The sequence below is a fragment of the Hevea brasiliensis genome, chromosome 10, assembly GCF_030052815.1.
Source record: "Hevea brasiliensis isolate MT/VB/25A 57/8 chromosome 10, ASM3005281v1, whole genome shotgun sequence".
NCBI lineage: Eukaryota > Viridiplantae > Streptophyta > Magnoliopsida > Malpighiales > Euphorbiaceae > Hevea > Hevea brasiliensis.
Window position 1 is genome coordinate 42259670 of NC_079502.1, and position 72089 is coordinate 42331758.

General features: G+C 32.3%; 1 protein-coding gene across 2 annotated transcripts; it reads right to left on the reverse strand.

Moving 5' to 3' along the window:
- Window positions 1–21408: 21408 nt before the first annotated feature.
- On the reverse strand, window positions 21409–39927 carry LOC110644151 (fatty acid amide hydrolase). 2 transcript variants are annotated; one of them, XM_021796796.2, is made up of 20 exons: window positions 39731–39922; window positions 39524–39633; window positions 31795–31855; window positions 31546–31721; window positions 31336–31465; window positions 25747–25824; window positions 25518–25665; window positions 25288–25400; window positions 25087–25162; window positions 24919–24990; window positions 24736–24790; window positions 24400–24471; window positions 23910–23990; window positions 23650–23753; window positions 23458–23550; window positions 23066–23134; window positions 22870–22934; window positions 22695–22756; window positions 22510–22605; window positions 21409–21671 (listed from the first exon to the last, which is right to left on the reverse strand). In XM_021796796.2, the coding sequence occupies exons 1-20, from the start codon at window positions 39828–39830 to the stop codon at window positions 21609–21611; spliced, it is 1824 nt and encodes a 607-aa protein (XP_021652488.1). In that variant the 5' UTR covers window positions 39831–39922; the 3' UTR covers window positions 21409–21608. The 2 variants fall into 2 exon arrangements, with proteins under 2 accessions (XP_021652488.1, XP_021652489.1); XM_021796797.2 differs by lacking the exon at window positions 24400–24471 and having other exon boundaries at window positions 39731–39927.
- Between the last annotated feature and the right edge of the window lie 32162 nt (window positions 39928–72089).

The window sequence follows — 72089 nt, forward strand, 5'->3', positions numbered from 1 at the left end:
CAATTGGTATCAGAGCCACTATATTTGCCATTTAGATTGATTTTTATATGATTTAATTGTGTGTTTGATCATGAGATCAAGAGTTTATTGCTGGTTGCAAAGTCAAAGTGGCGGCACAAATGATGAACACCATGGTGCGCATGGTTGATGCATCACAATGGTGTGCAAAGGTAAATGGATGGTGAATGTGCAATTGTTGTATGATTTAAGATCCATTTTATGTCTAATTAAATTGTTTAATTAGAATTTTTATCACACAATTAAATTATGATTCAAATCAGAATTTTAAAAATTGTTTGAATGTAATTCAAATCTGAATTTTAAAAGTTGTTTGAATGTGATTCAAATCTGAATTTTTAAAGTTGTTTGAATCATACTTAAATTTGATTTTTTAAAATTGATTGAATAAAATTCAGATCTGATTTTTTAAAAAATATTTGAATGTGATTCAAATCTGATTTTTTAAAAAATGTTTGAATGTGATTCAAATCTGAATTTTTAAAGTTGTTTGAATGTGATTCAAATCTGAATTTTTAAATTTGTTTGAATGAGATCAAATATGAATTTTTAAATTTATTTGAATCATATTCAAATCTGGATTTTTAAGATGAATATGAGATATTCAATTTAATTTAAGCATGTATATTTTATTTAATTGTTAAATAGTGATATGCATGATGGATGATCATGGACTATAAAAGACCAATGTGATTGGATTTATTTCTTTTATGTTTCTTTGGGATTGTAAATTAATTAATTTATTTTAATTTATTTAGGGCATGTATTATTAAGTTTGTAATATTTTTGGGTTGTAATTTCATTTATTTAAGTTCTTGTAAATTCGCCTTGGTATGCCAAGGATTACTATGTAATATTGGATTGCAAGAAGTTCAAGGAGGTCAAGAGCATTGGTGGGACCAGTGGGAGGAATTCAATATCAAGTGTTGATTATGTACTCCTTCAGCAACTCTTGTAAAATGAATGAATGAAATGCACCTAGGAATGCCCTGATTCAATTCTTGGTGGCTCGGAATTGAATCCCTTAGAAAGTCCATGATCATACCATATTTACTGCTTATCCATGAATGCATGAGATGTATGGGAATGTATGCAATTATATGATATATGCATGCTAAATGGATAATGTGCAAAGTGAGACCTTAATAGTAATTAGGATGGCTATAAAATCTTCCAAACAAATGATTAAGTTGGAAATGCTATAATTAAAGTAATTATAACATAAGCCCTCCATTGGGGCAATTATTTTAAGAAATTTTAAATAGTTGCATGAGATGCAATTAATTTAAGAGATTTTCTTAAGAATAATTGTTAAGCATGAGATGTTGTAAATATGTAAATGGTTTGGTGGCCAATATTGGATGTACCTGAGGACATTAAAATTATTTGCATAATTACTGGCTCAATGGGATCAACTTAACTAATGCAAGATAAGTCAATAATGGATGTACCTGAGATTTTGAGCATTAGGGGCTAGGTAAAGGATTGAACCTCACATGAGATGTGATGGGCAAGGAGTTGCTCACTTATAGTTTATTGTAATTCTAATAATGGATGTACCTGAGGATGATCAATAGAATTATAAGAATTCAATCACCCACTAGAAATCCATCCAACTAGGATTTCCGTTTTCTACTTTGGAAGTGTAGGATTCGCTAAGTTAGTGGGAGGACCAATTTGATTAAAAGACCATAATCATATTTGGTTATTTACATGATACATTTACTAATTAATCTGGTTATTTCTGCAATTAATTTTCTTATAATAATGAGCACAGAACAACCACCACCATCCAATATCCTTGCAAGCATACTTGATCGCAATTGGTTGACAGGACGTAATCTGTCTGATTGGCTAAGAAATTTGAAACTTGTCCTGAACCTTGAACATATAAGATATGTTCTAGATTCAAATTTTCCTGGTCCCTTACCTCCAGAGGCCACATAAGAGGAACATGAAACTTTGGACAAGTGGAAGGAGCATGATATGAGAGCTAAGTGTTACATGCTTGCTTCTATGAGTAATGAGTTACAGAAGCAACATGAGAACATGCAGAGTGCGAGTGAGATCCTCCTTCACCTACAAGAGTTGTATGGTGAGCACAGCAGGAATGCTAGGTATGAGATATCTAGACAGCTGTTCCGCATGAGGATGTCTGAGGGACAGTATGTTGGGGATCATGTCCACAAGATGATTCGGCTGATTGAGCAGTTGGAACATCTTGACTTTAACATGGATTTCCAACTACAGACGGATTTGATCCTTCAGTCCCTTTCTGAGTCTTTTTGGAATTTTGTGACAAATTTCCATATGACTAAACAGGAATGCACCTTAGCTGGTTTACTCAACATGCTGGTTATTGCCCAAAAGAATATGCCCGGCAATAAAGGAAAAGAGGTAGCTTTGGTTGCATCTTCTTCTGCTGGAAAGTCCAACAAGAAGAAGGGCAATAAGAAAAAGAAACCTCAGATTCCTGGTCCTTCTAAGAAAATAGCTAAACAGAAAAGGAAGACTAAAGCTGATGAAGGCAAAGGAAAGTGTTTCCACTGCCAACAGGAAAGTGTTTCCATTGCCAATAAGAAAGTGTTTCCATTACCAGTAAGAAAGTGTTTCCACTGGCCAGAGTATAGCAATCTAAATGAAAGCAATGCCGTGGTGAAAAACAACTCAAGTTCAAAATATATTTGGCACTTAAGGTTATGTCATGTTGCAGAAGATAGGATTACAAAATTGGAGAAAATGGGGATTCTATCCTTATTGGACTCTGAGCCTACTCCAACTTGTGAATCTTACCTTCAGGGCAAAATGACTAGATCACCCTTTGTTGGACAGGGGCTAAGAGCTGAAAATATTTTGGTGCTAATACATAGTGATGTATGTGGTCCATTTAAAGAAATGGCTAGAGGGGGCTTTCATTATTTTATTACATTTACTGATGATAAATCAAGGTTTGGGTATTTGTATTTGATGAAATACAAACATGAATCTTTTGAAAAGTTCAAAGAATTTAAATCTGAAGTAGAAAATCAAACAGGAAAGAGTATTAAAGCTCTTCGATCAGATCATGGAGGTGAATATTTGAGTGCTAAATTTGATGAATACTTGAGAGAGCATGGCATTGTTTCTCAGCTGACTCCTCTAGGAACGCCACAGCTGAATGGTGTATCTGAAAGGAGAAATCGTACCCTATTGGATATGGTACGTAGTATGATGAGCTATACTGATATGCCAATCTCCTTTTGGGGATTTGCATTAGAATCAGCTTTATATATTCTGAATAGGATTCCATCAAAATCAGTTTCTTCCACACCTTATGAGATATGGCATGGAAGAAAACCAAGTCTTAAGCAAGTTAAGATTTGGGGTTGTCCAGCTTATATCAAAAAGCTGAACACTGATAAATTGGAGACCAGATCAGAAAAAGGTCGATTTGTTGGATATCCAAAAGATAATTTTGGATATTATTTTTATTTGCCTACTTCACAAAAGGTTGTGATAAGTAGAGATGCCACATTTCTTGAACAACAGTTTGTTCAAGAAGGAGGCAAAGGAAGGCAAATAGAGTTAGAATTGGAGAATTCTGACCAACCAATGCATCGATGGATAAAGATCCATCTAGTCAAACTAAACCCAATGATGAAACATCTACACTGCTCCTCGTAGAACAACCAGGTATCTCACCCACGGTGAGATATGGTTTTCTTCATGAAGAAGAACAAGAGTTGTCTACTCATGAAGAAGTAGATCATGGAGATGATCCACTTACCTATGAAGAAGCTATATCAGATATAGACTCTTCAAAATGGATTGATGCTATGAAATCCGAGATTGATTCCATGTATAAGAATCAAGTTTGGGATCTTGTTGACCCACCTGAAGGTATTGTACCTATAGGGAACAAATGGGTTTTCAAGAAGAAAATTGGTTCTGATGGAAAGGTAGAGACCTATAAGGCAAGGCTAGTAGCGAAAGGGTTTCGCCAAAGGCAAGGAATAGACTATGAGGAGACTTTCTCGCCTTTTGCCATGCTTAAATCAATTAGGATTTTATTAGCAATAGCTGCATACTATGATTATGAGATTTGGCAGATGGATGTCAAAACAGCTTTTCTCAATGGATACATTGAAGAAAACATTTTCATGGAACAACCTAGGGGATTTGAATCCCAAGATGGTTCCAAGGTATGCAAGCTAAAGCGATCCATTTATGAGTTGAAACAAGCTTCGAGGAGTTGGAACATCCGTTTTGATGAAACCATTAAATCTTTTGGTTTTATCAAAAATGAGGATGAGCCATGTGTATATAAGAAGGTTAGTGACAGTGCTATCACTTTCCTTGTCTTATATGTGGATGACATACTGTTGATGGGTAATGATACAGGTATGTTGACGACTATAAAGGTATGGTTGTCAAATACATTCTCCATGAAAGACTTAGGGGAGGCAACCTATATTCTTGGGATTCGCATCTATAGAGATAGAGCGAAAAGAATAATTGGTTTATCCCAAAGTCTATACTTGCAAAAGGTGTTAAAGACGTTTAACATGCTTGATTCCAAGAGAGGATTGTTACCAGTGAGACATGGTATCCATCTTTCTAAAGAGATGTCTCCAAAGACACCTGAAGAAAGAGATAAGATGGCCAGGATTCCATATGCTTCGGCTATTGGAAGTTTAATGTATGCAATGTTATGTACTAGGCCGGATATCGCATATGCTGTTAGTTTGACTAGCAGGTATCAATCCAATCCAAGTTTGGAACACTGGATAGCTGTCAAGAATATCCTTAAGTACTTGAGAAGAACTAAGGATTTATTCTTGATTTATGGAGGTGGAGACTTGTAATTGGATGGTTATACTGATTCTGATTTCCAATCAGATATCGAAGATAGAAAGTCTACCTCTGGATATGTGTTCATTTGTAATGGAGGTGCAGTCAGTTGGAAGAGTTCCAAACAGAGCACGACTGCAGATTCCACTACAGAGGCTGCAAAGGAAGCTGTTTGGATAAAGAAGTTCGTGACAGAACTTACAGTAGTTCCTTCCATTGAGTCAGCAGTTCCACTACACTGTGACAACAATGGCGTAGTCATACAGGCTAAGGAACTAAGGTCTCACCCAAAATCTAAACACATAGAAAGGCACTACCACATTATCAGAGATATAGTTGGGCAAGGCGATATAGCCATTCAGAAAATAGTATCAGCTGAAAATCCAGCTGATCCATTCACTAAGCCTATCTCACAGACTCAGTTAGACCGACATCTTGAGAAGATAGGTCTAAGATATTGTAATGAATGGCTCTAGTGCTAGTGGGAGATTGTTAGTAGTATGCCCTAGAGCATATCATTTAGTATGTATCTTGTACATATTTTTATTAATAAAAGGCATTTCCACTTTTCCGTTTACATAATATATTTATGTGTAATAGAAAAGGTCCATTGATATTTTATTAGAAATATTATTCTTAAGTTGTTAAGAATATGAGTGACAATATTTCTAGCACAAAGTATCATAAATAGGTTCACAATCGAGGATACTTCATAATAAGGACATGACTTATCCAGAAAGATTGTATTCATGTTTGTTACCAAGTTATTTATATGAGATATAAATAAGATGTAATGGTGAGTCTCATGCCATATAATAAACATGATAGGCACTTATAAATGATAAGTAGGCCGAACCAGTAACACTTATGACAAGCACATGGAGTTTACTCTTGTCAATGTTTTGTCATAAATCATATCAGTGCATATAATCTTTAGACCTGAGATAGCACAGTTATCTTGTATATAAGTAGTTTGAGTTTGATACTGCTTTCATACTTGTACTATGTATGGGTATATGGGCATGTGTTGGCTCCTACTAGTTATATATGGAGGTAGGTGTTGATCAAGATGGAATCTGTTCCTCTAAGTAAATAGAGATAAAATCCTATGTTCATTTAATTGTTCTTGATGTTTCAAGTTCTGGCCAGACAGATAGATTTATTCAGAAAAGAGTTTCTGATGAGAAAATCTTTTTAATCAAGAACTGGAATTAAAAGAGAACATAATATTCATAGCAAATGGAGTTTGACATAAACCATGACTCCAGCTTGAGTTGGGATTTTGTAACAGATAGATTTTAGTGCATGGTAACATATGATTATAGGTTCATTTAAGGTAAACCTTATTACTAATTGGGTGGCCATGGCATGCTATGCTAGGTGTTAATCATGGTCTATGAGGTTCATAAAATGATTTAGAGAAATCATTTATGGTAAGAAAGAGTTCTGATGATATTAAGAGTTGATATCATGTCTCATTGCCAATTAGTGATGAGCCTTGTAAGTCACACACATACACAAGTTATCACCTAATTAAATATGATTTAATTAATTAATTAAAGAGTTTAATTGATTAATTAAATAGGTTTGGTTTTCAATTAAATTGCAAAGTCCCTAGCATGACTTGAAACCAAATCTAGATTATTGGATGTATAATATAAGTTAAATTTATATTTAAAGTGTTTAAATATGAATTTAATTAATGAGAAATTAATTAATAGAGATTAATTAATTAATTTATATTTGATATAAATTAATTAGAAGAAGAAAATAATTATTTTGGGTTAAGAACTCAAAATTAAGACACAGGGGCATTTTGGTCATTTTGCAGTGTGACACGTGGCACCATGAGATGGTGACACATGGCATAACACATAAGCTTGCCAAATGTTTTTTTAATCATGTAAGATGATTAAAATCAAGATTAAATATAAGTTTGACACTTGGCACAATGTGATTGGGTCACTTAAACCTAGAGCTAATCAAAGGGTGACATGTGGCAAGGGTTTAATGTGTTAACCTAGCTATTTAAGTGTTGTTATGAGAAAATAAAACACAACCAGCAGCCACACTCCTTTTTCACGCCACTTTGAGGGCTTTTATCTCTTCTTCTTCATCTCTTATCAATTCAAAGAGATTAGCCATCAATCTCTTGAATTAAGAACACTAGAAATTGTTTCTAGTGTCCTGTTTACATCTTTAATCTCTTAAAAGGCAGAACTTGAATTTCTAATTAATAGAAAAGGCTTTAGAAGCTGTTCAAGGGCTGCAATAGGTGTTCTTGGTGTGGACAAGCTAGAGGGACAACATCTGGTGTCCTGAAGACGAATCTCAAAGGCGCAGACACGCTGCAGTGCATCAAGAGGTTAGTGTAATCGTTCTTGATTTAATCTAGGGTTCTAAAATTAATCTGATTAATTTTTAAATCTTAAATGGCAAATACAGATCCAAATACATATTAAAAGAGTTTTAATATGTTGTTTATCATTGAAATCAAATAGATAAAAATAAATCTTGCATGGTGCATGTGACCCTAGGTGAAAATTTTTGAATTCAATGGTATAATCTTGTGTTTTGCACGCTTCCGTTCCTTCACAAGTATATCTTGCTCGGTTGACATACTCTATGTTATGAGACTAGCTACGGTCTCATAACAGTAATAACTGTGTCATGTGAAAAATGAGTGTATCTTGCTCTATCGATACACTCTGTGTCATGAGACTAGCTACAGTCTCATAATAGTGATAACTGTGTCATGTGAAAATTGAGTGCATCTTGCTCTGTCGATACACTCTGTGTCATGAGACTAGCTACGGTCTCATGACAATGGCAACTGTGTGATTTGAAATGTTGTGGATTCGTATTTAGGACCGCAGTCCTAAACTACCTACGTATCCCCCTCATTATCCTAAGGAAGAATCAGACACACTCATAGTTTGACACTTGAAACTGTGGTGATGCATGTTCTTCTACGCCTTACACACTTACAGGTGACATTTTGATGCATGTTCTTCTACGCCTTACACAACTATGCCATATGCCCTAAACAATGTTTAAGGACTTACCAAAAAATATCTGTCATGAAATGTTATGGGTTCGTATTTAGGACCGCAGTCCTAAACTACCTACGTATCCCCCTCGCAATCCTGAGGAAGAATCAGACCTACTCATAGTTCGACACTTGAAACTGTAGTAATGCATGTTCTTCTACACCTTACACACCTACAGGTGACATGTTGATGCGTGTTCTTCTATGCCTTACACAACTATGTCGTGTGCCCTAAACAACGTCTAAGGACTTACCAAAAAAATCTAATTCATGATTTAAAAAAATTGGGATGACTGGGTCTCAAAATTCTCTCTGATTTTTATGCTTCCTGTATACTACTTCCTATCATGGGCATGCTGATTTTACTAGAGATTCTAAAAAAACCTAGTCCTCTGGGGGACCTCTTTTTGCAAAAACTTTCTTATAACCTCAAAATTCATTCACCAAAAAAAGACTTCCTTAAGGTCATAATACAATTTCCCTCTGATTTTTTCTTTTTCTTCTCTCCCCCATGCTTCATTATTCTACAGCTATTTCAAAACTTTTTTCTGCCTTGACTCCTTTCTCTTCCATAAACTCAATTCTTTGTACCCTAACTTTTGCCTGAAATGCTCTTTCGAGTTTTCATTTTAGTTGGCTTGCTCTAACTTTTGCCTAAGCAGCCCTTTCGGGTTTTCCACTTAGCAAGCTCTCTTTTTTTTCTTTTCTTTTTCTTGTTCTTTTTTCTCTTTTTTTTTGAAATTAGACAATCACCAGGGCATTCATATTAAGCACCTATCTTGTCATACTCAAAAGACATAGATTAAATCAAAATAATGCAATTCAAGTACTTAATCATTTGATGGATCTCTCAAGACACAAACATTCACAATCATAATTAAATAAAATCCATTCCTAGTTAATGTAATAAAAACTTCTTTATTTATTCAGGTACACCATTACTCCCTCTTACATTTAGTTTTGCCAAATTTCTAACCTTTTAAAGTTAGAAATAAGCTTTATAACCTGTTGAATGGCCTTTTCAGGTTTTCCATCCAGATCTTCTCTCATTTCTCCTTTTGCTTAGACCACCTTTAATATAACATTTCTTTTCTTTTCTTTTCTTTTCTTTAACCCTTACTTTTGCCTGGACCGCCTTTTGTAGGTTTTCAGCCTAGCGGGCCTATCTCACACAAAGTACCGTTTGAGCTTGTCTAAGTTGACATGTTCTTGAAATTCATTCTCATCCAAGTCTGATATTCTTACAGCACCTCCTGGCAAGATCTTTTAGACTATGTATGGACCATCCCAGTTTGGCTTAAACTTTCCTCTTGGATCAAAAGGGGATGGGCCGAGCTTATTTCAAAACCATGTCTCCCTCTTTGATCTTTCTTGGCTTCACCTTCTTATTAAAGGCCCTTGCTATCTTCCTCTGATAAGCCTGCATATGATACAAGGCTCGCATCCTCTTCTCATCAATCAAAGCTAATTCTTCATATCTTTTCTGGGCCCACTCATTTTCTGGAATCTTAGCTTCTAGTATCACTCTCAAGGATTTGACCTCTAGCTCAATGGGTAGCACTGTTTCAGTCCCATACACTAAAGAGAATGCGGTTGCCCTCGTGGATGTTCTTGTAGTACTACGATAACCTTAAAGAACATAAAGGAGTTTTTCAAGCCAATCCTTATATGTTTCGAACATTTTTTTTTTGTCAACTAGAACCTTTCCATTCATATGGGGACCACACATTCCTGTATGTACTTCTTTCATTATTTGCTCAGCCTATTTTTCTATCACACATAAGAGTTTGTAGAATTTCCCCCCAGCTAAAGTAAATTGAGTGGCTAATCTATGAATTATTGCTCTATCTCTTTTATAGGCTTATTGTGAGTATTCTCTCACTTCCAGAGACCTCCTTATGTCTTCATATCATTTTCCTTCTCCCTCTAGGTCCACATGTGCTATTATTAATCCTTCATAACATGAAATTTTACTCCTCATTAGGATAACTAGCTAAGTCAACTTTTGATCATTCTTTTCCTATAGGGACACTAGCTTGGCTTGGGAATCGGCCATCTAATTTTAAGCTCGAGGCATGTGCTTCTTGGTACTTTGTTAACAAGGCTACAAATTTATCTCTTTCTTCTTGGGTTAAATCTTCAGCTAACTTAATGTCTTTAGGATTATTTGGTGTACCCAAATTAATAGAGATCAATTTTGATGCATTAATAGAAACTGATTCTAAATGATTATGAATGCCATGCATATGCCTATTAGAATAAACATCAAATAAGCAAGCAAAAGGACTAGTCATATTAGTAATTTTTGCCTCAAAATCTTTATCAAGTACATCAGAAATGGAAACATCTGTATCACTACTGTGAGCATTACAAAAGATAAACTCAAACTTAGGAGTGTAACTTTAGATGCTTAGCTTTCCATGCAGTCCTTAGATCAATGGTCCTGATTTTCTGCTTTAGCACTTTCACATGTAGTAACCCCTAATCATATGTCCAGGTAATTGCCCCTCTCTTTCAAGAACTTAGGAGGTTTTGACTCTTTTTCCTCTTTAGTTGGCTCATAGCCCAAACCATACCTTGTAATCTACCCCTTCATCTCAAGAAAAGCCACTAGGCTATCTATACTTTCTCCTAGGCCTATGCTAGGAAAATACTTCATCCCTTTCTTCATTGTAGCCACTTTTAGATCCATCTAGTTTTCATAGATCCCAACAACTTGAAAATCAGACACTAGTGGAGCTGAACCATTTAGTTGTAATGTAACTATCTCCTCATTAGAATCAGTCCAGACATCCAAAGGACCCTCATCATAGCTAGAATTATCATAAATGTCAACAACCATTATATACTGAGGTTCATTGGGCTTTTGGATGGGTTGGATAGGTTCACTGAGCTTTTAGATGGGTTGGATAAGTTCGTTGGGCTTTTGGATGGGTTGGATAAAGTCAATAATTCTGTTAGGGTTATATGGGGTGATGGAGATCATGTAGAGACCTGGTGTAGGTGGAAATTTTGGCTAGGCATGGGGCTTTTGGGTTGATTTTCTGGGTCAATTATCCTTTTGTCATCAATTAGGTCTTAGATATCATGCTTAAGTTGAAAGCATCAGTTGGTGTCATGACTGTGGGCTTGGTAGAACTGGCAACATTGGTTGATATCATAGCTAGGTGGGAGTGGATTTGGTAGTGGTCTGGGTGCTAAGAGATACAGGAGGTCTTGAACTTTGAGACGCTCCAAAACTTTGAATAAGGGTTGGCTGAATTGGAAAAAATCTTTTTGGGGTGTGAGACACAATTTGAACCTCAATAACCTTAATGCCACTTAATTGGCCTACCTTGGAGCCCCTTTCTAAAGTTGACCATAATTGTCTCTTCTAGCTCAAACATCTTGGCGTTCAATAATTCATCAAGCACGGCCATAGTTTCTTCCATCTTCAGTAGTGCAGGTGAAATCCTTACTAGTCTTTTCCCTTCCCTAACCCAAGTGACCTGATTGGAAGTCTCTTTGGTGTGTTTTGAGGCTATGTTTGCTCAAAAAAATAGGATTTAAGGGTTAACCTAAGCATGCTATGTACATGAATGCAATGCATGAATGAATCATTTTTTTTTCTTTTTTTTTCCCCTTTACTTTTACAAAACCAAAACTGAACCATACAAATAGAACCAAAACTAAACCAAAACCAGACCATATAAACTGAACTAAAATCAGACCAAAGACTGAATAAAAAAATAAAAAAAAAAAACTCAAGAACTAAATCTTCGCCTCCTTATACCTTCAACTCTCACGTGCAGGGTAAGAAAAAATTCTATCCTAGGCTATAGTACACTGGACACACCAACAGGGGGTGGTCCAGGACAATCCTTCCCTCACAAACAAAGAATTTATATCCTTAAAGTTTAACCATAAGTAAGCATCCTCTTGCTTAACATGGGTTTTGATATGGACTTGGGCCTATACACACATTGGGCCTATGCATAGGCCTAGGTTCATCTCAACTACCACTAGAACTTATGGTTTGAACAGTAAGGTTATAAATCTAGCACAACAAAAATCTATGGGGCACCTAGGATTGAAATCTACAGCTCATGGGCTTCATTGGGTAGGAAAAGGGTCACCCATGCGAGAGCTTGTCCATTAAGCACAACGGCCGGAGCTGTGGCTCTTTTATATACTCGAAGGTACGAGCATGGGGTGCTAGCATTCACCAATTCATCATAGCTCGAGTGAAACTATGGTCTCCTTAGCAAGTACTAGCGAGGCTAAAAAGGGTAAGAGTGATCCGTGTGATAGTGTAGTGCAATGCAAAAAGTTTAATAGAGGAATAATATTAGACTTGTCACACCTTACCCCTCTGTAAGGCATAACATGATCCCGTAAAATACCTAATGAACTACCGAACTTCACCTACCGATAACTCATTAAGTACCCTACAAGGGATTTTAAAACAATTTTCTTACTTTTAATAAGTAGTGAGCATTTTCTAATAGGTATTAAAACATTTAATTAAAGTTTAAAACTAGTTAAAATTTTTAGCCCATTTTATTTTTCTGCAAATTTTATAAAAATTTGGGCAGAGTGCCGTCTGTATTTTAAGAAAATAGTTCTTCAAATACCTGTAAAAAGCACTTCTAATAATTTATGTCAACAATTTCAACAACTCCACAACAATTCCAACCAATTTCTCAAGTTTCAAAATTCAACAATCATCATTTCTCAATTTCCAAAAATTCAGTAATCAACAAAATACCATCAATCAATTTCATTCAATTAAAATAAAATATTTCCATTCATATTTCATTAAAGATAAAACAATTTATATACATCATACTAAAAATTTACATTAGAAAAATCCAAACTAAAATTTATTACAAACTTTATACAAGCTGCTCAAGACCAATTTTACATGTTCATACATTTACGTGCATTACATACATCAAAATAAATATTTACAGTCAGGGTATAAATTATACCCAATAGCTTCAAAGCAGGTAGTTTCTCTGTCCTCAGCAGCTCACTCTGCTGCTCTTCTGGTCTCTATATCTACGACAGCAATAACAGCCATCGCTGAGTACTAGGACTCAGTGGTGCACAACATACTAAAATAATCTTTATGCAGAGTTTAAATCATATTTATTGAAAAATTGGACTGAACATGAGAATTAAATACAAAACATGAATTATGAGATTTTAATCCAAACAATTTCATTTTGAAGTGTTGAAACCAATTTCATAAAACCCACAGTTATATCATGCCATTCGAAATAAATATAATCTCAATAGCCAGAGGCTAAGGAGAAGTTACATCACAAGGCTAGCTAGCTCAAATATATGGATATCTATTCAATTTCTTCTTCTACTGGCACACACCTCAACACTTCAGCCAGAGAAGGAATCAAAATTCAAAACTGATTACCCCCACTAGTCATGCTAGTGAGGTGTTCAAATATATGGTCATGACACTGTGGTTTCAAAATTTATCTTAATAATTTACTAAACATTACCATTTCAAATATACACAAATAACTTTCAACAATTTAAATCAAAAGCATCATAAATACTTCATCATAGTAATGTCACAATTCAATATTTCAAATTATTCAAAACAATATGCAGAAGATAATTTACAAAAATTATACGTTATGCACAAACCTTAAGCGAGTCGCCTCTTGGCCTTGACTCGATTCCTCGGGTTCTTTCCCGGTATTTTTTTCCACTGAAACACACAGTTTCATAGTGTTTCAGTATCATAACTTAGCATAAATTCAAAAATAAATTTAAATTCACTTTTGCCTAGCTCTAATATACTAAACTTGACGTTCTTTAAATTTTGTGTTTTGGGGTTACTATTCACTATACTATTCAAGTCAATTTGTTGACTTTCTAAGGCTTAATAGGTATGGGAATTCCAACTTCACCCCAATACCACATTTTGGTTACTAAATTTGTTGGTTTTGGTTGTTTACTCAAATTCTAAGTCTTTTAGGCAAATTTGCAAATTTTCAGTTTATGTGTCTTAAGTTGCACTGTTCCATTGGTCTTTTTTCTGTTAGAATTTGGCAAAACTTCCTTCATAGAAAATGTTTCCTATTGTCTTAACTTTATTCTCCTTTTTGGATCACTCCAATTGGAGTTTTTTAGCTCAAGTTATAGCCATTTGAATTATGGCTACCGGATTGGACTTAACCCAAATTTCTGGGCAAATTTTGGTTCTGGCAGTTTTAGGTTACCAACTTTGGGTGGCCAAATGACTTGGTTAATGGCATAATTTGGATTTGTGTTCTCGTGAAAATTTTAGGTCTATATCTCAACTATCCACTGGTAAAATTTCAGGTCATTTAGACCTGCCTAGCTCAAGTTAAGGCCAAATGAACAAACACTGTTTATTTGGTCATTTTTGTACAGGTCAGACTGAGAAAATCCGGATTTGGTCAATTTATTCACTAGGTTTTAGTCACTTTTTGGGCATGATTCCTAAATGAAAATTGTGTCATTTTGTGTCTATTTGCATTCCCAATTGGTCTCATACCAATTGGACTTGTAAATTTTCAGTTTTGGTCCCTCAAAGGGACCTTGGTCCTACTGCCAGCAGCATGACCACATTCAATCCAAATTTATACTCAATTCCAACACTTCCAACACACTTCATTTGGTCACAAATGACCATTTCTCACCTCAAACTAGGTCAAATACATCATTTCACCATTTCCCCAAATTTTGTCTCCCAAACCCTAGGTCCAAAACCCTAACTTCCATGTTTAGCTCATTTGTTAAATTCTAAATGCATATTTAGTATTTATACACTCATTCACACTTAACTAATTCATAATTTGTATCAAAATTATCCATCCTCAAACCTAAACCCTAGCTGCCCAAATTTCTATTTGGTCCACCATGCTTGATTTTATTCACTTATTTGTTAATTCCAAGTGTAACTTAGCTACTTCAACATAAATTCAAAGAGAGAGTGAAGGAAGAATACCAATCTTAAGTGAGCAGAATTTTTCACTCTTTAATTCCTTCAACTTTTTCTTCTTTCTTTGTCCTTTAATCTTCTTTCCAAGGTTTGCTTATAATTTTTCTTCAAGAAAATTAAAGAATTTATAGTGAAATTTGGTGTTTAGAAAGCTTAAGAATAAGCTTTCATGGAGGTTTAGAGAGGGAGAGGGTGAGTGTTATGGCTTGGAAAAGAAGAAGAGTGAAAATGTGTTTTTCAAATTTTAATTAAATATAATTTATTTGTGATGTCATAGCTTATGTCATTTTGATGATGTCACTAATGTAATTTCTTTTTCCCTTTTTTTTCTTTTCATTTATTTTTCTTTGGTTCTTTTCATTTAATTCTTGATCCCAAAATTTTCTTTTCTCCAATTTTGTTTGACAGTCAGGTCAGGAGTTAGCTCCAGGGTTCAATTGACCAAATTGCCCCTCACCGGTTCGACCCTGTTTGTAAATAATTCACTATTTCTTCTGAATTCCTGACCTAATTATTTGACCTGTTTAACAATTCTTTTTCGTGATTTTCTCTTTTCCACTATGTTCACAATGGTCCTAAGGACCGCAGCGTCACATTTTACGGTTCAAAATTCGAGTTTAAATCGACTTCGCAATCCTTCCCGAGAAGGTCACCCATCGCTGTGACTCTCGGCTCATTTAACTTTTTATGTTCTGTTTTTCTTATTTATACTTAACTAACTGACAATTACTAATTATTTGTGTTTATGGCTTATCTAGTTGTCTTAAGTGTGGTTCTAATCCCCTTAATTGTTCGGACCAACTCCGGTCACCGGAACAGTGAAATATGCCAGGCTATACAAATAGGGGTGTTACAAGACTAATAGAAACATATTGGAGTAACTATCCATTTAGTCCCAGTGGAGTCGCCAAATTGTAGGAGGGGGGCGTGAGGCGAAATATCATCCATTAGAATTATATAAAATACACCAAGTAATGCCCAGGAAAGATGGTGGAGTCACAATGGTTTCACTTAAGTACCACCTCCTTAGACAGCATTTCCTAGACATGCACTTCATACAATCCTAATAGAATCAAACCACTGGTAAGTACCGTCTTCCCATAACACTACCACGATACTAAGGATTTATGCCACGAAGGCATAGATAGACAGAAGTCGCCACCCAGGTAATAACCCGGACATATTTAGTGTTTCTTTCTAGGGTCATGGATGGCAACTTACTCCTTGCAAAGTTTCCACGACCGTCATTACCATAGCACAATGTGAGGGGAAGGTGTTAGGCACCCCTTACGCCTGGTCTAACCTTGTTAATTAGAGTGCTAGTCCTCTACTAATGTTTCTAAAAGTCTTGTTTATCATTCCTTTATTAAACTTCATCCTAAAAAATACAATTCTAATCCTACACACGTAAGTAATTCACAAAAGGGTTGTTGTTTACACAATTTTCATTCATAAGTAATTCCTATCTATGGGGTTGCTAATTATTTAAATGATATTTACCAAATGACTAAAATTAATTTATTATTGAGAATTTAATTTACAAACAAATTCAATTTCAAATAACCCTACGTTTCTATTTAACCTAATTAATTAATTTTCACCAAGTTACCCTAAGGATAATTGAACTAAGTTAATTACGTATATGTGTAATTTATTCTAATATCACATAAGGCCCAAACAATCACAACCTAATAAAAATTTCTAACATGCAAATTTATTTTACAATTACTAAGTATTAAATTAAATTTATTTTACATGCCAATGTTAGTTTAATTTACAAACAAGATTAATTTTAATTTACAAAGTATTTATTTAAATTAATTACATGCAAAAGCTAGTTAAATTAAAAACAAAGTTAATTTGAATTTACCAAATAAAAGTTATATTATTACTACAATTTCATGCCAATGGTTATTCGAGAAGTCTAAAACTACTTACCTGTTGGTAAATGCAGTTGCCATTGGGACAAACTACCCTTAAAAAAGGTTCTTCTCTTCTAATATGGCAATGATATCCCTGGCTTACTCCCGTTTAGCTCCACATAAGCTCCACGCAAATGCCCTCTTTGGTACTTACCTTAGGGCTACTTACCAATTTTGTTTGTAATAAAAAATAAAGAAACTAAAGAAAATAAAAGAAATAAAGAAAATATTAATAACAATTTACATTGGATTCTAACTCTAGTCTCCTAAGGGTTAAGATTCCTAATTACTTACAACTACCTAATGGTCTAAGTCTTCTAACATGATCTAAACACTTCATAACTCTTCTTGAATTAAAAGAACACAGAAAAATAGATCAAATATCAATTAAAACCCAAGAAAATATAAGAACATGCATAAATATACAATTTCTAAATTTTGGCAGATTAACAGTAGTAAGAAATCCAATTTTTTAAAAATAGTTATACATGCCTAAAAATCATAAAAAAAAATTATAGAAGACAGCCTACATATCATACAAGATCATAAAATTTATAAATCAAACAAAACCCTAGCCGAATGGTCTGCATAAATCGTAACTTTTCTAAGTGATAGAATCGTACTACTTTTTTATAAAATTCATAACTCATTAACCACAACAGATATGAATGCAAAACCAATTGGAAAAGATTCATAAGATTCTGAAGTTAATTTTAGACACTAGATTTACACAAAAATATTAAGGAACAAGGAGATATGGGCTCCACAAGTCGGATATCCTGCAAATCAGATTTTATAGGAACCCTAACTTCAAACAGCCATAACTTACAAAATATTAAAACTTTTTTAGTGATTCTTGAGCATAAAATTAATGGAATTTCTTGTAGAATATGAATATAAATTTTACAAATTTTTTACAGATTTAGAAAATAAAGAAAATTAATAAAAATACAAGAGACAAAAACTAAACATGTGCAGAATTGTGTATCCCCTCAAATTAAACATGATTACATGATCTATATGAATATATAAAATAAATTGAAGACAAAGAGCATAGAATTAAAATATTGTATGGCATAGATCTTGAAAAGAAAACAATAAAAACTGACCTTCCAGAAATCTTGTATGAAAATCTTCTTGAAGAAAAGAAAAAAAATAAGGAAGAACTCAAAGAGTCTTGAATATCTCTAAATTTCTTATAGCTCTAAATTTTATCTTCCTCTTTCCTCCCCTCTCCTTTTCTTCCCTTCTCTAGTAGAGTATTTATAGGGTTTTTGGAGAGAGGTGTGATAGGGTTTAGAGTCTTAGGATGATAAAGTTTAGATGACTTAAACAACTACGATTGCAGAATTCGAATAAGACTGGGATATGGGTGAGGTGTTTCAACCAATAAGAAGACAGGAAAAAATGAAAGGCACTAATAGGGAGTGAGGAAGAGGTGTGGTAGGGTTTGGAGTCTTAGAGTGATAAAGTTCAGATAACTTAAATGACTAGGATTGATGAATTTGGATGAGACTGGAATATGGGTGAGGTGTTCCAATCAATAGAAAGAGAGGAAAAGGGGGTGACACCAATAGGGAGTGAGGAAGAGAGTGGGGCCAAGGAGGAGAGAGATATTTTGTTATTTTAATTTTTATAAAATAATTAAATGGGTCTCATTTAAAATTCCTAACTAGGCTTTCTTAGGCCCATGGAGCCCAATTAAACTTAATTAGATCCATTTAAGAACTACCCATATTAAATTTAAACAAAATAAAATTTTATTTAAATTAAATTAATTTCCCCAAAACTTTATTATTATTTTTATTTTTTCAAGATCATGCCACGGAATTAATTCAGCTCCATGCCTCCAATTACATCTTACAGTCATATAATTTTTCATCATCGGGTTTTCCACGGCCTCAATTCACATACTCATCACAAAATAAGGGTCTACAGCGCACGTGCCTCTCGCCTGAGGAACCTCGTTTGTGCGCCTATCTCTCACCCTCGCCTGCTGTGCACTTTGCAGCTCTTGCACGCTATGGACCTCGTTTGTGTGCACGTCCTACGCATTGCTTCCCCTGCAGGAGCCTAGCGCCTTGCACCCCCTGCTAGCCTCCATGGGCACGCCTGGCCTTCTGAACCTCAATTTGAAGCCCAGCTCACAGATTGAACCTCATTTTCACCCGCACCTAGCCCGCAACTGCCCAGTTTGCTCAATCAGCCTGTTAGCTTGAAAATTTATCTTTCGCTCACATTGCCTCCTAGCAATGCTCCTCCTCGCTGCCCCGCAAGGAATTATGCCTACTGAACCTCACTCGGTAGACAACCTTGCGAAAAAATTGGACTTCTACGGGAGATTATATTTGTGGGGTTACAATCCACAGCTGCTTCTTGTCCTTGTCTCTGCAATCTTGATCCATGGCAATAGCCGCTAGCCAAAGACTAGAGATGCTTACATGCTAAAACGATTTCATCAATTGATTGGGAATTGGGGTTTTAACTCTTTAGCATTTTGGTTTATGTAGGATTATTCTATTGAGGAATTGAATTAATTTCGGGATTTTTGGTTTCTGTGGTTGTGGGTTTCTTCAATTGAGTGAGTTTTTTAGTTTATTTAAGAGAAATTAGAAGTTTCTTTGTTTGATTGTTAAAATTAGAAGTTCTGAGGTTTGTTTATTTGATTGAGGTATTGCAGTAGTTTGATTGTTGATAAATTTTGAATTTTCTTTCTAAGATTTTTGGGAACTGCACTGGGTGCTGGTGTCTCATGTCTGGGTTTTCTTTGATTTAATAACCAATTAACCGAACTGATTTATTTTAATTTGGATTGGTTTGATTAATCTCTTAAGATTAGTTTGGTTTACAATAAATTGCATTTTGGTTTTTCAATTTCCATTCAGTTTTTCAAAGTAACTGAGTTTGGGTTAGGTTGAGTTGAGATCAAATGAACCTATGGTTTGATTTAGCCTATGTGACATTTTTAATTATAAAAAATAGAGAGAAATGCCACATAGAGAAATGCCACATATTAGCTTATATGGCATATTTCACTTTTAGTCAAAATTAATTTAAGTCATTGGATAGAATTAGGGGTGTATAGTTCTAGTTCAGTTCGGAATCTGTCAAGGAACTGGAATCAAACTGAAATTTCAGTACGGTTCTTATATGGTTCTTTGTTGTTTTAGTTCTGATTCGATGCGGTTCTCAGTTCTTTAATTTCAATTTAATTTGGTACGATTCCTCGATTCTCGATTATTAAAATAATTTTATATAATTATTTTCTTAAAAAAGTCATATTTGAATTAGCCGTTAAGTTTTGAATTGGATTATTAATACATAATATATTATATAATATATTTTTTAGCTATTTTTAAATATTATATAATATATTTTTTAGCTATTTTTAAATATAAAATCTTAAGGCATATATAATTTAGAATTAAGTATATTATATAATATACTAGTATAAGTATGATATAATATATATTTTAATTATTTATTAATTATGTAATATTTAACTATAAGACACTAATATAATTAAGAATTAAAATATATACAATATAATAGATATTTATAATTAAAAATTATAAAGTAATTTAATATATTTTACAACTAAAATTATTAAGAAAATATAGAAAAATAAAATAAAATATTATATTATATTTAGTTCTCTCATATATATATATATAGATATGTTACATCTAAAAAAAATTAGAAAAAAAAACACGTGTAAATTCGGTCATTGGTTCAATAAGGTTTTAGTTCGGGTTGTGTACGGTTCCAATTCGATTCTTAGTAAAAAATTAAAACCAAACCAAAGTATTAAAATAATTTTGATTCGGTATAATTCTTCAGTTCATTTTGGGACTCCCAAAAACCTTGCACAAACCTAGATAGAATTGTGATGAATGTTAAAGGTTTAGATATTTAATACAAAATTAAAAAAATTGTGAATATAAATGTAAATTGACGCAAACGTTTAGCATTCTTTGGTCCAATTAGCCTATTTTTTCTTGGATCTTCTTTGATAAGTAATTAATCTATTGTGTCCAGATTTCCTCAGAAGTTGAATATCTAGCCTTAACCGTCACTACTTGTGAAATTTAATGGATCTCTTACTTGCTCACAGATTTGCGTATTTCACATCCTCAACCAGCATTATTATTTTATGATAATAAATCTACTTTGCAAATCGCTGCTGCTAATCCTACTTTCCATGAGCATATGAAGCATATTGAAATTTACTGCCATATAGTCAGAGAAAAGGCACATGTTAATTTAATTAAACTTCTACCACTTTCTTCTTCTGCTAAGCTTACAGATATCTGAGCTAAACCACTTGGTGTTGCCCCTTTCTATGAACTCTCACACAAGTTGAGTATGAAGAATATATACTTCCCAGCTTGTGCAGGGGGAGGGGGGGTGGTATTAGAGGATGTTGTCAAATAGAAGAGCAAGAGAGTTATGGTTAAAGATGGCGCCAAATTTAGTTAGTTGTTGCAACTGATTAACACATGCACAAGCTGATTGATTCAGCTCAAGATTAGTTAGGCAGTTAGCTTATTTCTTCTGTATATATGTATCTAATCAGACTCTATATTTAATTTCATTCAGCAAATAATCCAATTCAGTTTAGTTCAATTTCTCTTTTCTTCATTTCTTCATACAAAATGTCTTCATTCAACACATAAAAAAATGTTGAGCAGAATAACCAACTCCACAGTAAAATGATTCTCATATTTAATAAAGAGACACAATAGAACCACTGGGTATTGAAGTACTCTGTTTTAGTGAGAATCCCTCTTTGGTCTTTTGAAGATCATTGGTGCATTTAGTCCTCCTTCAGCAAGTCATAGAAAACCTGTGGCTTTCTATAATCTGAGATGCATAAAGCCTAAAACCAGAAATTCTCAATTTATCAGCTATTATGTATAAATAACCAGTGTAGTAAAGTCATGAGTCCTCGAGATATTTAAGATTCTTTGTGCAGAAAATGTTAGCTCAGATTGATATTCTGTCACAAAGAGATTATGCAGATAATCTTGTGTCGAAAGTAAAATAATACAACAAAAATTAGTTAGGATCAACTTGATGGATATCTTTTGTCATTTATCTCTGTGTGAAATCAATTTCGCATCAATATTCAAAAATTATAAATCTTTTTATAATACTTCTCCCCACGTCATTTTAAGTCCTACCCTTTTATTTTTCACTTATTTCACCACTAACATATCACACATTCACACTAGGGGTATTCGATGCTCTATGTTGGACATGACCAAAACATTTTAATCAACCATTTCTCATTTTGTCTCCAATGTGAGTTATATGCTCTCTCCAGCAGATGTTATCATTCTTAATCTTATTCGTTATCATGTTATCAGACATTCATTTTAACATTCGCATTTCTACAAACTCAACTTGTGGGTATGTTTGTACCTTGAATCCTCAATATTTGCTCCCATACAACACTATACAGATTACGTTATGTTGAAAGAACAATGATAAGCGTGAAAATTTATATATTTTCTGTCTCATACTCGAGAGAAAGTCTAGGCTTAAAACCCATAATCACTACTTTTAGCTACTTCCAGGTGTGCCAACACATATAACTAGATGTGAATATCTACAAATTAAGTTTACCAACAATTCAATCTAAATCACATGAGAAAATTAACAGAAAGAAAGAGGAGTATTACAAAACTTAAAATCTCAAAAGCCTTGTAATCTACCTGCATTGCAAATGCTATGTGGATTAGAGTAGGTTCAGACCAAGGTTTTCCTATAAACTGCAGACCAATAGGCAAACCCTTTTCGTCATATCCGACCTATATATATCAGGCATAATTAAGGTTAACACTTAACAAAATATGAATTATAAAATCATTAGCACCAGCAAGAAAGAGCAGATTATTACAGGAATAGTAACTGCTGGCAATCCCAGAAAGTTTCCAGCTATCTGATATCGAACTAGTGCAGCTGAAAATAATGAAAGCAGTCAATTAATGATTGTATATCTCTATCTTTACCTTTCATATAAAATCTACCTGCAAAAGGAAGCGCTAATCATTTTTCCAAGAATAATCATATACCTCCATTGATGTAGTCGAGTTCACCGGTCTCCATAGCATCTTTGAAAATTGGGTATGCAGTTACGCTGTCATATAAATCGAATAAAAGAAATTCGAGATGTCAACTCAGTAATGCTTCACTAAGTTGGCGTTTAAACCATTCAAGCCACACATTGAAATTTGTACAAGAAAGAATGAAAGAAGGAAGCAATTATACCCAATGGTTGGTGTAACAATGACATCTGCCTTGGCAAATATTTTCTTGTGAAACTCCATTACGCGGTTCCTGCATACACATACACAAACTAGTTGAAATGCTGGTAAAGCTTGGTGTTGCAGAAAAGTATCTTTTCCTATATTGTTAGAAAAAGCACTTTAAAAGTGTTGTTTAAGTTGTTTTAGAGTATTTTTATTAGAACATATCAAATTTTAACTAGAAAACAAATTTTAATAGCTTATAATTAACATATTTAGAGTGTTGTTTTTCTAAATAACAAATCATACATTGGCTCCTAATTGATGATTGAATTTGATTTTGAATTTTTTTTTTCAACCAACAAAAGTTGAAGAAATTAAATAATTTAGGTAAATATAGGCTTGCAATTGTACCTGAGTTTCTGAGCCTTCACATACTCTTTTGCATTGAAAGCACCATACACAGAAAGTGCTACCCTTGCATCCCATCCTAACTCAGCAAAATTCCTTTTTCAAGAGTATATATTATCAGCAACCGGATTTGTTACAATCCATGATAAAAATGAAGGATGTTAATGCAACCAATTGCTAAACATAAACACATACAGCTTTTCTAGATAGGAACTAAGTGAAGTGGTACACTCAGTTCCAATTGTTACATAATGTGCAAGGCGCATTGCTTCTATCTCTGGTATAGTAACCTCAACAGTCTAACACATAAGAATATCATGTTTAGCACGTTAGTTAGCAATGAAAAACAGTAAAAATTAATCAAACGTAAAATGAATCATTTTTTTATTTACACAAACATCCCATATACTACCTATTTAGGGAAATTTTCAGTATTACAATACTATTTCTTATACCTTCCAACCACATTTCTCATAGAGTTGGTCCAGTGCATGGGAACAACAAGCTCTAATATCGTCGCTGCAATCATTAAACCACTAATTGGATCAATTAGTGGTTTAAATTAACAGAAAAAAAATATATACATATCAGATGAGTAATCTAGTGTATATAAAAATATCTCATTATTCATATAATTTGGGCAAACCATATTTTTATTCACTGAACTTTAATCGTAAGCTTTTCAAATTTAGTCCCATTATTTCATTTAATGAAGCTTTTCTCCTTTTCTTTTATTCAAGGTAAACTAAATAAAATCAGAGATTTTAGACTCTAACTTTGTATGGGAGCAAAGCAAGGGTGGAAAGAAGATATCTAAAACCATATTGGGAGCAAAATTAGAAAAAAAAAAATTAGGAGTTTAGACAACAAATCATGGTTTACCCTTATAATTAATGCACCTCAATTAACCATATACTGAATAAGGCTGGCAAATAGGTGACTAACCTCTCCATATCTTGCCAGTCTAACGTTTGAAATTGGACTAGAAGACCTCAGCAGTGGAAAATATACTTTTGGCTGATAGTTGAAGAAGAAAATGGGTAAAAAGAAGAATAAGCGTTATCAGTTATTTGATTCACGTCAAGCAATTGTTTCAATTAGCATTAATCGCGTAATTGCTACCATTAATCACTTCATACTCAATTGCAGCAATAATTTGATTCGACAAATATCAAGTTTGTTCAAAGTAAAAAAGAACTCAAATAAAAGGATGCAAAATGAAAATGCTGAATATTCTTCATAATTTTACCAAAATAAGCAACTCTTAGAACAAGTTCTCACCGGCTGTGTGTTGGATGATTCATTCAATGGAAATTGGCCACTAATAGCTGCATAACTGAAAATACAAACCAATTAACTTACAGTATCAGACTATTATAAATCCAATTTTTATTAATAACCCACATAACCTATAAGCTCATTTTGGAATTGGGAACACATTAGGCTGCCAATTAATTGTCGTACATGATAAATGCATCCTCTATGGTGCCTGCTAATACTCCAACCATCCCAACCGTCCAGTTCAGAGGAAGAACACTGAAATATATGAAATGAGAAATGAATCTTCATCAACTTATGAAAATTTTGTAATTAAAAAAAAAAGGACATAAAAAGGGGCCTTCAGCCTCTCACCCAGCATGAGGTACACGCCCAAAAGTTGGTTTGAAACCCACAACACCACAAAGAGCTGCTGGCATTCTGACAGAGCCTAAGTGCACATTTAATTTGCAATGAGAGATGAAAAAAAAAAGAATGGCAATAACACTATTTGACAACAGATCTGATCTTGGGTTTGGGTTGGCTTCCGGTTTACAGACATAAAAGTAAGAGTACCTCCCCCATCAACACCAAGGGAAACGGGGCAGAGTCCTGCAGCTACCACTGCAGCAGATCCACTAGAAGAACCTCCAGAAATCTTGCCTGCATCATATGGATTTCTAGTAGCCCTTTACCATTCACAACATGAAAATCATTGATTAATACATTTACAGCATATAAAAAAATTAAAAAAAGAAAAAACAATGAAAGTAAAAATTATGAGTAAAAAAGTAGACTAGGGTTACCCATAATGAGGATTTATTCCACTTGTTCCAGCTCCAAGCTCATGCATGTTAGTTTTTCCAATAAGCATAGCACCACATGATCTAAGGCACTTAACACAGTACGCATCTTCTTTACAAGGTCTAAATTTGTGCAACCACTTCGTACCTCCTAGAAAATCAGACCAATCAATGTTATCGAGATATGAATAAGGAACTAACTACTAAAACCCCACTTTCTTAATTCATTTACCTGTGGTGGGATATGGATTACAGTCTATTTCATCCTTGACGGCAATTGGGACACCATCTAGAGCTGAGATTGGCTTCCCTGAATTGTACCAGGCGAGGAATAACAAATTTAAGAAAAATTGTTACCTGCTCGTTCAATTTTAATAAAATTAACTCCTTATTCTATTATTTTGCAAAATTATTTGTTAGTCTTTATATTTTTATTACGTTTACTGTTTAGCCCATCTATTCAATTTAAATCAAATTTTATGCTGATTCAAAAGAAAAAAAAAATATCATCATAAAAATTAAATAATTCAAGGTTTAAAAAATAAAATCACTATATAGTTATATTTTTTAAATTATAAGAATTAAATAAAATTTAAATTAATGTTTAAAATATTAGAGAATTAAATAGTAAATAAAATAAAAATATAAAGACTAATTACAATATTTTTAAAAATAAAATGACTAATAATTAATTTTATTAGATTAAATAGTAAGTTCAAGCTAGGGGCAAATATATATATATATTGAAAATTAAAATAAATTAAAAATAAAAAATTAAACAAAAAATACTTAAAATATTGCATGATAGAGTCTCGGAGAAGATGTTTATGTACTATTTTAAAATTAATTACATGCATATTCAATTTATATAATTTATCTTAAATTTTATAATTCAATCTAAACCTATTTTTCAAAAAAAAAAAATTATTACATGTATAATTTCTTCTAAATTTTATATCACTCGACATATTTAACATTAATATTTAAAGAAAAAAAATGAAAAAAGAACTAAATTAAAGAAAACCAAAAATTTAACAACCAACCAAGTTCTCTATAATGTAATCTGAAAATTTTTTTTCGCTGCAAATGAGTTTAATATCTCAAATGTATTTGAAATCAGCACCCGTTATTAATTGCAGTCAAATTTTGATATTATCCTTTTATTTTATTTCATTGATCTAAAATTATTATTCTTGCGAATGAAAAAAGATAAATTATTCTCCATAAAATTAGACAAATTTATGATAAACAGAGAAACAATAATTTATATAATATCAATTAAAATTATGTGTAAATCTATTAATATTCGTATTTTAAAATTTTATATTGCTATAAATAAAGTCACAATAAAATTATTATAAAAAAATAATAATAAATATAAATATAATCATTATATTATTTTAAAAATAATTAAATTGAATATAAAGACAACTTATATTATTATTGAATTATATTTTGTTAATTTTTAATACTGAGCTCATTCTAACCAAAACCAAGTCGATAATTATCATCGTTTTGAACTTGAAAGAGTTGATGGGCTAACACTCATATATCAAAGAGTAAGTAACATTTCATGACTCATCCCAATTCCATTTGAAACATCTTACATTTACCCATCAATTATTCATGAACACGTACTCATCCTCATTGGATAGTAAAGTTGTAGGTTAATAATTATCTTTACCAAATTACTTAAAGTCACGTGGCAAAATCTAATTTAAACAGGAAAACGATAGATAGAAAGCAGATGAAAAGCTTCGTTTGAATAAAAAAAAAAAAGAAAAATCTCAAACTACTGTTTTTATTTTATTTATTTTAGTATACAACTCAACTCAACTCAACTCAACCTTTATTCCAAATATTTGGGGTCGGCTATATGGATTCGCTTTCTCCACTCTGAACGATTTTGGGTTAAATCCTCATAAATGTGTAATACTTTTAGGTCATGTTGTACTACTCTCTTCCAAGTCAATTTAGGTCTATCCCTTTTTTTCTTTCTTTCCTCCGTATGTCTACGCTTCCCTTCTCTCAACTTATCTTCAATTGGCACCACTCCTACCTTTTCTATAATACTCTCATTGCGGATTTTATCTAGTCTAGTATGGCCACTCATCCACCTTAACATTTTCATCTCTGCAACTCTTATCTTAGATGCATACGACTTTTTCAGTGCCAACACTCACTACCATATAACATAGCCGATCGTATGGCTGTACGGTAAAATTTTCCTTTCAATTTATTGGGAATCTTACCATCACATAAAACTCCCGTGACACGTCTCCACTTCAACCATCCGGCTTTAATCCTATAACTAACATCCTCCTCACATCCCCCATCTACTTGAAGGACTGAGCCTAAATATTTAAAGTGATTATTTTGAGACAGTACCACTCCATTCAAACTAACTCCTTCCCTATCACCAGTTTGGCTTTCACTGAACTTGCAATGCATGTATTCTGTCTTCGTTCTACTTAACTTAAAACCCTTTGACTCTAGAGTATTTCTCCAAAGTTCTAGCTTTCGATTGACTCCTTCTCGTGTCTCATCTATCAGAACAATATCATCCGCAAACATCAAGCACCAAGGAATACTCTCTTGTATATATTTCGTTAATTCATCTAAAACTAATGTAAAAAGGTAAGGGCTTATGGCTGATCCTTGGTGTAATCCAATTGAGATCGGAAAATCTCTTGTGTCCCCTCCCACTGTGCGCACAATAGTAGTTGCTCCTTCATACATATCTTTCAATACTTGTATGTACCTAATAGATACCCTCTTTTGTTCTAATACTGAGCTCATTCTAACCAAAACCAAGTCGATAATTATCATCGTTTTGAACTTGAAAGAGTTGATGGGCTAACACTCATATATCAAAGAGTAAGTAACATTTCATGACTCATCCCAATTCCATTTGAAACATCTTACATTTCACCAAAGAAACCCATCAATTATTCATGAACACGTACTCATCCTCATTGGATAGCAAAGTTGTAGGTTAATAATTATCTTTACCAAATTACTTAAAGTCACGTGGCAAAATCTAATTTAAACAGGAAAACGATAGATAGAAAGCAGATGAAAAGCTTCGTTTGAATAAAAAAAAAAAAAAGAAAAATCTCAAACTACTGTTTTTATTTTATTTATTTTAGTATACAACTCAACTCAACTCAACTCAACCTTTATTCCAAATATTTGGGGTCGGCTATATGGATTCGCTTTCTCCACTCTGAACGATTTTGGGTTAAATCCTCATAAATGTGTAATACTTTTAGGTCATGTTGTACTACTCTCTTCCAAGTCAATTTAGGTCTATCCCTTTTTTTCTTTCTTTCCTCCGTATGTCTACGCTTCCCTTCTCTCAACTTATCTTCAATTGGCACCACTCCTACCTTTTCTATAATACTCTCATTGCGGATTTTATCTAGTCTAGTATGGCCACTCATCCACCTTAACATTTTCATCTCTGCAACTCTTATCTTAGATGCATACGACTTTTTCAGTGCCAACACTCACTACCATATAACATAGCCGATCGTATGGCTGTACGGTAAAATTTTCCTTTCAATTTATTGGGAATCTTACCATCACATAAAACTCCCGTGACACGTCTCCACTTCAACCATCCGGCTTTAATCCTATAACTAACATCCTCCTCACATCCCCCATCTACTTGAAGGACTGAGCCTAAATATTTAAAGTGATTATTTTGAGACAGTACCACTCCATTCAAACTAACTCCTTCCCTATCACCAGTTTGGCTTTCACTGAACTTGCAATGTATGTATTCTGTCTTCGTTCTACTTAACTTAAAACCCTTTGACTCTAGAGTATTTCTCCAAAGTTCTAGCTTTCGATTGACTCCTTCTCGTGTCTCATCTATCAGAACAATATCATCCGCAAACATCAAGCACCAAGGAATACTCTCTTGTATATATTTCGTTAATTCATCTAAAACTAATGTAAAAAGGTAAGGGCTTATGGCTGATCCTTGGTGTAATCCAATTGAGATCGGAAAATCTCTTGTGTCCCCTCCCACTGTGCGCACAATAGTAGTTGCTCCTTCATACATATCTTTCAATACTTGTATGTACCTAATAGATACCCTCTTTTGTTCTAACACATTCCATAAGACCTCTCTTGGAACACTATCATAAGCCTTCTCCAAATCAATAAAAACCATGTGTAGATCTTTCTTCACATCTCTATATTTTTCCATCAAGCTTCTAATGAGAAAGATCGCTTTCATAGTTGAACGACCGGGCATGAAACCAAATTGATTGAGAGAGATAGAAGTATCATGACGTAGTCGATGCTCCATAACTCTCTCCCACAACTTCATAGTATGGCTCATGAGTTTAATTCCCCTATAGTTTGAGCAACTCTGTATGTCTCCCTTATTTTTAAAAATAGGTACTAAAATTCTCTTCCTCCATTCATCAGGCATTTTCTTTGAGTTTAGAATCTTATTAAATAATTTAGTTAACCATGCCACTCTCATATCTCCCAAATACTTCCACACTTCAATTGGTATTTCATCGGGTCCACAGGCTTTACCCACTTTCATTCTCTTAAGTGCTTCCTTTACTTCTAAAGGTCTAATCCTTATAGTATAATTCACATTATTTTCTATTGTTCTATAATCTATATTCACGCTATTACCATTTTGACTATTATTAAAGAGATCATTAAAATAATTTTTTCATCTTTCTTTAATGTCCTCATCTTTCGCCAACACTTTTCCTTCTTTATCCTTAATGCACATAACTTGATTGAGATCTTGACATTTCATTTCTCTCCTCCTTGCTAATCTATAAATATCTTTCTCCCCTTCTTTAGTTCCAAGTTTCTCATGTAACTTTTCAAAGGCCTGTGCTATTGCTTGACTAACTGTCTTTTTTGCCTCTTTCTTTGCTATCTTGTACTGTTTATATGCCTTATTATTATCACATTTAGGTAATTTCTTATACCATTCCCTTTTTCTCTTCACTGCCTTTTGTACTTCCTCATTCCACCACAATCTCTCTTTTGAGGGTGGTCCATGTCCTTTAGACTCTCCAAGTATTTTTCTAGCTATTTCTCTAATCTTTGATGCCATATGTATCCACATATCATTGGCTTCCATATCCAACTTCCATACTTCGGACTCGAGAAGCTCATTTTTAAACTTCACTTGCTTTACTCCTTTGAACTCCCACCACTTTGTTCGAGTTACACTATTTCTTTTGACCTTACCTGAATTGTTCCTAAACTCGACATCCAAGACCACCAGCTGATGTTGACTTGTTAAAGCCTCTCCTGGAATGACCTTGCAATCCTTGCATAGAGCTCTATTTGTCTTCCTGGTTAAGAGGAAGTCGATTTGGCTTCTATGTTGCCCACTTTTGAAAGTCACTAAATGTGACTCTCTTTTTATATAGTAGGTATTTGCTAGTATTAGGTCGTATGTCATAGCAAAATCCAGAATGCTTTTTCCCTCCTCATTTCAACTACCAAAACCTCCATGAATATTCTCATAACCTTATCTATCACTTCCTACATGTCCATTGAAATCTCCACCAATGAAAACATTCTCTTCATTGGGTATGTTTTGCATTAAATCATCCATATCTTTGTTTTTATTTTAGTATATATAATATAATATTATATTCTTTTAATTTTAATAATTTTATTATAATTTTAAATATTAAATTTTATTATATAATCATTAAATAAATTTATAATTATTTTAAAAATATGATAAATTTATTAAAATAAAAAAGATGACATGCAAGTGTAAAAGTATCTCTGAACGACAAAGGGAAAAAAATGATACGCAATTTACCTGTTTGATACCTTTGAGTTGATTCAGTGGCCTGCCTAAAAATATCTTCAACGTTGTAATTAATAAAGAATGCCATGTCCATTGGAGGAGTGGAAGATTGGCGAATTGCAGCTATTAATCGTTCAGCCACCTGCACAATGCCTCATCATTCGTTCAAGTATCTCAGTGCATCAACTACTGTACATATAAAGAAGAGACTATTATGTGTACCGCATAGGGAGTTATTTGTCCAGAATTATAGGCTCTAGAATAATCCATTATTGTCCAACGACGGAAAGAATAGTTTAAACCGTTGAGTAGATTTGGCAGACATTCAATCGCCTGTTGAACCCGGTGAGGTGGAGATAAATCAGCATCTATTAGTTTCACTTCTGGCTCGTTGAGCTCTGCAGATATAAGACTCAAATTATAGCCATTTTGTAACCAAAATCAACTTTAAGCTCCAAATTAATTATCAACCTTCAAACGGATGCAACGGTACATAAAGAGGCGATTCCTCCAGCTCTGCATTCGAAACAAGCTGCAAAGATTCAAGACCTAATTGGATTAACCACAAATGCAATGTAACACCCAATCAATCATAAAAGGATTAAAATATCCAACTTTGAATTTTAATTACGTTGGTAAAAGGATTATGAAATGGAAGGAGCTAACCGTTCATTGTGCAACTTATTTAAATTTTTATATTAAAAATTATAAAAAAATAATTTTCTTAAAAAAATTACTGATCAATTTTGTGTATCTCAAACTTTAGAAAATATAAAAAATATATATTTTTCAAGAAAATATTGTGTAAAATAATAGAGCCTAAATTGTACAATTATACAAAATTTCTTAAAAAAAAATCTCACAAGAAAATAGAAAAATTATTATTATGTCAAGATATACAAATACCTAATCAATAGAAAAACTACATTCATGTATTTTTATTTGAGACCTATTATGATTTTACTTAAAAGATAAATTAATTAGTTGATTCCTAGAGTTTGCCAATATTAACTAGTTGGTCCTCTACTTTGAAAACTTAATTAATTAATACCTTATGTTTAGCTTTATTAATCACTTGATCTTTCCATCCAAATTAACTCCAAATTTCCGTTAATAAAAAAGGTCAAATGAGAGGGGATTAACTTTTATTCGAAAATAACATTCCTTCGCAAAACCTGCTCATCCATCCCTCAAATACCCTACCCATTTAATCCTATTTAATCTCCTCGTTCCAACTTCCCATATCCCGCATCTCATCCAACTTCGCTCTCGTTACCTGTCCTCCCAAGCTTGCAGCTTCATAATCCTCATATTCCTCAGGCACTCAAAAGTATTCCTCATCCTGTCATAATATCCTTCGCAGCCATTAATTTGTCTTGAGAATCTTCTTGTATCTTAGCCAAGGGGACTGTAACAATGATGGATATGATGGTGGAAATTAAAATCGCAATAGAAGCAATTCCAACAATACTATACAAAATTGCAAGGGCAAGAATTATTTGCAAGGAAGCATCCATAAGTCATGGAGATACTAAGAGTGGTCCCCCACTCTCTGGACATCAATTGCCGTGTAACTAAATTTTCTCCACTAGTTTGAATTTGCTTGGCCAAGCTTGAGAGCCTAAGTCCTTTACGGTATACCATTTCTGTTAAAGCCCACATCACATGCATACACTAAATATCAGCACCAAGATACCATTGTCGGGTTGTTAGGGTCTCCATAAGCTTTACCGAGAAGAATCCCCAGCAAGAATATATCATTCACGAGGGAAAGTCTCCTTCCCCCCTAAATACTCAACAAAGTAGCTAAACATATACGGAACCACATATGAAACAAGTGTATTTACCAAGGCAAATATGGCACTGCAATCCGCTTCCCTCTAGAATGAATTGAGAATTGCCCATGCTAAAGACGGCTGTTTTTAAGGATTTTTTGCCTTTAATTTCTCCATCAACAGTACTTCGTCGAATTAGCTTCAATTGGCAACTGCTGTATCATCCCTAAGCAATCTAATTCTGCCAACACACAAATATTTTCCTCGCAGATATATATTATGAAGAGAAAGACGAGGAGAAGTGTCAAATTGAAGCAAATTGATGAGGCTAGTTTCAATACGGGTAGTGGGTAGGCCCTGAATTGCCTTCAAAACGGAGTGAATCAATTGCATGAAGATGTTATTGAGCAAAAAGGCATTCATTGTCATTTCACATACACTTAGATGGAACGACTACTTATTTATCAGACCTAAATATGAGGTATTAATTAATTGAGTTTTAAAAGTAAAGGGATCAACTAATTAATATTGACTAATTCTAGGGACCAAATGATTAGTTACTCTAACTAAAATGACAATTATGTATGGATTGGGTGTACACATTTAAATGTAAGTAAGAATTAGTACCCATATAATTAATTAATATTGACTAATTCTAAGGACCAAATAATTATTTACCTTAATTAAAATGATAATTATTTATAGATTAGGTGTATACATTTAAACGTAAGTAAGAGTTAGTATCCATGTGATATTATAGATAGAGAGTCAAAGTTACTTTTTCATGAAAAGAGCATCATTTTAAATGTAATTACAAAAATATTTTGATACTTTGAAATATTAAAATTAAAAATTTATCAAAATTAATTTTAAATTAATTTTTAATTTTTTTAATGTCCTTTCCCCCCCAATTTTTTTTTGAACTGCCACTTTTTTAAACTATTAACCAATGAAGGGGGCGCACTATGACACACAGACCATTATCTTTTCACACGCACTAATTATGATGTGTATAACACAAACGTGCAGATTATTATTTTTATTTTTATTTTTATTGTCAAAAATAATTTTTAATTAAAAAATTTTTTATTTAAAAACAAAATTTATCCATAATTATATGAGAATTATTTTAAAATTTTTAAATAATTTATTAAAAAAATTTAATATGACACATGCGAAAATAACTAACTAGCGCACTTTCATTAAGGATTTGTGAAGTGTATATATATTATTTTAATAATTTTATTGTTTGGTTATGATATAAATATTGTGAAATATTTAAGTTTTTTTTTATTTTTATTATATATTATTTAATTTTTTTATAACATTGTCACCCTCAGTTTTTTTCTTAGTTTAACTATATTTTGTTATAATATTTTTTAATACATAACATTGATTTATTTAAAATTTATAAACATTAAGTGTAATTAATTTTTTAAATTAATTTTATATTTAACATATTTAATGAAATTATTTATTTAATTAGTCAATTTTAAATGTGCATGTATATTAAATCTTTAATAGTGAAAATGATTATTAAAAATTAAGAGTATTTTTATTCTTATTTATGCTACTTAATATAATTTAAATATAAAATATTCTTATATATATTTTAAACTTTTATATATAATTTAAAATATTAAAATAAAATTTTTATAAATAAATAATATATTTTTTTTAAAAAAATAAATTGCATAATTACTTGAATTATATATATATATATATATATATATATATATATATATATATATATATATATATATATATAATTGACGCAATTTTATTTTTTTATTAATTTTAATAAAAATTATTAAAAATATTTTATATATTTTAAAAATTTATCAATTTATCAAATGCAAAAGCATATAGCTCTATCATTATGTTGCCCCTCAAGAAAATTTTCCGCCCCTGTTCATTATCTTTGCTATTTTATTGTGAAGATCTTAGTTCTCTGACGGAGTGGTAAGTGTACAATATCAATAATTTAATAACAATTTTTTAAATTTTCAATATGTAAAATATTATCAAAATACGTAATTATAAAATTATTTTTAGAATAATATCATCAAAGTTCAATTTATAATCAATTGAATACGGATGATAGCAAACTAAATACTTAAAAATGCATATTTTAATATTAAAAATTTACTAATAAAATAATAAATATTTGAGAAATTTCTGTTATTGCACATAAGCTCTTTTGCCATAGAAATCTAGAAAAACGAAAATTACTAGATAAGTTACATTTCAATTAAAAATTTTAAATTATTTAAAAATATAACAAAATACTAATTATGATAAAACACTATTATTATTATTTTAAAGACAATATTTCCTGGCATTGAAAAATTTTTTATTGATACAAGTATTTTTTTTAAAGACAATATGTCCTCGTGCAGAAAAATTTTAATTTTAAGGGATCAAATCTAAAAAGTCTTAATTAATTTTATGTCAGAGACTACATATGTATATGAATTGAATGAATACTTTAATAATTTATTAAAAAATAAATATATTATTCTTAAAAGAGATAATTTATTTAAATAATAATTTCATACATATAATTTAATTCTAAAAAGAGAGATATAAGAAAATATATTTTCTTAGAATATATATACATCTATTAAATAATTATATGTAAAATGTATTAAAATTATTTTAATTTTAATTATAATTTAAAATAATTAAATTATTTCTTCTATTATAAAATACTCTTCCAGAAAATATACTTATTTTAATACAAGTTAATTTACTTAAAATTTCTAATAAGACTACAAAATGTATGCCCTTTATTGTTATATACTTATTTAATTTATTTTGAATAATTATTTAAATTTTAATTTTTTAACTATTTTTATCTTAAATTCTTTTTGTAATATGAGAAATATATTAATTTTCTTTAATTTTATTATGATATGATATTTTTTTTAGAGATATGATCTGAACATTTTTGTAATAGCTTGAATTTTCAAAATAAAAATTTTATAAATAATAATATTATTTTAATATTATTTTAATTTTAAATTTAATTTACTTTTTACATGTATTTAGTTTACACTCTTATTACAACATTATTTATTTTGTTGTTATTAATTTAGAAAAGAATTGTATTAGTTAAATTATTGTTGACATTATTATTATTATTATTATTATTATTATTATTATTATTATTATTATTATTATTATTATTATTATTATTATTAGTTGGAGAATGTTTTCATTGAAACTTGATTTGAATAGATTAAATTAGAGCAGAGACTTAATTGAAAAGTTTCAAGGACTTGATCAAAGTGAGGTTTCCGCTGAACCAGCCCTTGCCAACGACGACTGGAGAGGCGATCCCGACGTGAAACGGCAGAGAAGCGATAAGGTAAAGAAGGAGAGAGAAAGATGAACGTCGGGGACTTCCAAGCCATTTTGAAGTCATTTCCGGCGGCGATTGGACCTACAATCAATGGCAAATGAATCCTCTCCCCTTCAGCTTCATTTTTCGATTGATGCTGCGAGTATGGTGGTCAGGGTTGCAAAAAATGAGGAGAGAGGAAATATGTATTTTCTGAGCTTTCTGACTAGATTTCGTTTGATTTAATATTAGATTAGTGTTCCGAGATTCTAATGAATTCAGCACACTAAAACTTTAGAGATGGAATAAATTTCATTTCAATCTGACATATTTTGGAAAAGCCAACTATGGAAGGACTTAAATCAATTGGTGAGATATTCAAAACTTTTTTATCATTGATTTTGAAAACTAATTTTAAGATAATTTTTTTATATATTTTGAGCTTATACCTAAGTTTATTATAAATTTCAAGATTTTATATTGATCTAAGTGTTAGTGTCAATTTGATCTATAAAATTAAGTCATGACAATTTTATTATGATCATTAATTAATAAAAAAAATCACGATATAGAAAGGATAATTAATTAAAAAAATTATTATATTTTAAAATAAAATTTCCAATTATATAGATTAAATTATAATATAAATTGAAATATCATCATATTCAATAAAATATAATGCAAATTATTTTTAACGATGTATTATATATTTAAATACCAAATTGTAACTCATCGTGTATATCATTAAAGTATAATTTAACAACTATATCCTCTAAAAACTAAGGATCACAATAATTCAATGATCTATTTTATATATGGCATGTATATTAAAAAAAAAAAAAAAAAATAAGATTTTTTTTTGTCCTATGTCTCTAAAATGTTTAACTTTTGGCACTCCTTACTTTTACAGACTTGTACGAGGAATCCAACATGTAGGCCGTGTCAAAATTTTCAAATATAAAAAATAAAAATATATGTGGTTATTAGGGATCTATCTCGCAGAATTGATATCTTCTTATTTTTTGCGATTATAATTAAAATTAATTAATTAATTAATTATATATATATATATATATATATATATATATATATATATATATATATATATATGAGAATCAAATTCTTATAGTAACTACTTATTCAATAAAATGATCCTATTTATTTCAAAAAAATATTTATATAGAAAATATTTGGCCTGATTTTATAAAAATTGGTTCATAAATATTTATTGTTTATAAGTTAATTTAAATTTATATGTATTTAAAATTTTAAATAATTATATATTTAATTAAAATAACTATAAGTAGTTGATAAGATGCATGTTTGATATAAATTAAATTAAAAGTATATTTATTATGAAAATTATTAAAAATCTATGAGATAAGATATGTGATAAAATTTTAAAAATGACTATCATGTACTATAATATTTAGTCAAATTAACTTTTAGGTATAGTGTTTATAAATATTAAAATGAAAAGTTAGTTCATTAGCTTATTATTATAAACAAATAAGATAATTTACTTTTAAAGTTTCTAAATTGATTTAACCAGTTATAAGTAAAATAGAAATTCTATTGGCAATTCTAAATCACTTAAAAAGTGAGCAATATTCAATTATAATAAAAAAAAATAGATCAACCATTTTAATTTTATTTTTTGTTGGTTAAATTCAAAAGATTAATATTTATAAAAAAATTAATTTTTTATTTGATTTAATTATTTTTATAAAAAAATAAAAAAAATCTAACTGTCCGATTTATTCAATTTATGACCGCATTTTATTGATTTTATAGACTTTCATAGATTATAATAATGAAATACATAGTAGGATCAAACAATAAAAGTATAAACATAGAAAAAAAATTCAATAACATATGCTCAATTAATAAATTAAATCAAATTAAATTAAAAATTTTAATTCCATTTGATTTAATTTAATTTTTATATTTTGACTCATTCGATTAATAATATATTATTTTAATTTTTTTCATTAAAAGCCAAATCCAACAATTTCACATCCCTACATCACTAAAAACATTCATGTGTTAACAAAACAATCCCGTTCACCCAATGAAATAAAAAAAAAAAAAGTACGTGCAACACGCACCGGTGATAATAACCAACAAATATATATATATATATATATATATATATATATATATATATATATATATATATATATTGAAAATAACTAACCTACAAGGGGGGCGCGCTAATGATATGCGTGCTATTGCAATTAAACTTGTACAACGCAACGGCACTTATTATTATTATTATTATTATTATTATTATTATTATTATTATTATTATTATTAATAAAAAAATTTTGAATATGTAAAATATTATCAAAATACGTAATTGTTAAATTAGTTTTAGAAGAATATCGTCAATGTTAAATATATAATCAATTGAATATGGAAGATAACAAAATAATTATTAAAACTACGTATTTTATACTTTAAAATTTACAAATAAAATAATAAATATTTCAGACACATAAGCTGTCTTGACATAGAAATCTAGAAAAAAACGAAAATTAGGAGAGAAGTCATATTGTTCAAATTGAATATGTTAATTTTAGCTGGGTCCAACCCAAAATGAATTTATTAATGATATTAATGCTAATTTCATATCATTGATATGCACTTTTAAAAAATAACATGAAGTTAATTGAAGTGTTAATTAAAATAAATAAGTGGTCCTATGCACAAACATCACCATTTATGCACAAAAAATATTGATTGATGCTTGAATAAGAGAAAAAGGGCTCTTGTAGCAAGCTGTAGCAAGCTTTTAGAAGATGCTTAATAAATGTAGGATGTGGATGAATGGGCAATTTAATATGATCCTTATATACTTTTGTTAGTATTTAAAATAGCTAAAGTTGAACTAAAATTTTTCAATTCATAAAAATTTTATTTTAATGAAAATTATATAATTCATTAATAAAATATAATTTTTTTTTATCTTAATGTGTCATGTTAATGCATGCAAATTTGGGACATAATCTAAAAAAAAAAAAAAAAAAAAAAAAAAAAAAAAAAAAAAACTGGATATTGAAGACAGAAAGAAAGTGTGTACCTTGTGAACCAGATTGTTTCTCGTCAAAATGTAAAGGAGTGCAGGTCCAAATATCCTCGACTCCAGAAACCAGGAAAAAATTTTGACCAGAAATCCAGCCATTCTAGGAGCTTTCAACACCAATTTATTGCAAATTTTAGTAACACTACTTGAACACGCTAACCATAACCATATTCATCAATTACTCAACCAAATCAAATACAAAACCTTTCACATTCGCACGCAGATAGAATTCCCGGCTATCAGGACCAAGATCAACCTTCTCCACAGGCTCGTAAACTACACCCTTCGCCTTCAACAGCCCCATGCCCGGGTGGTTCAATTGTTTAAATCGAGGGAAGAGATGGTGATGAGTGATGAGAAGGATACGTTTATATATAGAAAGAACAGAGGAAGAGAAATTATTAAAAAGTGAAAAACAGAGGAAGAGAAATTATTAAAAAGTGAAAAATAGAGGTAGCCTGTGGCGGAGAAGACGAGAAGAAATAAAAAGTTAATTAATTGTTGTGGACCGAAAACATTAGTTTAACTGCTTCTAAGATAATTTGGGTGTCAATAATAAAGGAGAGAGAAATGGGTCGTTTTCAAGCAATTTTCCAATGGCTTTGTGAAAATCAACCACCCTGCATGTTTTTTCTTCGACGGTCATTTTTCTTGGCGGGTGCCAACTGCCAGTTGAATTTTACTTTTTTATTTGCATAAACGTGGAAGGGAACATTAGTTTTATAAAAAAAAATACTTATTTTTTAAATTAATTATAATTATATTTTATTATTTAAATTAATTTTAATATTTATATAATTTTAAAATTCATATAATTTAAAAATTTTATTATATTTATATTTAATTTTAATTAAATATAAAATTTTTATAAGAAATAATTAACTAAAATAATATATATATATATATATATATATATATATATATATATATATATATATATAAAAGAGGAAAGGAAAGATATTAGCATTGTCCAAATTGCCTATCGTGATTTATTGATATGATACTAAAAAATTAACTATTAAAAATTAATTTATTTTAAATTAATTTTAAAATTTATATAAATTTAAAATTTTTAATTATTATCCTACTTATATTTAACTTTTTTATTAAACAATAATAATAATAATAATAATAATAATAATAATAATAATAATAATCTATATATTTTATATATAAATATATGAAAGAAAGGAAAAATATTTATTTTGTCTAAATTATTTTTTATTTTTAAAATTAATTATAATTATATTTTTATTATTTAAATTAATTTTAAAATTTATATAAATTTAAAATTTTTAATTTTATAGTCATATAGATGTAAAATTCTTAATCATACTTGTATTTAACTTTAATTAAATATAAAATTTTATAAAAAATAATTAATTAAAATAAGAAATTAATAAAATTTATCTATAATTTTTTATTATATATATATATGTGTGTGTGCGAGCGTGTGCGCAGGGAGGGAATAACATTGGGTTTAATAAAAATATGCATGATAATTTTATATTATTACAATAAATGATGAAATTTAATTGACTATTAAAAAATAATTTATTTTGAATTTTATTATGTATAAATTTAAAATTTTTAGCTTTACTTTTATTTAAATTTTATTTAATTAAGTTCTTTATTATAATTCAAATATAAACTTATAAAAGAGCATTATTTACATATTTATGCATTCACAAGATATAGCCGCGAAATATTTTTTTTAATAAAACAATTAAATTTTCATAATATTGATATGTTTATTGTACTATATGAACTAAATGAGTTTTATATTATTTACAGAATAAAATTAGCATATAATTAATAGCTAATTTTATTTTAATTCCTAATTTAAAAATTTTGTATTTTTAATAGAATTGACAAAAATATCTATGATTGAATTTGACAATAACAAATTGTCCTCTATTTTAATTGGCTAAAAAATGATATAAGAATTTATTATTATTTAAAAATTTGTTAATTTAATTGATTAATTTGGTTTTTTTATTTAAATTCAAATTTTATTATTTTTCTATTATAATTTTTACATGATTAGCAATTCTAAATGAAATAAAATTCCATTTATAAATAAATTTTTTATTAATTTATCTCAAGAATTTTTGGTATTGTTAAAAATACCTTTAATTCTTTATATTATTTATAATATTTTTTTTATTATTTAAATTAATTTTATAGTTTATATAAATTTAAAATTATTAGTCTTACTTATTTTGTATTATGACAAAATGAAGGATTAAATTTTATTGACTATTAAAAATAAATATATTTTTAAAAATAAGATTGTCCTAAAATTAAAAAAAGGAAGATAAAAATTTATTTTATAATATATGTTATTATAATTTGAAAAGTATATAATATAAATATATTTCAATATAAATATATTCTGAAATATTAAATTTAGAAGAAAAAAAAGGTAACGATAAGAATTGAAAATTAAGAAAGTGTAACATCCTTGCTCCAACCACTAGAGAAATTTTCTACTTTGGTCCACTCCATTATGAGTCTCATGGTTTTGTCCCATAGGTAGAATAGAGAATTTCCAAGGAGATCACCCAACTTAGGAAAAAATGATATAAGAATTTATTATTATTTAAAAAATTATTAATTTAATTGATTAATTTGGTTTTTTATTTAAATTCAAATTTTATTATTTTTCTATTATAATTTTTACATGATTAGCAATTCTAAATTAAATAAAATTCCATTTATAAATAAATTTTTTATTAATTTATCTCAAGAATTTTTGGTATTGTTAAAAATACCTTTAATCCTTTATATTATTTATAATATATTTTTTTATTATTTAAATTAATTTTATAGTTTATATAAATTTAAAATTATTAGTCTTCCTTATTTTGTATTATGACAAAATGAAGGACTAAATTTTATTGACTGTTAAAAATAAATATATTTTTAAAAATAAGATTATCCTAAAATTAAAAAAGGAAGATAAAAATTTATTTTATAATATATGTTATTATAATTTGAAAAGTATATAATATAAATATATTTCAATATAAATATATTTCAATATAAATATATTCTGAAATATTAAATTTAGAAGAAAAAAAAGGTAATGATGAGAATTAAAAATTAAGGAAGTGTAACATCCCTACTCCAACCACTAGAGAAATTGTCTGCTCTGGCTCACCCCATTCTCAGCCTCACGGTTTTGTCCCATAGGTGGAATGGAGAACTTCCAAGGAGGTCACCCATCTTAGGATTTCTCTCAAGCGAGCATGCTTAACCCTGAAGTTCTTCCAACTCTTCAGTTCATTCCATCAAAAGGCGCCCCTAGTGATTAGTTTCCCCTATTTCAATATATGATTCAATTCATTCCTGTGCCCCGCATTCCACTACCCTAGGTAGTCTTGCCATCCTAGAAGTCTGCCAGGAGTTTACTCTCTTAAGCCACTCCTCGCCCTCATCGGACCGCTTTCCCGGGTCGGGTCATCACAGGCCCACCAACTTCCGCCTAGTTCGTCCTCGAACCACACATCTACTAGAGTTGGCTCTGATATCATCTGTAATATCCCTGTTCCAACCACTAGAGGAATTGTCCGCTTTGGCTCACTCCATCCTAAGCCTCACGGTTTTGTCCCATAGGTAGAATGTAGAACTTCCCAGGAGGTCACCCATCCTAGGATTTCTCTCAAGCGAGCACGCTTAACCTTGGAGTTCTTCTAACTCTCCAGGCCATTCCACCAAAAGGCACCTATAGTGATTAGTTTTTCCTATTTCAATGTATGATTCAATTCATTTCTATGCCCCACATTCCACTACCCTAGGTAGTCTTGCCATTCTAGAAGCCTGCCGGGAGTTTACTCTCTTAAGCCATTCCCCACCCTCATTGGACTGCTTTCCCAGGTTGGGTCTTCACAGGCCCACCAGCTTTCGCCTAGTTCATCCTCGAATCACACATCTACTAGAGGGGGTTCGGCTCTGATACCATCTGTAGCATCCCTGCTCCAACCACTAGAGGAATTGTCTGCTTTGGCCCACCCCATCCTGAGACTCACGGTTTTGTCCCATAGATGAAATGGAGAACTTCCCACGACGTCACCTATCATAGGATTTCTCTCAAGTGAGCATGCTTAATCCCGGAGTTCTTCCAACTCTCCAGGCCATTCCACCAAAAGGTGCCTCAAGTGATTAGTTTCCCCTATTTCAATGTATGATTCAGTTCATTCATCTTGAACCTCACGGTTTTGTCCCGTAAGTAGAATGGAGAACTTCTGTAACACCCTCCCTGTAGCAATTCCGTACATTCTACTATTCCGGGGACCGGTGTCGGTCCGGATAGCTAGAACGTTTGGAAAAATATTTAAACTAAAGTGAGGAACCATAATTAACTCAAATATTAATAAGAAAAATTTAGGAAAAATTTTAGAAATAAAATACAACCAAGTTAAATGAGCCGATACCTTAGTGATGGGTAACCTAGTGAGAAGTTGTGGTTCTCGCAACTAGGAGCTCTAGACTCGGGGGAAAATTCATAAAATAATTTTTGGGACTCCAAAGAAGGGTCATTGAGGTTTCTATGGCATTAGAATGCCAAGAAAATGCTTAGAAAAATTATTCAATCAGTACAGACAATTTTAGTCTGTTAAGCCAAACGGAGGGCATTTTAGTCATTTCGCCTTCAGAGGTGATTTTTGGCTGACTTGTCCAGTTAAGTAAATAATTATTATGACCTAAAATATGAATAAATATTGCTAAAAATTAAATTGAAAATGAGTAGAGAAGAAAAGGAAAGAAAATGAGATTAAATGACAATTTTGACATCACATGATGTCATCAACCCTTTCTCCACCAATCACAATTAAGCTAACTTATTAAAAAGGGATAATTGAGACAAAAATAAACAAAAGCAATCACATTCATCTCCTTCACCCAAACCAGCCGAAACACCTTCCACACCGAAACCACCATTGAAAGCTTATCAAAGCTTCAATTTTCACCTTAAACCACCTCAAAACCCTAACTTGCCTTCATTAAAAATTATCCCTACCACTAGAGCAAGCCTTGGGCAGCAATTTGAAAGGAAGAAAGTGAAGTTTTTAAGTCTTGAAAAGTGACTAAGTGAAGGTTAGTGTCACTTTTGTTTATTTTTCTCTTATATTCTTTGTTACAACATTAATCTAAACTAAAAAATATGAAAATGGAACAAATTGAAATTATAGAGTTAGGGTTTTGGAGAAACCTAGGGTTTGCTCATGTGTTGGTGAATGAAAGTTTAAATGGTCAATTAGTGACCATTTGGCTATGTATGATGAAGAAATGAAGTGAGTTGAGGCTTAGCATTTAAGTGTGGGTGCAGGACTGAGCATGAGTCCAGCAGGTTTAGGTAGTTATAAATGGAGTTGTAGAGGTTCAATTGGTGCAAGGCTAATTGGACATGAAACTAGACACATAATGGCACAACTTTGGTGAAGAAACCCTACCCAGACAACCAAACGAAGTTGACCTAAAAATTGCACTAATTCGGGTGACTTGCATTCTGCCTGGGCAAAATGACCAAATGAACAGTATTTATTCATTTAGTCATAACTCAGTGTAGAAAGGTCCAATTGACCTAACATTTTATCAGCAGAAATCTGAGACATAGACCTACAACTTTCATGAAGAACACAAATCCAAATTCTGACCATAACCTAGTCAAATTACCAACCAATCTTAGGTTACCAAATCTAGCAGAACAATTTTGCTCAGAATTTTGGATTGTATCCAATCCGGCCAGTTATGGTGTTTAGGCTATAACTTGAGTTACAAAACTCCAAATGAAGTGATTCAAAAAAGGAAATGTAACTAGACACAAAAAGGAACAACTTTCATGGAGACAATTTTGCCAAATTCCTACTGTACAAATGACCAATGAAATAGTAAATATGAGGCTTGAAATCTAAAAATTTTGAACAACTAACACTAAGCTTAGAAATGGTATTAGCAACCAATACCAACAACTTTAGAATGCAAAATGTGATATGTTGGGAGTATTAAAACCAATGTACCTATTGCCTATGCAAAAGTCAATATTTTAGTTGACTAATGAAATGAATAGTAACACCTAAGCTTAAATTTCAAGAATTGTACAATTTAAAAGTGTAACATGCCCTAGTACACCTAGCAAGATTGGTTTGGATAAGTTAGCATGCCAATAGTGTTCAGTTAGCAGTACTGCACATGGCAATATGCCATTCTGTGATTTTATGGCTTTTAGCCATTCTGACATTTTGTTGAGACTTAGCCTTGTGCCTAATATTATTATAGCTTATTAGCTGTTCTGTTGCACACCGGGAGATAGATATTTAACCAATGGTGTAACAGCTTGAGGTACTTGATACCCAGTGCCAATTTACCCATTTATCCAATCCAGTCGTCCAGTATAGGTTACTTGGGCAACCAAAAATGAAAGTGGATAAATTTAATGAAATTATGAATATAACAAGTACATAATAAATAAGATTACCAATAATGATCAAAAAATGATCTGCATAAGACATCAGAACATGCACTGCATATTTATTTTCTATTATTTCTTTTTATTCTATTATTGGCACCACTAAGCATTATTGCTTAGCGCATTGCTTTTTGCCATGCATAGGTTCTGGAGAGATCGATAGAGAGCCCAATAGACCACAGACTGGGTGAGATCATCTGCAGCTTTGCATTGTGTTCGTGTCACCTCACCGTCTTCAGTGCATTAGTAGGACACTAGGTTTCATTTTGGTATATTGTAATTAACTTTTATTTTCTCATGTGTAATTAAGACTTATATAATGTATTTTGAGTATTGATGTAAATAATGGAAACTGTGTTTATGAATGAAAAAGTGAATATTTATTTATGACTTTTATATGAATATCATATGAAATGAATGATTGAGAAATGGGAGTATATTTGAGAAATATTGAGATTTTGTTGATGAAATGGAGTTTGGGATTGATAGAAATTTTGGAAGTGTTTTTCACAGGTTCCGAAGAACTGTTTTATCTATTTTTAGCCGGCACTCTGCCGAATTTTCTATAAAATTTACGGAACCTCAAATAAATTATAATTTCAATAAATGACTTAAATGAAATATATTGTACTTCATAACTATGATAAAAAAAATAGATTAAGGAAGAATAAAAATGATTGAGATAAAATAGGGTGTTCCGGTACACTGTGTAACATATCTTACTCGGCTATACTGTAAACGGGTAAGGGGTGTCAAATTTAGTAGTATCAGAGCACGGTTTAGGCGTTTCTGGGCCTAGATCGAGTCCATATCATGCATTGCATTTGTAAGAGTCAACGTGACACTAATGCAGATCTGTTTGTCTTTGTTATTTTGAATAGGATATGGACCCTATAGTACAGAGGGTAGTTGAGAAGGAAGTGGAGAGTCATGCTCCACCTGCAGCAGCTGAGACTGGGGGTAGGGGAGAACCTTCTCCGCCAGCTCCAGCAGAGCCTGCTCAGCCTCCACAGGCCATGTTTTAGCGAATGGTTGAGTTCTTCAGACAAATGGCTGGGGTAATGCCACCACCACCACCACCTCCACAGCAAAAATCACACCTAGAAAGACTAAGAAAATTTGGAGCAGTGGACTTCTTTGGTAAGAGAGAAGATGATTCTGTTGCAGCCGAAAATTGATTGAACAGAACAGGAAGAGTTTTAAAATAACTCCACTGCACTCCAGAGCAAAATCTAGAAGTTGTTGTATCTCTGTTGCAAGATGATGCCTACCAATGGTGGGATACAGTGTCTAGTGAAGTGCAGCCAGAACTAATAACCTGGGACTTCTTCCTCTCAGAATTCAAAAATAAGTATGTAGGTAGTGTATACCTGGAAGAGAGACGAAGAGAGTTCATTAACCTGAGGCAGAGACAGTTGACAGTGGCAGAGTATGAAAAGAAATTTATCAGACTGAGCTGCTACGGAAGGGAGATAGTCCCTAATAAAGCCGAAAGGTGTAAGAGATTTGAAGAGAGATTAAATGACAACATAAAAATCATGATTGCTGCCTTGAGAATCACAGACTTCACCAAGTTAGTGGAAGCTGCAATAAAAATTGAAAAGGTTAGAATAAATGAGCAAACTAGAAGGGAGAGACAGCAGAAGAGGGGCCCGGGTTAGTCTAGCTCATCTCCTGCACCAGGAAAGAAGTTCAAAGGTCCATCTGCACAGAGTTCATGTCAACCACAAGGTCAGGGTTAGTCCCAGGGGCCTAGGCCACAGTTCACCCCTAGGAGAGGTCAGTCCACACCATCAGTGGGCAGCTCTCCAGGGATGGGGTTCAGGGAACTAGCCCCAGCATCTTCTGCATGTCCGCATTGCCTGAAGTGGCATAAGGGGGAGTGTTAGAGAGTAATGGGTACTTGCTTAAGGTGTGGGTCAACAGAGCATCAATTAAGGAACTGTCCACGCAGAACTGCTACAGCTGCTCCAACACAAGTAGACAGATCTGCTTTTGCACCACAAAGGGGTAGGAAATCTGGTAAATCTGAGGCAGTGGGACCATCACAGAGACCTACATCTGAGCCAGTAGAGAGGCCTGATGGCAGAGCACCTGCCAGAGCCTATGCTATAAAAGCTCAGGAGGAGCAAGATGCCCCGGACATCATCAGGGGTACGTTCTCCCTCTACAATACATCTGTGCATGCATTGGTGGATCCAGGATCCACTCATTCATACATCTGCATCAACCTACCCGTAGAAAGGGGGATATTAGTAGGGGAGAGTGACCAAGACATCCTGGTCACTAATCCATTGGGCCACAGTGTAGTGGTGAACAAGGTGTACAAAGGTTGCCTGTTAAGGATTCAGGGGTATAAATTCTTGGTAGACCTGATTGAGTTGCCTTTCCATGAGTTTGATGTGATTTTGGGAATCAACTGGTTGTCACGTCATCAAGCAATGGTTGATTGTAAATTAAAGAGAATTTCCTTGAAGACTCTTGAGGGTAATGAGATTACAGTTGTGGGGGAAAGGATAGATTTCTTATCCAATGTCATCTCAGCCACAGTTGCAAGAAAACTGATGAGAAAAGGTTGTGAAGCCTACCTAGCACAGGTGGTGGATACTAGGCAGGCTAAGCTAAATCTGTGTGACATACCCACAGTAAGAGACTTCCCAGATGTGTTCCCTGAAGAATTGCCTGGCTTGCCACCAGAAAGGGAAGTCGAGTTTGCTATTGAGATACTGTCGGGTACAACACCAATCTCTATTGCTCCTTATAGGATGGCACCCACAGAATTGAAGGAATTGAAAATCCAGTTACAAGAGTTACTGGATAAGGGGTTTATACGCCCCAGTGTATCACCATGGGGAGCTCCAGTGCTGTTTGTGAAAAAGAAGGATGAGACTTTGAGGTTGTGCATCAATTACCAGCAGTTGAATAAAGTGACTGTGAAAAACAAATACTCGTTGCCTAGAATTGATAATTTGTTTGATCAATTAAAGGGAGCAGGATTATTTTCTAAAATTAATCTCAGATCAGGGTATCATCAGTTGAGGGTGAAGGATGCAGATGTGCCAAAGACTACATTCAGGACTCGGTATGGGCATTATGAGTTCCTGGTGATGCCCTTTGGCCTAACAAATGCACCAGCAGCATTTATGGACCTTATGAACCATATCTTCCATCCACACCTAGATCGGTTCGTAGTGGTCTTTATTGATGATATTTTGGTGTATTCCAAGACCAGGGAAGAACATGATGAACATTTGAGAGTTGTTTTGCAAACCCTGAGAGAAAAGAAGCTGTATGCTAAGTTATCCAAGTGTGACTTTTAGTTAAATAAGATCTCCTTCCTTAGACACATAATGTCAGCTGATGGGATTAGGGTGGATCCCAAGAAAATAGAAGCAGTGATGGAATGGAAGCCTCCCAGAAATACAACTGAGGTCAGAAGCTTCTTGGGGCTAGCTGGGTATTATAGAAGATTTGTGAAGGGATTTTCTTTAATAGCTGCTCCAATGACCAAGTTGTTACACAAGAATGTAGATTTGACTGGAATGATAAGTGTTAGACTAGTTTTGAGAAGTTGAAGGCTATGTTGACAGAGGCACTAGTGTTAACACAGTCAGTGTCGGGAAAAGACTTTGTGGTCTACAGTGATGCCTCTCATAATGGGTTAGGGTATGTATTGATGCAAGAGGGGAAGGTGGTCGCTTATGCTTCTAGGCAGCTAAGGCCACATGAAAAGATTTACCCTACCCATGATCTAGAACTTGTAACAATTATCTTTGCACTGAAGATATGGAGGCACTACTTGTATGGTGAAAAGTGCTACATTTACACATACCACAAAAGTCTGAAATACTTGTCAACCCAGAAGGAGCTCAACCTTAGACAGAGGTGATGGATTGAGTTCCTGAAGGACTATGATTGTGTAATTGACTATCATCCTAGGAAGAAAAATGTAGTTACTGATGCTTTGAGCAGGAAATCTATCACAGCTTTGAGATCATTGAATGCCGGTCTATCTTTGGCTCGAGATGGAGCTATTTTGGTTGAGTTGCAAGTGAGGCCAAACCTGCTACAGCATATTTTAGATGGGGCAGAAGGTAGATGAGAAGCTAAAGGCTATTATGAGCAAAATCCTAGAAGGGAAAGAAACTAATTATGAAGTGAAAATAAATGGATGTCTGTACTACAAAGGAAGAGTATGTGTACCAGATGATGGGGAATTGAAAGCCAGTATTCTGAAAGAGGCACATACCAGTGTTTATGCTATGCACCCAGGAAGTACAAAAATGTACCATGATTTGAAGCTTCAGTATTGGTGGCTTGGTATGAAGAAGGATATAGCTGACTATGTGACTAAATGCTTGACATGTCAGCAAGTCAAGGCAGAACATCAAGTTCCATCGGGTTTGCTACAGCCCATACGCATACCTGAATGGAAAGGGGATTGGGTTTTCATAGATTTTGTAAGTGGTCTACCTCTCACCTAGAAGAAGCATGATGCAGTATGGGTGATAGTAGATAGATTGACAAATTCAGCACACTTTCTGCCAATTAAGACTCACTGGAAAAGTTAGCAGAATTATATATTAGTGAGATAGTTAGACTGCATGGAATTTCACTTTCCATCATATTTGATTGAGACCCAAGGTTTACACTGAGATTTTGGAAGAAATTGCATGAATCCTTGGGTACACAACTCCACTTTAGCACAGCCTTCCATCTTCAGACGGATGGACAATAAGAAAGAGTAATCCAGGTAAACAATTGAAACCAATTGAATTAATACAAATATTGAATTGAAATGATAATAATAACATGAAATATATGTCAGGTCCTTGAGGATATGCTGAGGAGTTGTGTCATTGAGTTTGAGGGAAGTTGGGATAGATACCTCCCACTGGCAGAATTTGCATACAACAATAGCTACCAAGCTAGCATCCAAATGGCCTCGTATGAAGCACTGTATGGGAGAAAATGTAGAACTCCAATGTGCTGGATTGAATTGGGCGAATATAAACTAGTAGGGCCAGACCTGGTGAAACAGACCGAGGAAAAGGTAAAACTAATCAAAGCCAATCTGAAGGTTGCCTCAGACAGATAGAAATCCGATGCCGACCTGAAGAGAAAAGAAATAGAATATGCGGTTGGCGACAAAGTGTTCCTCAAGGTATCACCGTGGAAGAAGGTACTGAGGTTTGGAAGAAAAGGTAAGTTAAGCCCTAGGTTCATTGGCCCATATGAAGTCATTGAACGTGTGGGTCCAATGGCCTACAGGCTAGCTTTACCACCAAAGCTGAACAAGATCCACAATGTGTTCCACGTATCTATGTTAAGAAGATACCGCTCAGATCCTTCACATGTCATCTCCATGGATGAAATTGAAGTACAACTGGATTTGACATATGAAGAAGAACCCATACTGATCTTGGCTCAAGAAGTGAAAGAGTTGAGGAATAAGCAGATTCCACTGGTGAAAGTGCTTTGGAGGCACCACAACACTAAGGAGGCAACTTGGGAAAGTGAATAGACGATGAGGCAACAGTTCCCTCAACTGTTTGCATCAGGTAAATTTCGAGGGTGAAATTTAAATTAGAGGGGAAGAGTTATAACACCCTCCCTGTAGCAATTCCGTACATTCTATTGTTCTGGTGACCGATGTCAGTCCGGAAAGCTAGAACGTCTAGAAAAATATTTAAACTAAAGTGAGGAACCATAATTAACTCAAATATTTATAAGAAAATTTTGGGAAAAATTTTAGAAATAAAATACAATCAAGTTAAATGAGCCGTTGCCCTAACGATGGGTAACCCAATGGGAAGTTGCGGTTCTAGTAACTAGGAGCCCTAGACCCAGGGAAAAATTCATAAAATAATTTTTGGGACTCTAGAAAAGGGTCATTGAGGTTCCTATGGCATTAGAATGCCAAGAAAATGCTTAGAAAATTTTTTTAATTGGTACAGATAATTTTAGTCTGTTAAACCAAACGAAGGGCATTTTGGTCATTTCACCTTCAGAGGTGATTTTTGGCTGACTTGTCCAGTTAAGTAAATAATTATTATGACATAAAATGTGAATAAATATTGCTAAAACTTAAATTGAAAATGAGTAGAAAAGAAAATGAAAGAAAATGAGATTAAATGACAATTTTGACATCACATGATGTCATCAACCCTTTCCCCACCAATCATAATTAAGCTAACCTATTAAAAAGGGATAATTGAGACAAAAATAAACAAAAGCAATCAGATTCATCTCCTTCATCCAAACCAGCCGAAACACCTTCTACACCCAAACCACCATTGAAAGCTTATCAAAGCTTTAATTTCCACCTTAAACCACCTCAAAACCCTAACTTGCCTTCATTAAAAATTATCCCTACCACTAAAGCAATCCTTGAGCAGCAGTTTAAAAGGAAGAAAGTGAAGTTTTTAAGTCTTAGAAAGTGACTAAGTGAAGGTTAGTGCCACTTTTTTTTATTTTTCTCTTATATTCTTTGTTACAACATTAATCTAAACTAGAAAAATATGAAAATGGAACAAATTGAAATTATGGAGTTAGGGTTTGGGAGAAACCTAGGGTTTACTCATGTGTTGGTGAATGAAAGTTTAAATGATCAATTAGTGACCATTTGGCTGTGTATGATGAAGAAATGAAGTGAGTTGAGGCTTGGCATTTGAGTGTGGGTGAGCTGCCTTGGCTGACCTGCAAGACTGAGCATGAGTCTAGTAGGTTTGGGTAGTTATAAATGGAGTTGTAGAGGTTCAATTGGTGCAAGGATAATTGAACATGAAACTAAAAACTTTAGTGAAGGAACCTTGCCCAGAAAACCAAACCAAGTTGACCTAAAAATTACCCTAATCTGGGTGACTTACATTCTGCCTGGGCAAAATGACTAAATGAACAGTGTTTATTCATTTGGTCATAACTCAGTGTAGAAAGGTCCAATTGACCTGACATTTTATCAGCAGAAAGTTGAGACATAGACCTATAACTTTCATGAAGAACACAAATCCAAATTCTGACCATAACCTAGTCAAATTACTAACCAAACTTAGGTTACCAAATCTGGCAGAACTGGTTTTGCTCAGAATTTTGGATTGTGTCCAATCTGGCCAGTTATGGTATTTAGGCCATAACTTGAGTTACAAAACTCCAAATGGAGTGATTCAAAAAAGTAAATGTAAGTAGACACAATAAGGAACAACTTTCATGAAGACAATTTTACCAAATTCTTATTGTACAAATGACCAATGGAACAGTAAATATGAGGCTTGAAATCTGAAAATTTTGAACAACTAACACTAAGCTTAGAAATAATATTGGCAACCAATACTAATAACTTTAGAATGCAAAATGTGGTATGTTGGGAGTATTAAAACCAATGTACCTATTGCTTATGCAAAAGTCAACATTTTAGTTGACTAATAAAATGAATAGTAACACCTAAAGTGCATAATACCAACAACTTTAGTTGCCTATGTCCAGTATAGGTTACTTGGGTAACAAAAAATGAAAGTGCATAAATTTAATGAAATTATGAATATAACAAGTACATAATAAATAAGATTATCAATAATGATCAAAAAATGATCAGCATAAGACATCAGAACATGCACTGCATATTTATTTTCTGTTATTTCTTTTTATTCTATTATTGGCACCACTAAGTATTATTGCTTAGCGCGTTGCTTTTTGCCACGCGTAGGTTCTGGAGAGACCGATAGAGAGCCCAGTAGATCACAGACTGGTGAGATTATCTGCAGCTTTGAATTGTGCCCGTGTCACCTCACCGTCTTCAGTGCATTGGTAGGACACTAGGTTTCATTTTGGTATATTGTAATTAACTTTTATTTTCTCATGTGTAATTAAGACTTATGTAATATATTTTGGGTATTAATGTAAATAATGGAACCTGTGTTTATGAATGAAAAAGTGAATATTTATTTATGACTTTTATATGAATATCATATGAAATGAATGATTGAGAAATGGGAGTATATTTGAGAAATATTGAGATTTTGTTGATGAAATGGAGTTTGGGATTGATAGAAAATTTTGGAAGTGTTTTTCACAGGTTCCGAAGAACTGTTTTATCTATTTTTAGCTGGCACTCCGTCGGATTTTCTATAAAATTTATAAAACCTCAAATAAATTATAATTTCAATAAATGACTTAAATGAAATATATTGTACTTCATAACTATGATAAAAAAATAGATTAAGGAAGAATAAAAATGATTGAGATATAAAATAGGGTATTTCGGTACACTGTGTGACATATCTTACTCGGCTATACTGTAGACGGGTAAGGGGTGTCACAACTTCCCAGGAGGTCACCCATCCTAGGATTTCTCTCAACCGAGCATGCTTAACCCCGAAGTTCTTCCAACTTTATAGGCCATTCCACCAAAAGGCGCCTTTAGTGATTAGTTTCTCCCATTTCAATGTATGATTCGGTTCATTCTTGCCCCTATTTGGTCAAGGTCTCAAGTGAGGCCCTGCCTCCAGCCGTAAATTATTTTCCCTTGCCGCACAGGATGTTACAGGAAGTTTTAAGTTCACAAGTACACAACTAAAAGATTTTAGATCGGAATGGCAACGAGTCAAGTTTTTGCGGTGTCCTGTCCCATTAAATCCTAATAGGATGGATTTTGATGGTATATAATCAGGTTTAGGATGAGTTCAGGTTTGAAATTTAATACCCATGACAGATTCGGATTAGATTCAAGTTTTACATGTTGGGCATCTATTACCTAAACCTGTTTATATAAATACTTAATTAAATATAAAATATATATTTTTTATAATAATATTTATAAATTTTTACATTTTTTATTTTATATAAAATGGAATTAAATATTTTATGAAATTATTAAACTTTTAAAATATAAATATCAAAATAATTTTTTATGTAAATTATTAATTAAAATATATAAAATTAAATGAGTTTGGATAATAATAATCTGGTTTGGGATGGGTTAGAGTAGCTGAGAGTAAATTTTAATCGAGGTTGGAACGGGTTCGGATTTTGAAAATATTAATCGGGTTCGAGTTTAGTTAGGGTAATTTTCATGGGTACCCAACTTGTTGTCATCTCTAATTTTAGATACTAACATGCATAAACATATCATTATTATTTTTAATTAATTTAATAAAATTAATTAATAGGTTAAAGGACTTATATACCAATATCTAAGTTTATAGTTTTTTTTTTGAACATCTTAATTTGGAGTTTGTTCATGTTTATTAGGTTTTATATTTTTATTTATTTAGTTTTATATTATAGAGTCTTATTTACTAAAAAAATAAAATTTTCATTTAATAATTTTAGTTAGAGTTACATTGAGAATAAAATATGAATAGTTAATTAAGAATTAATTAGTATTTAATAGATTTTTCTATTAACAGAATTACAAATCTAATAAAACACTTTTGATATTATTGTTAAAATATAATTATATTTTTTTCTATAAATACGTCTGTAAATGATCAATAAACACGTGTATAAATAATCAATAAACAATACAATTCTCAAAATTTGTGCTTTTTATCATTTTTCTTTTATTATTTATTTCAAAAGCTTGCCTTTGCTATTAAGAAGGTATCATTTCCATATAAATTTATTATTTTTTAGTCATTTAGTATTATGGGTTTGTGTTTTATTATTATTATTATTATTATTATTATTATTATTATTATTATTATTATTTTAAGTCTTATATATTAAGAATCTCATTCCACACGATAATTAAATCTTATAATAAGTTTCTTAACCTTTTTTATTAAAAGAAATATATCAAAATTTTTTCTTTAGATTGATAATAGAATTTTTTATACTCATACGAATTCCATATCAATGGATTGCAACACCATCTTGAAGAGGAAGATGCAACACAAAAGCATTAAAAAGTTGTATCAATTATCGAGAATGAGGCAAAACAAATATATGCAACGTATTCATGTTTATTAATTATCTAATAAATTTTATCAGTATTTTTTTAAGAAAACGTGTAAGAGATAAAATAGTTAACAGTTTATTCATAAATATATGTCTTCTTTTCATTATTTTCATAGTTAAGAATATTTTTGAATTAATTGATAGATTAATTAAAATTATATCTCTCTATTAAAAAAATAAAAAATGAAATTATATTTACTCTTCAAATAATTAAATTAAAAATGCACTTTCATATTAATATTATGCATTCAAAAATTATATATTAACTGTTGCCACATAAATTAATTTAACAACTATCATTCACCATAAGTTTGTACTAATTGTTGATTTCTCTCCATGGTTAAATAGAGAGACAAAGAAAAAGATATTTAACAAGTTATTTAAAAAATACTTAATTTAATTGGTTAGATTAGTTTTTCTGCTTAAATTTAAATTGCTAAAAAATAATATACATATTTTTATTTATTTAAAATTTTAATTTAATTAGTTAAATTAATCTTCTATTTAAATTCAAAGCATTCAATTAGAAATATTAACTAAGTTACAATATTTTTAGCAATAAATATATAAATTAATCGCTAATAACATAACTTAGAGATAAAAAACAATAACTAATCCATAGTAACTCATAGGTAATTATGTTTTGTGACAAATAATTCATCACTGATAATTTTAGTAAATGGAGTTTTGCAACAAATTAAATATGTAAATAAATTAATTTCTAATTACTATAGTTAAAACAAAATAAAATTTTAATATTATTCTAGTATAAATTCTACTTATACCCAAATTTTTATTATAACTCCTAATTTAAAAATTTGATAATTCTACAATCTTAAGTCTCTAAGTATTATTAATTCATTAAAAATTCTTTCATAATAAAATTAAGAAAAATTGATAAACATTGAATATCAATTCCACTAATTTGTTTTAATTGTTCTAAATATTTAAAAACTTATAATGTTAAATTTTAATTAATTAGAAAAATAAATTTATGTGTTTCATAAATAAATAAATTAGAATTACTTGTTTGACAAGTGATGAAAGTCAATTTTTGTAACACCCCTCATCCGTCTACAGTGTAGTCGAGCAAGGCATGCCACACAGTGTGTCAGAGCACCTTCTCCCATCTTATTACAACTTCCAATATTTATTTTATTGATTAAAAAGGTTTTTATGTAAAATTCATATCATTTATGTCCTTTATTTAAAATTTTGATTAATTTAAATTTTCACAAATTTTATAGAAAAATCGGCAGAGTACCAGCTATAAATTGGAAAAATAGTTCTTCTGAAAAAACACTTCAAATATAATCATATCATCACCTCTAGTCAACTCCCAACACAAATTCACAATTTCTCAATAATCTCAATATTTCGAAACTCAATTTATTTCATATCATACTTAAGCTCAATTCATAAAGAAAAAATCAGATTTAATTAATTAACAAAATTTACAGATAATTACATCAACATATAATTAAATGAATTTATAATTTACAAAATAAAATTTATGTCTATTACAAAATGCAGAATACAAAATACAAAAAGGAACCTATTGATCTTACTAAAGATGCACTGTAATGGAGGTGACTCTGAACTCACTGCAGATTTGAATGATTACCCAGTCTGAGATCTGCTGGGCTCTCTATCGGTGTCACCAGTACCTACGCGTGGCAAACAGCGACGCGCTAAGCAATACAGCTTAGTGGTGCCAATATAATATAAAAATAAACTAAAATAAATAAATATGCAGGCATTTTATTGATATTTTATGCATCCTAAAATTTTGGTAATTATTAATAATATTATCAATGTGGTATTTATTATATTCATTATTTGATAATAATTTATTAAAACTTAATTTAGTTGCCCAAGTAACCTATGCAAATTGACCGGACTGGATAAACGGATAAACTGGCACTGGGTATCAAGCACCTCGAGCCATCACACCATCGGTCATAAAGTGTCTCCAGGTGTGCAACAAAACAGTTAATAAGTCGTAACAAGCATCTGGCACAAGGCCAAATATCTCAAGAGTATCAAGATGGCTAAAAGCCAAGATAGCACAGAATGGCCACAAGAGCCATAAATCATGAAATGGTATAAAGCTATATGCAGTATTGTTATCAGAACCTTATTGGCATGCAAACCTATCCAAACCCATCATACTAGGGCATATTACAAGGTTAATTGTGTAATTCATTGTATTTGATGTTTAGGAGTTCCTATTCACCTTATTAGTCAACCAAAATGTTAATTTTTTCATAAACAATAGGTATGTTAGTTCTAATGACACCAACATACCACATTTTAAATTCTACAGTTGTTCTGTCACGACCCAGGGATGGGGTTGGGACGTGCTTGTTCAACCAGCTACGCACTGGGGTGGAAACTTCGTGTCCCACATCAGAAATGGGAAGAAAAGATTTGGGCCATATATGTGGGAGCCTTCCTCACCTGGTTAGCGCGCTTTTGGGAATGAAACCTCCCAAGGGACAAATTCGTGAGGCCCATGGGCCAAAGCGGACAATACTAACTGGAGAAGGATCGGGCTGTTACAATTTGGTATCAGAGCTGGACTCCCTCTAGCACGGTGTGTGGTGCGAGGACGCACCAGGTGAAAGCTGGTGGGCTTGTCATGACCCAGGGATGGAGTTGGGACATGCTTGTTCAATCAGCTATGCACTGGGGTGGAAACTTCGTGTCCCACATCGGAAACGGGAATAAAAGATTTGGGCCATATATGTGGGAGCCGTCCTCACCTGGTCAGCGCGCTTTTGGGAATGAAACCTCCCAAGGGACAAATCCGTGAGGCCCATGGGCCAAAACAGACAATACTAACTAGAGAAGGATTGGGCTGTTACATGTTCGCATTTGTTGCAAATTTCATTTCAAAGCTCATTAAAGGTTATTTCAAATTTTCAGATTTCATGACTTATGTTTACTATTCCATTGAATATTTATACAGTAGAAATTTGACTACACTTTCTTTATCAAAGTTGCTCCTTATTGTGTCTTCTTTAATCCCCTTTTTGAATCACTCCATTTGGAGTTTTGTAGCTCAAGTTATGCCATTTTTCCCATAGCTGGCCAGATTGGCTATTACCCAGAATTTTTGGGCAGAAATTGGTTCTGACAGTTTTGGTGTCCTAAATTTGGTGGATAATTTCATTAGGTTATGGTCAGAATTTGGGTTTATGTTCTTCATGAAAGTTGTTATAAATTGTCTAAACTTTCCATTGATATAAAAATCAGGTCAATTGGACATTTCTACAGTGAGTTATGACCATTTAAACAAATACTATTCATTTAGTCATTTTCCAGGGTCAGCATGTTTGTTACTCGGATTGAGGCAGTTTTTAGGTGATCCTAAGTTAGTTTTCTGGGTAGGGTTTCTTCATAAAAAATGTGGTATTATGTGTCAAAATTCACGTCCAATTGGCTTTGCACCAATTAGAGTTACACAAGTCCAATTAGGATTGCCCAAACACACTGGACTCAAAGGGTCCAAAATCACAATAATAAGGCAGCATACCAAATCAATTTGTAATGCCACAATTCATTCTAAATTAGGGTCAATTTGCCTCAAATGGTCACTAATTGACCATTAGGACATTAATTTACTATCAATTGAATAAATTCTCAATTTTCTTCTCAAAACCCTGACTCCCAATTCTAGGTTCACGCAACACCTATCAAATTAAGCAAAGTAATTAATTTCTAATTTATGTTTACGTATCAAGGATCATTTCTAAGCCATTCAAATCCATCAAAACCATCCAACTACCACTCCCATTAAGCTGGCCGAAAATCTTATTCTTCATTCATGCAACATTTATATCATTTTTTTTTCATGAATTTCACCTTCGTTCAACTTAATTGTAACATTTGAAGAAGAAAGGAAGCAAAAGTTAGGCACTAACCTCACTTGGAGAATTCCCAAGCTTTCCCTATCTTCAAATTTCCACTTCTTTTTGCTTCCTCTAGCTTGCCCAAGATGTAAAGATAATTTTTAATGAAAGGGACAAAGGGTTTTATAGTGAAAATTGGTGGGAGATGAAGCTTGCTTGAAAGAACAACAATGGTGGAATGGGAGAGGTGTTTCGGCCACCAAGAAAGGAAGGAAAAAGATGATACTTTTAATTTGATTTTATCCTCCTTTAATTGTTTTTATGTAAGCTTGTTGAGTTTTAATTGGTTAGAAAATTTTTAATGACATCATGTATACATGAGGCTTAGGTAATAATTGAATTTAATTTCATTTTTGTTTTGTTTTTCTTTCTTCTTTCTTTACTCATTTTTAATTAATTTTTCATCAATATTAATTCACATTTTATGTCATAAATCTCACTTAAATGAACAAGTTGGTCAAAAATCATCTCTGAATGTGAAATGACCAAAATGCCCTTCGTTTAGCTTAACGAGCTAGAATTGTTTATACCGATTGATAAAATTTTCTTAGCATTTTCTTGGCATCCTTTTGTCATCTAAGACTCAATAACTCTCCATTGGAATCCCAAATATTATTTTACAGGGTTCCTCTCGGGTCTAGGGTTGCTAGTTGTCTTTGCAGTCACTTCCCGCTAGGTCACCCATCACCGGAGCACCGGCTCATTTAAGCTTAGTGCATTTCATTGCTTAAAATTTTCCTTAATTTTTCTTACCATTATTTGGTTTATTTATGGCTCCTCACTCTAGTCTAAATATAGTTCCAGATATTCTAGCTGTCTGAACAGATATTAGTCACCGGAACAGTATGGACTATCTAAAGTGAGGGCATTACAATTTTACTCTGACTCTAATTTTCATAAATAATTTTTGTAATAATGTCTTAATTATATAGAAAATCTCTCAATTAATATATTTATGCTATACTAAAATATATAAATAGTCAAATTAAATAAACTCCAAAATGCATAAAGAATAGAATAAAAAAATTTGGCTTAAAAAAATACATTCATATTTTGTTTAGGATTGACAAACTTAACATATAAAAAAAAATAAAAAATACAAATAAATTTTAATTACAAGCAATATACAATTATCTTAATTTGGCATTAGGATAATAAACTACTAGATTTTATTGACTATTTAAAATTGATATATTATACTAATATTTTATTATATATATATATAATTAACAAAAAAATTACATATAAAAAAAATGATGAGTATATATAACGAGTAAAACAACATGCAATGCATGTTGCTAAAATAACTAGTAATATATTAATGTATGAATGAAGGGGTAAACTTTTAAGCAGATTAACCTTTTATAATAATAATAATAATAGTAATAATTATAATAATACATACATATTGTAACACCTTATCACTCCGTAAGGTATAACATGATTCTGTAGTATACTTAATGAATTACCGAACTTCACCTATCGATAACCCATTAAATACACTATAAGAGATTTTAAAACAATTTTGTCTTCTTTTGAAGGTGTGAGCACTTTTAACAGGTATTAAAAACTTTTAAGTTCATTTTAAAAACTAGGCAAAAATTTTGGGCTTTTTTATTTTTTCGCAAATTTTATAAAAATTTCGACAGAGTGCCATCTATAATTGAGAAAAAAAAAATTTAAAACTTATAAAAAATACTTCCAATAAATCACTTCACAAATCCCAACCTCCAAATAATCTCAAACCAACATCCACAACCACAATTCAACTCAAAATTCTCAGATCAAACCATTTCAAAATAATTCCATCAACATTGCATTCAATAAAGCTCATTTATATTCACAAGTTTAATTTATAGATATAAAATCCAAAAATAATATCATTACAATTTACTGTACAACTGTTCAATTTTACATTAATACATATGACACTACGATATTTACATTAAAATAACTACAAGGGTATAAATAAATACCCGTACAAAAAGGTCAATATAGTCCTCTCAATAGCAGCTCACTCTGCTGCTTTCTCCTTGCTCTTATCTATGATAGCAAAATAAACTATTGTTGAGTAAACTTTACTCAGTGGTGCACAATAAAAATTTAAAATACTGTAAATAAAACATTTATTGACAAATTATAATTCAATCATTTCACAATCTCATTTCATAATTTTCAAATCACATTAATAATACAATTTTGTCAAATAATTTCATAAATATAGTGTTGCCAATCCATACACAACTTAAGTCATGACACAAAATTTCCGATCAATGCCATGTTTTACACCATGACAAAGCAATCTACAACCTCACTAATCGAAATCAATGAGGGAGGTGGCTAGCTAGCTAATGAGTACTCATCCGATCTCGACCTATAACACCCCTATGTTCGGTAGTGCGTTCTACTGTTCCAATGACCGGTGTTGTCCGGACAGCTAGAATGCCTAGAACTACACTTTGATATGAGTGAGGAGACATAAAATAATGAAATACAAGAAATGAAAATACAAGAAAAACAAAGGAAAAATAATAGCAAAGAAGTGTAACCAAGTTAAGAGAGCCAAGAACCCTAGCGATGGGTGACCGCACCGGGAAGTCACGGCGTAGACCGTTGACTAGCCTTGGACTGCGGGAAAACCTGGAAATTATTTTTAAGACTTAAATAGACACCTATTGAAGTATAAATACCATTAGAAATATCAAAGAAAAATTAATTAATTAGTATAAAGAAAAGTGAGAAATCGAAAAACGGACAAAATCCGGTGTTACCGAAAAATCGGGAATGCAACCCAAACAGGGGCTTTGTGGCCATTTGACATCCCGAGTTGTCTTTTGACCTAAATGTCCATTGAAAATACATGATATTATATTTGGAAAATTTCATGAAAAATTTAATTAGTGGTACCTAATGTAAATAGCAAAAATGGGATTCAAATTGAGTAATTAACACATTTAAACATATAATATCATTATTTATGGTGAGTGGAGCACTATGTGGTTAAACAACCATTAAATGGGCAGGTGTAAATCCACTAACAAATCTGTAAACTCATCTTCAACCTTCATTCCCTTCCATTGCCGAAGTGAAGATTTCTCCCAAAGAAACTCCATGGCTGCACCATGCATGGAGCTCAAGTTCTTCATGATCAAGCCTTGATTTCTTGCAAGTGTCTTCATGAAAAATGATCCTCACACCATGGGCAGTAGATAGGCAGCAAGAAATGAAAGTTTTTGTGGAGTTTTGAAGAATTTCCAAAGTGGTAAGTTTGAGTTTTTGATTATTGTTTTATTAAAGTTTGTAAGGATGTTATGGGTACTTGATTTATGGAGAAATTTTTAAGGTTTGATGTCACACCCTACCCCTCTGTAAGGCATAACATGATCCCATAGTATACCTAATGAATTATCAACTCCGTCTACTGATAACCCATTAAATATACTACAAGGGATTTTAAAAAACTTTTCTTACTTCTTTTACAGTGGTGAGCACTATTTACAGGTATTAAAAACTTTGGTGATCTGAAGTGAAACAACTAACTCATTTGATTTATTTGGAATTTCTGTAAAAATTTTGGCAGAGTGCCATCTGTATTTTGGACAAAACAGTTCTTCGGAAAACCTGTAAAAAGCACTTCAATAATGTTCCAAATCTCAACTCCAATACATTTCTCAACACAACAATTTATCAACTCAATTCCATGGAAATTTTTCAAAGTCTGAGATAAGGAAATATAATACAGCTTTTACAAGTCAAAACAGCTCATAATTATTTTACAACTTCAAGGTACAATTTGAATTTACAACTGCTCAAAACCAAAAACAAAATGTACATACAGTGTCATACATTACAGTACAAAATGCAAAATATTGGTATACTCATTATACCAGGTAATCCCTCGCTGGATGTATATGCAGCCTAGTCTGCTGCCCTGTCTGTCTCTCTACCTGCGACAGCAATAAAAAGCTATCGCTGAGACAATGTCTCAGTGGTGCACAACATTAACCAAATACAATTTAAATCACAATTCATAAGTCATGTAAATAGTGGATACTTAAAATCATAATTAAATTCAATACAGTAATTGTCAACAAGAATTTAAACTCCATTTCTCATTATCACAATAGATTTCCATAAGTCAGATCATGTTTGAATTCAAAAGACAGTATATGTCAATGAGAGTTTAAATCCATTTCACAATTTCACAATACACATCAATAAATCACACACAGCTTAATCATGATCCATAGTTCAATTCGTCCCAAAAGCCGATAGCTAATGAGGTATTCAATTCATCCCAAAAGTCAATGACTAATGAGGAATAACATGGCTAGCTAGCAAAAATATGAGTACTCATCCAATTCGTCCTCAACAGGCACACACCTCAACACTTCAGCCAGAGAGGGAATTTAATTCGTCCCACTAGACAAGCTAATGAGGAATACAATCAATATACATGACAGCTGTGGTTTCAAACCATTTCCAATGCTTTTAAATCAATAAGTATCCATCAATGTCATTCAAACAATTTTTCACAGTTTCAAACCATTCACAATATTTTTCAATCAATAAGTGTCCATCAAACACATTTCCATAATTTAAAACAATAATATACAAATAGTCAATATTTATTTCAATTGAAAATAATTCAAAAGAAACAGTTGTTGTGCACAAACCTCTGATATTTGTCTCCTGGTCTTGACTCAGTATTTCTTTCCCTTTTTCTGAGTCTTTGTTAATTGAGAAACACAATTTGAAGTGTTTCAGTGCTAAATTAATTTGCCTCTAACGATAATGTTCGATAAATAATTCACTGAATATTTTTATTTGCTTAATCACCTAATATACCGACCCTCGATGCGTTTTAGGTAAATTAGGTCTTAGTGTCAATAATATGTCACATTCGATAGGGTTTTAGGTTTGGTACGTGTTACCAAACTCAATTCTATGTATATTGCGTTTTCTTGCATTTTATTGCAAATTGCTGGATTTCGGGATACTAGTTTGACCTAGCTGGACGATCTAGTTCCCTCGGTTTTCGGGTTTCGGTCAAAACTACAAACTTTTAGATCTATGTCTTATGGACTGCGGTGCAAAATTTTAGGTCAATCCGAGTTAAGTAGACCAAGTTATGGTCATTACACTATTGCTGGTCAAATGGCATCAATTTAGGTCATTTTTTTGGTCAATTTGGTCAACTTTGGTTCGGCCAGTTTTTGGACCCGAACTTGTGCAAGCTTTTTGACTTGCTTATGGTCATTTCTGGGCTTTGGTGTCTTCATAAGACTTGTAGGTATGGGTCTTAACTATTCATGGTTAAAATTTCAGGTCAATTGGACCTGTTTTGAGTGAGTTATGGCCTAAACACTCACTGCTGCCCAATTGGTCATTTTTCAGTTCCTAATTGCACCTAATCCGAATTGGTCATTTTCTTAGGTCACCTTGCAAGCAGAATTTTGGTAGGTTTTCTCAATGAAAGTTGGCACATTTTGTGCCTAGTTTCACCTCCAATTGGTCTCATACCAATTGAGGTTACACATTTAAACTTATTGGTCTATTTGCACACTGCCCTCTATATGCCTTTCAAACCCCAATTCAAACACACATTTAACTTGCTCTACTTTAAATCCCATACCTAATTCTGATTTTATACCATTCCATATTCATTTATCACTTCTTACTATGGTCAATTTGGACAGAATACAAATATTCTCAATACATCAAATACAACCCTAAACCACAAAGTCCAAATTTAGCAATATATGTACATAAATACACTTAATCATTACATATAATTTCCACTACTAATTTACATACACATTCATCAATTCTTCTATGTCAACATTCTGCCAACACTTCCATGAATATATACATTTATTCAAGTGTCCCCAACCTGCCGAAAACCTTCTTCAACACCAAATTGCCCTACAATTCATCAATTCTCATCCAAGTGCCAAAAATCACTATATAAATATGAAGTAATTCACTAGGTTATTAAATCATCATGATCAACACCATTTCTCATCAATTATATGCACAAATATCTCATCAAATACATGACTCCATGGCTGTCCAAAATGAACACAACAATAACTCTTCAAACTCAAAATTTTCCTTCACAAAACCAACACCCATAACATGCACACAAAACTTAACAAAGCTATCTTCAAAAACACTAACTTACCTTATGGTTGGAGCTTGTTAAACCTTGCTTAAACCTCTCAAATTTGGTATCAAACTCTTCCTTGTGATGAGTAGACAAAGTTTCATGAAGGAACCTAAGTGAATGGAGTTGAAATGGAGGGAGAGGTTGAAGCTCAAAGAAAACGGCAATGGAGTCTTCCTTTTCCTTCAATTCGGCATGGATGAGAAACTTAGAGAAAATGAGTTTTGCAGATTGTTTATTTAATGTACACCTGCCCCTTTGTGTTTATTTTATTCCTTAGTGGTCCACTCATTTAAATTATATCATAAAATAAGCTTAAATGTGTTATTTACACATTTTTCACCCCACTTTTGGCTATTTGTATTAGGTACCCCTCTTTTAATTTTTCATTTCATTTTCTAAGTGTAATATTATTTATTTTTAATGGAAATTTAGGTCAAAAGACAATTCGGGGTGTCAAATGACCATAATGCCCCTGTTCGGGTTACGTTCCCGATTTTTCGGTAACACCGGGTTTTGTCTGTTTTTCGATTTCTCACTTTTCTTTGTACTAATTATTTAATTTTTCTTTGATCTTTCTAATGATATTTATTCTTCAATAAGGTTCTATTTAAGTCCTAAAAATGTTTTCCAGGGTTCCCCGCAGTCCAGGGCTAGTCAACGGTCCACGCCGTGGCTTCCCAGTGCGGTCACCCATCGTTAGGTTTCCCGGCTCGTTTAACTTGATCACATTTCTTTGCTATTATTTTTCCTTTGTTTTTCTTGTATTTTCTTTTCTTGTATTTCATTATTTTATGTCTCCTCACTCATATTGAAGTGTAGTTCTAGGCATCCTAGCTGTCCGGACAACACTGGTCACTGGAGCAGCAGAACGCACTCTCGAACTTAGGGGTGTTACATTTGATGTTTAAAGGGGATGTGTACTTTTGGCAGCCATGGAAACACTTTGAGGACAACTTATTCTTGCTTCTAAATGGTAGATTAATGGATTGATTAAATGTATATGTGTGTAGGAAATTATTTGGGTGATGTATACTTAGTATATGTGGATGTGTATTTGAAATTTGAAGCTTGGGAATTAATGGAATGTAATGCATGAATTGGCAGCCTGGTTGGGTGAACCATAAGGGTGTTATTTCATGTTTGGATGATGGAATATTAATGTTGAATTGTGTTAGTTGTGATGGCAGTTTGGGTATATGTGTGATGGTGTGAAGTTGGACATATAAATGAGCATGAATAGGTAGTTAAATTATTGTAATTGAATTTGACAAATTCTACACTTAATGGTGTATGTTGAATGTGATTGTAAGCTGCCAAAATGATCAATAAAATGTTGTGAAATATGTTTAGGTTAGGGTACAAACCAGAAATGGCATAAAGGTGAAGTTTGGTAAGGGTTAAAGGTGATCTTTGATGAGTATGAATAAAATGCAATAGGGCAGTTTGTGTTTTGGGCCTAGAACCTTAAGTGTGTAGCTCCAATTGGTATGAGACCAATTGGAGGTGAAACTAGGCACAAAATTTGCCAACTTTCATGAAGGAAGCTTACCGAAATTCTACTTGCAAGGTAGCTTGAAAAATGACCAAATCCGGATTAAGTGCAAATAAGGCCTGAAAATTAACCATTTGGGTAGCAGTTAGTATTTTGGCCATAACTCACTCAAAACAGGTCCAATTGACCTGAAGTTTTGACCATGAATAGCTAAGACCTATATCTACAAGTCTTATGAAGACACCAAAGTCCAGAAGTGACCATAAGCAAGTCAAACAGCTTGCACAAATTCGGGTCCAAAAATTGGCCGAACCAAAATTGACCTAAAGTGACCTAAAGTGACCAATTTTGATGTATTTTGACCAGCAATAGTAAAATAACCATAACTTGGTCTACATAACTCAGAATGACCTGAAATTTTTTACTGTGTGCAATAAGACATAGATCTAAAAGTTTATAGTTTTGACCGAAACCCGAAAACCGAGGGAACTAGGTCGTCCGGTTAGGTCAAACTAGTATCCCGGAATCCTGCAAATTGCAAGAAAATGCAAGATACATGGAAATGAATTTGGTAACATGTACCAACCCTAAAAGACTATCGAATGTGACATATTAGTAACATTAAAACCTAATTTACCTAGAATGCATCGAGGGTCAACATATTAGGTTGACTAAGCAAATAGTAGAATTCAGTGAATTAATTATCAAGCATTATCGTTAGAGACAGTTTAAATAAGTACTGAAACACTTCAAATTGTGTTTCTCAGTTAGCAAAGACTCAGGAAAAGGGAAGGAAACACTGAGTCAAGGCCAGGAGACAGTTATCAGAGGTTTGTGCACAATAAGTATTTCTTTTGAATTTTTTAATTGAAATAAATTACGATTATTTATATGTTATTGTTTTAAATTGTGTTTTTAAAATTTTTCAATTGAAATAAATTACGATTATTTATATGTTATTGTTTTAAATTGTGTTTGTGCACAATAAGTATTTCTTTTGAATTTTTCAATTGAAATAAATTATGATTATTTATATGTTATTGTTTTAAATTATATTTGTGCACAATAATTTTGATATTTACTGCTTTTACTAGCAAATTTATTTGGAGAAATGAGTTATGAATAATTTTTGATTGCTTTGGTTTTGGGAATATTATTTGGAACTTATTATGTTGCCAACTTTGCAAATGGAAATTTTGAGATAAAATGTGATTTTGTGGTTTGTATGAAATATTGTGATTTGAAATTGTTTTGATTCACACTTGGCATGACACTGTTACTATGTTCCTCCTCCATTTTTGGGGTGAGTGTGATTATTCCTCCCTCTTTGACTTATCAGTCTGGGGTGAGTGTGATTATGTTCCTCCCTCTTTGAATTGCCAGTCTGAGGTGAGTGTGGATGAGTACTCATTATTCAGCTAGCTTCCTCCCTCATTGATTTCGATTAGTGGGGTGAGTGTGTCTTGTCGTGGTGTACAACACGGCATGTGCGAAAAAAATTATGTCATGGACTAAATTATGATATTGATTGACAACACTGTATTCTTCAGTTATTTGATCAAATGGTGTTATTGATTGGCAAAACTGTATTATTCGGTTATTTGATCAAATGGTGTTATTGAGTGGCAAAACTGTATTATTCAGTTATTTGATCAAACTGTGTTACTGATGGGCAAAACTGTATTATTCAGTTATTTGATCAAATTGTGTTATTGATTGGTAAAACTGTGTTACTCAGTTATTTGATCAAATTTGTATTATATGAACTTTGTAAATTTTGTGAACTATTTGATTTGTGAATTGTCAATAAAAGATTTATATATATCGCATTTCAAATTGTTATTGTGCACCACTGAGTAAATTTTACTCAGCGATAGCTTTTCATTGCTGTCGCAGGTAGACAGACTGACAAGGCAACAGACTAGGCTGCTAGTACTACTGTGACACCCCTTACTCGTGTACAGTATACCCGAATAAGTAATGCCACACGGTGTACTGGCACACTCTAATATACCTTACTTAATTGTGTCATGCTTTTGAAATTAATTTATGAAATATGATTTATTTTAACCATTTATCAAAAGTATTATTTCATTTGAGGTTCCGAAAATTTTTAAGAAAATCCGGCGGAGTACCGGCTAAAAATGGAGAAAACCGTTCTTCGGAACCTGTTAAAAACACTTCCAATATTTTTATTTCATCATCTCAAACTCCAATATCATCAATAAAACTCAATATCAATATCTCGGTAATTTGTCAATTTCAGGTCTCAACAACCTTTTCAGTTTTCAAAACATCCCTTTCTCAGGGTTCTCATATATAAACAACCATTAAATACTCAAATTAATACCATACATAACCATAATCTTTATTATTTACATGAACCTCAAAATACATTACATAAATCCTAAATACATATGAGAAAATAAAAAGTTAATTACAAGATGACAAAACGGCATCTAGTGCCCTACCGATGCAATCGCAGTGAGGTGACACGGACACCGAGCGTAATCGGATGGCCTCACCCGATGCGTGGTCTACTGGGCTCACGATCGGGTCTCCCGTACCTACGCGTGGCAAAAGCAACGCGCTAAGCAATAATGCTTAGTGGTGCAATAATATAATAGAAGAAAATAGCAAGAAAATAAATGTGTATACAATGTGTATGCTTTCTTTGTTTGATCTTGGTATATTCATTAATTCATTAACTTTGTTCACTTTTATTCATTTGGTTGCCCCAAGTAACCTACACTAGACGATGGATCGATAACGGGTAACCGCACCGGGTACCTAGTACCTCGGGCCATCACACCATCGGTCACATATGCATCTCGGTGTGCAGAGCGGCTAACAAGTCGTAAATGATATCGGGCACAAGGCCAAGTCTCAATGCAAAGTCGAATGGCTAAAAGCCATGAAATCACAGAATGGCATTTTTGCCATGTGCGATCGCTAACTGAACCCTATTGGCATGCCAAACTATCCAAACCAATCTTGTTAGGTATACTAGGGCATTTGAAACTCTTAACTTTGTCAATTTGTGAATTTCAACTTTTTTTGTGTTACTATTCATCATTGGTCAACAAAAATGTTGACTTTTAGCATAAAAATGTGTACATCAACTTTGGCACTCCCAACATACCACATTTGGTGTTTAAAACTTGTTGGCATTAAGTGTTTTTGCAATTTCAAAGTGTAACCCACACTAGCAGAAAATTTCAGTTTTGGTGCCCTAACTTCACTATTCCATTGGATACTGTTACTGTTGGAATTTGAAGAAATGTAAAACATGAAAGTTGTTCCTTATTTTGTCTAGTTGAATTTCCTTTTTTGAATCACTCCATTTGGAGTTTTGTAACTCCAGATATGGCTCAAAAACCCAAGCTGCCCGGATATGCAGTCTGTAGAATTTTACCATATCTACAGTGCATGAACAGTGACTTGAGTCACTTGGTTGAATGGGTTCTGGCCATAATTTGGGGTAGGTTCCTTCATGAAAGTTGTTTGTATATGTCTTAACTTGTTGCTGTAAAAATTTCAGACCAATTGACCAAATCTACAGTGACTTATGGCCAAATGAACAGTTACTGTTCATTTGGCAAATTCTGCAGAATTCAGTTTCAGGGTTCCGGATTGTGGCTGGGTTTTGACCCTTTTGCTTTGATCTTTTGGGCATGCTTTCTTCAGCAAAAATGTGCCATTATAAGCCTAGTTTCATGTCCAAATGGCCAAACACCAATTGGACTACCACTGCCCAAGTTATGGCAGTGCAAAGGGACTGAAATTTCAGTCCCTATGCTGCTGTCCATAGGGCAGTTTTCACCTTGAGTTTGCCATCCAATTTTTCAGTTCTAATTAGGGTCAACCTACCTAAAATGGTCATTAATTGACCATTAAAAAGTTCCCTAACCATTTCCTAAGCTAAGTCACAATTTCACCTACACAAACCCTAATGTCCAAACTCATTACTCATACACTTTGATTAACATACTTACTTAAGTCTCCATGCATATTAATATCATAACCATGATTTCCAACCATTCTAAGCTTATCAAACAATCAACCTCAATCTCCCATAGGGCTGCCTAAATTCTTTGGTAGAGCTACACATGGATTTGTTTCATTATTTCACAATTTTTCATTCATTACAAGCATAGATCATGGAACTAATGAGTTTTAAACTTCATATATGCACTAACCTTGATTAGGGCAGATTTTTTTCCCACTCAAAACTTCACTTTCCTTCACTTTCTAGGCTGCCAAACACTTCCCTAAGATGAGTGGACAACTTTTAATGAAAGGGGTTTAGGGTTTATGGTGAAAAGAAGAGAGAAAGTGAGCTTTGGTTGAAAATCAATGGAAGTTTGGCTATGGGATTTGAGAGCTACGGGTGAGCATTTGTGAAGGTGAGGGCTGCTGGAAATTTTAGTGATTTTGGTCTTCATTTTGACTCTTTTAAGTGGTTTAAGAAGGCTTGTCAAATTTTGATTGGTTGGGGGTATATTAATGACATCACATTATGTCAAAATTGGCTTTTTATTTCATTTTTCTTTCCTTTTCTT

Coding starts and splice junctions, on each gene's coding strand:
- LOC110644151 (XM_021796796.2), bottom strand. CDS start 39,830: ATGGGGCTGTTGAAGGCGAAGGGTGTAGTTTACGAGCCTGTGGAGAAG. Junction 23,991..24,399: donor GACTGGCAAGATATGGAGAG/GTTAGTCACCTA, acceptor TGATCCAATTAG/TGGTTTAATGATTGCAGCGA. Junction 22,606..22,694: donor TGCCAGCAGTTACTATTCCT/GTAATAATCTGC, acceptor TGATATATATAG/GTCGGATATGACGAAAAGGG.